Consider the following 72089-nt stretch of genomic DNA (forward strand, 5'->3'; position numbering starts at 1 on the left):
CACTTCTGTGACGCGCGATTTATCGTCATGGAAGTGCACACTTCCGTGATGATAATTTTGGTAATGTCATGGAACACTTCTACGACAGCACAGGTATGACTATCTTGATTCTGTCATAAAATCGTCATGGATGTACATGCATGACAAAAAACGCGACCTACTGTGACAAACACGTACAATCACGGAAGTGTATTTTTTTTGTAGTGCAATGATGGAAGGGTGAGAGTGCGTATAATCCATGGACTCAACATTAGTCATAAAGAACTCACATACTTATTGCAAAAATCTATTAGTCATCGAAAAAAAGTACTACGCACATGCTCCTAGGGGGATAGATTGGTAGGAAAAGACCATCGCTCGTCCCCGACCGCCACTCATAAGGAAGATAATCAATAAATACCTCATGCTCCAACTTCGTTACATAACGGTTCACCATACGTGCATGCTACGGGAATCACAAACTTCAACACAAGTATTTCTACAATCCACAACTACCCACTAGCATGACTCTAATATCACCATCTTTATATCGCAAGGAATCAAACATATCATATTCAGTGATCTACAAGTTTTATGTAGGATTTTATGACTAACCATGTGAATGACCAGTTCCTGTCAACTCTCTAAATAGATATAAGTGAAGCAAGAGAGTTTAATTCTTTCTACAAAAGATATGCCCACGCTCTAACAAATATAAGTGAAGCAAAAGAGCATTCTAAAAATGGCGGTTTTCTATGTGAAGAGAAACAGGCAATCCAGACTTCAAATGATATAAGTGAAGCACATGAAGCATTCTATAAAGCCATACTCAAAAGATATAAGTGAAGTGCAATGAGTATTCTATAAATCAACCATGGACTATCTCATACCAGCATGGTGCATCAAAGAAAAGTGAAAACTAAATGCAAAAGACGCTCCAAGATTTGCACATATCACATGAACGAAACGAAACCGAAAACATACCGATACTTGTTGAAGAAAGATGGGATGCCTTCCGGGGCATCCCCAAGCTTAGACGCTTGAGTCTTCTTGAATATTTACTTGGGGTGCCTTGGGCATCCCCAAGCTTGAGCTCTTGCATATTCTCCTTCTCCTCATATCGAGACCTCCTCGATCTTTGATCACTTCATCCACACAAAACTCAAAGAAAGCTCGGTAAGATCCGTTAGTATAATAAAGCAAATCACTACTCTAAGTACTGTTGCAAACCAATTCATATTTTGTTTTTTCATTGTAGCTACTGTAATATAACTTTTCCATGGCTTAATCCACTGATAAAAATCGATAGTTTCATCAAAACAAGCAAACTATGCATCAAAAACAGAATCTATCTTAAACAGAATAGTCTGTAGTAATCTGAACATTTACCATACTTCTGGTACTCCAAAAATTCTGAAACAATTAGGAAAAATAAACAATTTGTATAGAAAGAAAGTGCAAAAAGTTTCAGAACCGGTTGACGTTCCAGTAAAAAATGTAAAATTGCGCACTACAGCCAAAGTTTCTGTTTTGCACCGCACAAACCAACAAGCAATGTAAACATCCTAAAGGCAAATCTTGGCACATTATTTTTATGATACAATGAATTTTTACAAGGGGATAATTATTTTTGTTGAAAAGTTTCTGTAATCAAGGGTCACAAAGTTTCCATGGGCATGAACAAAGTTCAAGGCTAGCTCCCAGTTTAACAATGCTCGTCTTTCTCACTTTCGCTTTTCTTTTTGAAAAAGTTTTAGGTTCCCCTCTTTATTTTGTTTGTTTTTAAACTTTATAAAAGCATACAACAGAAATAAATGACTCTCTAAAACTTTCGTATTGTCTCCCTGGCAGCGCTTTCTTTAAAGCCATTAAGCTAGGCATATAGTGCTCAAGTAATGGATCCACCCGAATCCCAAGGTATATCAAAGCCAATTTTAATTAACAATGATTTGTGATTTAGCAGTGAGCACAAACTAACATATATCATGCAACAACGAAGTCTAACTCTCTTCCTATGCATCGGCATGTCATAAAAGAACAATTCATGCACATCAAGTAAAGGCCAATGCATAGTATAAACAGTTTCTTGCAATTTTATCATATTGGAAACATGGAGAGACGGAGATGTAGTTCCTCTCTCATAATAATTGCAAGTAGGAGCAGCAAGCACATGCCTATTATATCTATCAAAATCATCATGTAGTAGTGAAACGCAACCCATCAATATAATCCTTAATAAGGGCAAACTTCTCCGATATAGTGTAGTCGGGAGAATTCAAAAGGATAATAGGACTATCATGTGTGGGTGCAATAGCAACAATTTCATGTTTAACATAAGGAACTATAGCAAGTTCATCTCCATAAGCATAATTCATATTGGCATCGTGGCCACAAGCATAGCAAGCATCATCAAAAAGGGATATTTCAAACGAATCAACGGGATCATAAAAATCATCATAGCATTCATCCTTCGGTAAATTCGAAGGGAAATTAAACATTGTATGGGATAAAGAGTTACTCTCATTAGATGGTGGGAACGGGTGATCAATCCGCTCTTCCTCCTTTTGTTCTTCACTCTCCTCCTCATCTTTTTCATCTAATGAGCTCACAATGTCATTACTTTCTTCTTCCATAGACTCCTGCAAAATATTAGTCTCTTTTGGACAACGGAGGAGTCCTCAATATATGGTTTAATATAAGGATTAGAAGCATAATTATCATAGCAATATTTAAGTATGGCCAAATTTTCAGACTTGTAGAGAGTAGTATCACACTCTTCAATAAAAGAAGCAATTTCACAAGTACCCCTAAGAGCAATAAATTCTTCAATTTGTTGAACATCATAGTAATTATAAACACCCTTAGTATACGAAGATATGATTCCATTATCACTAAACTCACATTGGTAAGGAAGGTGTTTCTTAGGGTCTTTAGAACAACAAGTACAATCATATATTTCACATAAATTCCAAGCATAACACTGCAAACGATGAATTTGATCCAGTAAAAGTTTCCCTTTTTCAGATATGCGGTGTCGCACATAACAAGCATGCTCATCTAAAGATTTTCCCTCAACTAAGCTAGTTGGGATTTCAACCCGAGCACATAGGGATTGAAGATGATCCAAGTAAAAAGCTTCAGTAGTGTGATAGATTTTGAGTGGTTCTTCAACCATTGGTTCAGTAGGTACCACTATTTTTTTGGTATTTTGCGTTTCCTACCCATAACTAAAGATAGAAAACAAGAGCACAAAATAAAAACTACTTAGTGATAAAGCAAACAAGCACACACGAGAATATTCACCACACTCTATAACTCCCCGGCAACGGCGCCAGAGAAAAGGTCTTGATAACCCACAAGTATAGGGGAGCAATTGTAGCCTCTTTCGATAAGTAAGAGTGTCGAACCCAACGAGGAGCTAAAGGTAGAACAAATATTCCCTCAAGTTTTATCGACCACTGATACAACTCTACGCACGCTTGACGTTCGCTTTACCTAGAAAAGGTATGAAACTAGAAGTACTTTGTAGGTGTTGTGGGATAGGTTTGCAAGAATATATAAAGAGCACGTAAATAAAAACTAGGGGCTGTTTTAGGTAAAGAAGCAATAAATTTAGTATAGCGAGTGCGGAAAAGTGGTGGTAGGAGTTGCGAAATTGTCCCTAAGCAATTGACTCTTTACTAGACCGATAGCAAGTTTTATGTGGGAGAGGCCACTGCTAGCATGTCATCCCTGACTTGGAATTCTATGCACTTATGATTGGAACTATTAGCAAGCATCCGCAACTACTAAAGTTCATTAAGGTAAAACCCAACCATAGCATAAGATATATTGGTCCCCCTTCAATCCCGTGTGCATCAATTTCTATGCTAGGTTGAAGCTTCTGTCACTCTTGCCCTCCAATACATAGTCCTATCAACATACAACTAACCCTATGGTGTGATCCACGCGCGCGCTCATATGATGGGCACCAAAGGACAGCAACATAACCACAAGAAAATTAAACCAATCATAGCAATTCACCAATTACCGATAGGACAACGAAAATCTACTCAGACATCATAGGATGGCAACACATCATTGGATAATAATATGAAGCATAAAGCACCATGTTCAAGTAGAGGGTACAGCGGGTTGCGGGAGAGTGGACCGCTGTTGATAGATGGGCGAAGGTGATGAAGATGTTGGTGGAGATGACGGAGGTGTTGGTGTAGATCGTTGTCATGATGACAGCCCCGGCGGCGTTCCGGCGCCACTGGGAGAGAGGGGGAGAGAGCCCCCCTTCTTCTTCTTCTTCCTTGACCTTCCCCCTAGACGGGAGAAGGCTTTCCCCTCTGGTACATGGCCTCCATGGCGGCGGAGGGGCGAGAGCCCCTCCAAGATTGGATCTCTCTCTCTCTCTCTGTTTCCTTCTGTTTCCGCGCTCCCAGATTCTAGCCTTTCACTGTTTCTTCCCGGAGATCCGTAACTCCGATTGGGCTGAAATTTGGACATGATTTTTATCCGGATATTGGATTTCTTGCAGCGAAAGAAGGGCACCAACCGCCTTACAGGGTGACCACGAGGGTCAGGGGTGCGCCCCCCTGCATCGTGGCCCCCTCGGGCATCGTCTCATGTTGATTCTTCTTCCCAAAAATCACATATATTCCAAAAAAATCTCTGTCAGTTTTTATCCCGTTTGGACTCCGTTTGATATGGATTTTCTGCGAAACAAAAAACATGCAACAAACAGGAACTGGCACTGGGCACTGGATCAATATGTTAGTCCCAAAAATAGTATAAAGAGTTGCCAAAAGTATATGAAATTTGTATAATATTGGCATGGAACAATCAAAAATTATAGATACGGCGGAGACGTATCAGTGAGGTGGTCCGTCGCGCCGGAGTTGAGGTACCAGTTGGTGTCGACGGAGTAGCCGCAATGGCCGTCAGTGTTGGTAGCGTTGCTGTTGTGCTAGGTGTTGCCGTAGCGCTCGCAGTTGTCCTCGGCCTGATAGGCATGGTTAAAACGCTGCCTGCACCTCAACACATCATGCCCATATTTCTGGCGGACTTGGCAGGTGGGCTTGTTGCGGTTGCGGTCTCCACGGCCACGGCCCTGCCCCTGGCCACCACGACCTCCATCGTGGGCTGCTGCATTGGCAGAGGAGAAGATCTCACCGGTGGAAGTCTGCTGCTCAAGACGAAGCTCAATGCTAATCAAATACGCTAGAAGCTAGCAAGCTCACTGGCTCATCACGTGTTGTGATTGAAGCAACAAGGGGCTCATATTCTGAGCCCAGACTAGTGAGCATGTAGTCGAGCACCTCCTCGTCGGAGAGGGGCTTGCCAACAGACGGCATAGCGTCGGCGTACCCCTTCATCTTGTTGTAGTACGCAGTAGCAGATAGGTCCTTTTTCTTCTGGTTGGAGAGCATGTAGCGGATTTGCATCATGCGTGCGCGACTCTCCAAGGAAAACATCGTGTGCGGCACATCCTAGACGGCACAGGAGGTGTGCAGCTGCGTCAATTGCCCGATGATGTCCTCATTCATGGAGGAGAGCAAGGCGAGGAGGACCACCTGGTCCTGTTGATACCAACGAAGGAACTCCGGATTTGCCACGATAAGGGCAGCGTCGCCGGTGCCCTCGATGATGGTCTCCGCCGGCGGAGAGATGGTGCCATTGATGTAGCCGAAGGAGCCCTGCGCACGAAGGACAGGGGCGGCCTGAGTTCTCCAAAGAAGAAAATTCACCCTTGTGAGGCGGATGGTGATCAGGTTAGCGATGGTTACAATGGAGGCGGAGCCGGACGAGACGATCGTGCCGGAGGTGCCATCACTGGTAGCAGGAGTGGTGGACATGGTGAGGAAGAAGATCGAGCTCTGATTACCAAGATAGAAGAGATATTTGCCGTGATAATCCTCACTGTATTGGGATGTTTATATAGTACATGTCCATGTTCAGTTACAAGTCATTAGGACGTGGAATATCAAGAGAGAGGTCTCTAGACCTTCTACATTCTAGCACTAAGCTGTAATTGCTAGGCATTGCAACTCATTATGCTAGACAACACAAACTTGTAATATTTGACACTTCCTCGTTTGGATCTCGAAGGTACTCTGGGCCAAAAACCCGGATAATTGTCTTCACAAAGACACGGACGCACTTGATGGTGGTATCTTCTCCAGTGCGAAGATATTCATCCGCTTAGTCAGCGGGAACACCATATGCAATCACTCTTGTCGTCGCCGTTATTTTTTGACATGCACTAAAGCCAATCAAACTGGCGGCATTCCAATGCTGAGTGAAAAACGATAGTTCTGCTCGCAAGCTCCAACGTTGCGCACGAAAAGAGACCTATGCATTTGGTATCGCCTACGAAATAGGTGAGCCGGATAGGTTGATTTTCGTCGACTCCCCTAGGGTTTCTGGAATATTGGGGTACTTATAGAGCAAAGAGGCGGGGCGGGAGGCCACCGAGGTGGGTACAACCCACCAGGGCGCGCCGGGGGGCCTAGGCGCGCCCAGGTGGGTTGTGCTCCACTCGGGGCACCCCTCTGGTACTTCTTCGACACATCTTGTGTCTTCTGGTCTAGAAAAATTCTCCAAAAAGTTTTGCTGCGTTTGGACTCCGTTTGGTATTGATTTTCCGTGAAGGAAAAAACATGCAAAAAACAGCAACTGGCACTGGGCACTATGTTAATTGGTTAGTCCCAAAAAATGATATAAAGTTGCTATAAAATGATTGTAAAACGTCCAAGAATGATAATATAACAGCATGGAACAATAAAAAATTATAGATACGTTGGATATCTATCAGCATCCCCAAGCTTAATTAATGCTCGTTCTCGAGTAGGTAAATGATAAAAACAGAATTTTGATGTGGAATGCTGCCTAACGTGTTCATCACATATTCTTTTCTTTGTAGCATGGACATTTGGACTTTTATATGATTCAAAGCAATAGTCTAGTTTTGACATGAAGATTTCAATACTCAAGCATATCAACAAGCAACAAAGTCTTTCAAAATATCAATACTAAAGCAAGTTATCCCTAGCCCATTATGCTGAACCATTGATCCATTCATGAAACACACTTACATATTAGCTATACTCGATGCTCAAGTATGATCATAGTGCCCCTTAGTTGGTGCTTTACAAGAGAAGATGGAGACTCAAAATAAAAATTGCATAGAGTAAATAGAAAGGCCCTTCGTGGAGGGAAGTAGGGATTTGTAGAGGTGCCATAGCTCAAAGCAAAAAAGATATAGATAAAACATTTTGTGTGGCATGCTTTTCCTGTCAACGAAAACGACCGAGTAGTTCCCAATACTTTCCATGCTAGATATATCATAGGCGGTTCCCAAACAAAAAATAAATTTTATTCCTTTTTCGAACATACTTTCACTTCCCAAGGAATTTATTATTTGACAACATAAAGTAAATTCATTTTTCATTTCGAGACTGGGCAACCCTAATACCTTTGTCGTACTCTCGGGCAATGACAAGTGAATAAACACTCATCTTGAGAATAACACATCTAGCATGGAAAAATATCAGCCACCACCAACTGTTCCATGAGCGGTACGACACACAAAAGATAAATTATTTTGAAAATTAGAGATGGCACATACAAATTTGCTTAGAATGACAAAAGAATACCGCATATAGGTAGGTATAGTGGACTCATATGGTAAAACTGGTTTTAAGGATTTTGGATGCACAAGTAGTGATCATACTTAGTGCAAATGAAGGCTAGCAAAAGATTGAGAAGCATCCAACCAAGAAACGAAAAATCTCATAAGCGAGCATTAAGCATAACTAACACTGAATAATGCACCACAAGTAGGATGTAATTTCATTGCATAACTATTTACTTTCGTTCTTGCATAGGAAATCACAAACCTTAACACCAATATTCTTACTAAAGCATAATTACTCATCAACATGACTCACATATTATATCATCATATCACAAAACTATTACAAGGAATCATGTTTATTTTGTCCAATGATCTTCATGAAAGTTTTTATTATATCCCTCTTGAATATCTATCACTTTGGGACTAGTTTCATATGTTGCTTTTGATAGCTCAAACAAATCCAAGTGAAGAACATGAGCATAAAATTTTCTTGTCTCAAAATAATATAAGTGAAGCATGAGAGAATTTCCTAAAATACTTACTAACTCTCAAACAAATCTAAGTGAAGAAAGAGAGCATTTCTTCAAAAATTCTAAAGCACACCGTGCTCAAAAAGATATAAGTGAAGCACTAGAGCAATTCCATAGCTCAAAAAGATTTAGGTGAAGCATAGAGAGCCATTCTAACAAGTCATAGCATAATTTTGGCTCTCTCAAATAGGTGTGTCCAGAAAGGATTCATGACACAAAATAAAAAAGCAAAACAAGCAAAGACTCATATCATACAAGACACTCCAAGCAAAACTCATGATATGTGACGAATAAAAATATAGCTCCAAGTAAAATACAGATGGTCGTTAGAAGAAAGAGGGGATGCCACTCGGGTATCCCCAAGCTTAGTTGCTTGATTATCTTTAGATAATAGCTTTGGATTCCATGGGCATCCCCAAGCTTAGGCTCTTCTTACTCCTTATTCCTTCATCCATCGTGATCTCACCAAAAAAACTTGAAAACTTCAATCACATAAAACTCAACAAAACCTTCGTGAGATCCGTTAGTATAACAAAGCAAATCACTACTATAAGTATTGTTGCAAACCCATTCATATTTTATTTTTGCATTATATCTACTGTATTCCAACCTTGATATGGCTCAAACCCCCACAAAAGTCCATAGATCAATCAAAATAAGCACACAACGCAAAGAAAACAGAATCTGTAAAAAACAGAACAGTCTGTAGCAATCTAAAAACTTTCAATACTTCTATAACTCCAAACCTTCTAAAAAATCAGGACAACTTGGGCAATTTGTATATCAATCTTGTGTAAAATTCAGAATTTTTCGTCGCTTCTGTGATTTTTAAAAATTAATTTACTGCACGTAAAAGTTTCTGTTTTCCAACAAGATCAAAGCAACTATCACCCAACATGATCCCAAAGGCTTTGCTTGGCACAAACACTAATAAAAACATGAAAAACACAATCATAACAGTAGCATAATTTTGCAAACAATGAAGAATAGAAAGAAAGAGATAAAAATAAATTTTATTCATTGGGTTGCCTCCCAACAAGCGCTATCGTTTTACGCCCCTAGCTAGGCATAACGCAAAGATCTAAGTGTTGTCATCTTTATTTCTAGATCCATAAGATGCCCTCATGATTGATTCATATGGTGGCCTAATTATTGTACTAGGGAAGTGTTCCATACCCTTCCTTAGTGGAAATTGAAATTTAATATTGCCTTCTTTCAAATCAATCATGGCACCAATAGTATGTAAAAACGGTCTACCAAGAATAATTGGACAAGACGGATTGCAATCAATATCAAGAACAATGAAATCTATGAGCACATAATTCCTATTTGAAAGAATAAGAACATCATTAATTCTTCCCATAGGCCTTTTAATAGTAGAATCCGCCAAATGCAAATTTAAAGAACATTCTTCAATATTGGTAAGACCAAGCACATCACATAAAGATTTCGGAATTGTAGAAACACTAGCACCCAAGTCACATAAAGCAAAACACTCATAATTTTTAATCTTGACTTTGATAGTAGGTTCCCATTCATCATATAATTTTCTAGGAATTGAAATCTCTAATTCCAACTTTTCTTCTAAAGCTTTCATCATAGCATCGACAATATGTTTAGTAAAAGCTTTATTTTGTTCGTAAGCATGGGGTAAATTTATCACGGATTGCAATGAAGAAATACAATCAATAAAAGAGAAATTATCATAATTAAAGTCTTTGTAATCCAAAACAGTGGGCACATCACTAGTTAAAGTTTTGACCTCTCCAAACCCATTTTTATCAATTTTCTCAACAAAATTTTCACCCTCCAAATTATCGAGACGCCTTATAACTAAAGTTAACTCTTCTTTAGTCCCTTTTTCATCAATCTTAATTTTACTAAACAAAGAATCAATAGAAGAAACACCAATTGCTTTAAGATTTTCATTATTTTTATCTTATAACGAGATTGGTTTAGCAGCCATTTGATTTAATAAGGTAGCTTGTGCATCGGATATTTTACCTCGCAAACTTTCAGCAAAAGCATACTTAGATTGGAGATTACAAACTTCTCTACTAATATCATCAAGTTGTTTTGTTATAGCATCTAGCACAACAGAGTGCTCCTTCAGTTCTTCGGTAAAATATTTATTGTGCTGAAATTGTGCAGTCATATATTCCTTAGTACTTTTATCAATTTCAAGAGAAATATTGGGGTAAGGAACATCATAATATTTTCTTTGAGGCATCATGACTACGCAAACAAGATTGCACTCAAAAACAGATCTGATGAGAAAAATGACAAACGGAAAAGAGGGCGAATAAAACGGCAAATTTTTGTGAAGTGGGGGAGATGAAAACGAGAGGCAAATGGCAAATAATGTAAATTGCAAGGAGATGAGATTTGTGATTAGGAACCTGATAGATGTTGATGATGTCTCCCCGGCAATGGCGCCAGAAATTCGTTTTGATTCGGCTTGAACTACGTCGGTATTTCCCCAAAGAGGAAGGGATGATGCAGCACAGCTACGGTAGGTATTCCCTCAGTGATGAGACCATGGTTATCGAACCAGTAGGAGAACCACGCAACACTATGTGAATGGCACCTGCACACAAAGAACAAATACTTGCAACCCGACGTAAAAGAGGGGTTGTCAATCCCTCCCGGGTAAAAGATAGGTAAAATTGTACTAGATTGCATAAATAGATCTCGCGGGAACGCGAGATAAAATAAATAACAATAAATTGCAGCAAGGTATTTTTGTATTTTTGGATTAATAGATCTGAAAATAAAAGCAAATAAAAATGGATCTCGAAGGCAAATATGCTAATGAAGAGACCCGGGGGTCGTAGATTTCACTAGTGGCATCTCTCGAGAAAAATAGCATACGATGGGTAAACAAATTACTGTTGGGCAATTGATAGAACTTCAAATAATCATGACGATATCCAGGCAATGATCATTATATAGGCATCACGTCCAAGATTAGTAGACCGACTCCTGCCTGCATCTACTACTATTACTCCACACATCGACCGCTAACCAACATGCATCTAGTGTATTAAGTTCATGGAGAAACGGAGTAATGCAAAAAAGAACGATGATATGATGTAGACAAGATCTATTTATATAGAAATAGACCCCATCTTGTTATCCTTAATAGCAATGATACATACGTGTCGGCTCCCCTTCTGTCACTGGGATCAAGCACTGTAAGATCAAACCCATCACAAAGCACCTCTTCCCATGACAAGAAAAAGCGACCTAGTTGGCCTAACTAAACCAAAGATTCGAAGAAGAAATACAAGGCTATAAGTAATCATGCATATAAGAGATCAAAAGACTCAAATAAGTTTCATGGATAAAAACATAGATCGGATCATAAACTCATCGGATCCCAACAAACACACCACAAAAGGAGTTACATCAAATGTATCTCCAAGAGACCATTGTATTGAGAATCAAAAGAGAGGGAGAGAGAGAGGAATCCATCTAGCTACTAACTATGGACTGGTAGGTCTATAATGAACTACTCATGCATCATCGAAGAGGCACCAATGAGGATGATGAACCTCTCTATGATGGTGTCTAGATTGGATCTGGTGGTTCTGGAACTTGTGGCGGCTGGAATTGATTTTCGTCGACTCCCCTAGGGTTTCTGGAATATTGGGGTATTTATAGAGCAAAGAGGTAGTGCGGAAGGCCACCGAGGTGGGCACAAACCACCAGGGCGCGCCTGGGCCCCCAGGCATGCCCAAGTGGGTTGTTTCCCCCTCAGGGCACCCCCCTGGTACTTCTTTGGCCCATCTTGTGTCTTGTGGTCCAGAAAAATTCTCCAAAAAGTTTCGCTGCGTTTGGACTCCATTTGGTATTGATTTTCTGCAAAGCAAAAAACAACAACTGGCACTGGGCACTATGTCAATAGGTTAGTCCCAAAAAATAATATTAAGTTGCTAAAAAATGATTATAAAACATCCAAGAATGATAATATAACAGCATGGAACAATAAAAAATTATAGATACGTTGGAGACGTATCAATCACCCCCTAAGCCGTGACCTAGAGGAGTATCGGCCCGACGTCGTCAATGTCGGCGAGAAGAGCTTGCTCCGGCGCCTGCGCCTTTTGTCGCTTCGGGCACTCCCACCAAAAGTGTTCGCGCTCGCCGCAGTTGTAGTAGCGTCTGCGGCCTTGCCGTTTCCCTGCGCCGCCCGACACCATGCTGCCGCCGCCGTCGTTGTCGTGGTCGAACCCGCCGCCATGTTGACGCCACCTTGCTGCCCATTGAGCCACCGTGAGCATGAGCTGGTCGTTGCCGCATCCGCGCCGCTTCGTCCGCTCCTTGAACGCCTTTAGCCCCCTGAGCACCTCCTCGAATGGCACCTTGTCGACGTTGCAGAACTGCTCGATGCCGGTGACTGCCGCGTACAGCCGGTCCAACACCGAGTCCAGCAGCTTCTTCACCATCTCGGCGTCACCGAGCATCGTCCCGAGCCCCGCGTACCGAGCCGCCATGCCACCAATCTTGCCGGCGAATGCATCCAGCGACTCGCCTTCCGCTATGCGCAGATGCTCGAATTCGTCGGGGAGGGTGGCTAGCCGTGCCGCCTGGACTTGATCAGCTCCGACGAAGCGGGTCTTCAGGCTGGCCCAGACCTCCACGGCCGTCTTCTTTGCCGACACCTGCATGAGCAGTTTCTCAGAGAGCGCCCCGAGCAGGTAGGCTTGTGCCGGCTTGTCCTTCTTCGCGACGACTGCCAGCGCCGCGTCCTCCGTCGAAACGACCATCTCCCACAGCACGACCATGTCTAGGTTGGCCTCCACCTTGATCGCCCATGTGGTGTAGTTATCACTAGTGAGCACGGGGACGAATGTCGGCAGCGGGCTCCCTGATCCACCGGCGTACGGGACAAGCGACATCGTTGCGGGCAGGATCGCAACAAAGCTCTGATACCAGATGTTCGGGAGCTCTCTCTCGGAGGTAGACAAACAAACACAAGAGAATAGTTTTCTGGCGACGTATGCCACCGGCGCTCAAACGCCCTTTTCTCTTTGTGATTAAAATGGACTAACCAACGCCCCAGCAGACTAGGATTTTACAGCCGTTTTTGTAGCCAGCCGAGACGTAGCACCCACACACGCACTAACAGACTCAATACGTAGAGCTCATGGAGTCCATAGCGATCCGGTATTCCCTCGAACATGAGCAGCCCGCTCCTCCACAAGACTTGGTGCCATTGTGCTACCGTTGCATCCTGCCTGCCTCGCCACATGATCGCAGGCTCAGCCACAGTCTGGCTCAACCTAGACTCCTACATGCACACACACACGCACGCAGGCCATACAATGCCCAGACACAGACACACGCCATGACCCAGCCTCGCGGACATGACCTGGACACACCGACGCCGGTCGCACTGCCACGGACCCGACCTGGCGCACTGACGCCGGCCGCACCATGCTCTGCCACGGCTTATTCCCAACAATCACCCCCTAAGCCGTGACCTAGAGGAATGCCGGCCCGACATCGTCAACGTTGGCGAGAAGAGCTTGCTCCGGCGCCTGAGCCTTCCGTGGCTTCGGGCATTCCCAACAATCTTAAGATTGATGAAGTCGATGTTGAGTATATGAGCAAATTACTAGGAGATTTAATCCGAATAAACACAAATAAGTCATGACGGCAATAACAGAGATTAAAATAATCATGTGGACTAGCATAGTAGATGAATAGATCGAATCTAGGGCACAGACTAGAAACATGAATTCTACCATGATCTCGAGCAGGAAGGACCGAATCACATACGGTGCAACGAGAGCAGCAGCACCGTTGGCGTTGAGGTTCTTGCCCATGTCGTTGACAAAGAGATTGTCGAGGTCGGGGAAGAACTCATCATCGGCGAAGTCCTCGCTGCCAGCAGTCGCACGAGTGCGCTCCCCAAAAACATGATCGCCCCTCTCCTGTACAGGATCACGAGAGGCGGGGTTTCGGAGGCCTGCTGTCCCTTCTCTCGGTACACGCCGAAAGGAGGGATGGAGAAGACTTGCGTGGCAGCGCAATGATCTGGAACGGTGGTGCGAAACCATACGATGCGGCGGCTAGGGTAGACGTCTGCCTGACTATATAGTGCGGGCCGGGTAGGTCGTGGGAGTAAACCCGACATCCGAGTCGCGATCCAAAAGAATCGGAAGCGGTTCAGTAATTAATGCGTCCATTAATTATTATTTAATGACCCGAGCAACAAAGATATAGACAACGTGCATAGCTTTGTCCTCGGCTCGGCTCAATCTCGCAACCCGCGGCGCGTCGTGACGTGCCTTGGCGTGGCGAGCGAGGAGGAGGAGCGCGCGTGTAGGTCTCCTCTTCTCATGCTCATACAAGTGGTAGAAGAGCTCACCTTATAAAGAGCTGCAAGTCTCACTCAACTTCCGGGGTGGGACTAAACTTTAGTCTCACTCACACCACTCACATGTGTGCATGAATGAGCCAGGAGAATTTCAGAATTTTAGTTGGGCTTTGGGCCAAATCCCACCAGCAAATTCCAACAATCCCCCACAAAGTCTCATTGGCACATGTCATCATTTAGTTCCAAAACATTGTTTATATACCGGTGCTTAGTGGAGACTGTGAAGTTGAACTTCCACTTAGAGTTTTATGCTACACTAGATCACAACTTGAATAGTGGACTATGCCTTGAACTACAAGTTTTCTGTGAGACTAGTTTCACAAAAACTCTTGACCGATAATGGGATACCGCAAGGCTTCCCCGTGGGTGGAGCGTATACGTCATACACCAGGGCCTTTCATGAATTTGTTAGAGAACACCCAATTCTCACAGACTGCGACGTTAACAGTCAAATTCATATAGGTGTGTTCCTCAGGAGATGCTCTGCAGGTCAACATCTCTGCTTACTCAAATAAGCCACTTGGAACACATTAAGACAAATATCAACCTGCCATACAGATCAGGAGAGTATTGCATCTTCACGGAGTGGGATAATTAAAATAGGGATACTCTCCTCTCAGCTGACCAACATCTTGTCTCCCACTTGTACTTCACGGGATCTCCGACCACATAGATTGGGTTACCACTATGGACAACTCATGCGGTGGGTCTCAAACCCATCTCCATCGATGCATTATCTATCACATTACGTGATAAACCCTTTGTGAAGGGATCTGCCAAGTTTTTCGATGTTTGGATATAATCCAATGTAATAACTTCAGAGTTCCTCAATTTTCTGACAGATTTTAGTCTCCTCTTCACATGCCTTGAGGACTTCATATTGTCCTTAGAACTGTTTATCTTGACGATCACAGTTTGATTATTATGAAGGAAATATGCCCTAGAGGCAATAATAAAGTTATTATTTATTTCCTTATTTCACGATAAATGTTTATTATTCATGCTAGAATTGTATTAACCGGAAACTTAGTGCATGTGTGAATACATAGATAAATAGAGTGTCACTAGTATGCCTCTACTTGATTAGCTCGTTGAATCAAAGATGGTTAAGTTTCCTAGCCATAGACATAGAGAATGATGTGATTGACTTGACCCATTCCGTTAGCTTAGCATTCGATCGTTTAGTGTATTGCTATTGCTTTCTTCATAACTTATACATGTTCCTATGACTATGAGATTATGCAACTCCCGAATACCGGAGGAACACTTTGTGTGCTACCAAACGTCACAATGTAACTGGGTGATTATAAAGGTGCTCTACAGGTGTCTCCAATGATACTTGTTGAGTTGGCATAGATCAAGATTAGGATTTGTCACTCCGATTGTTGGAGAGGTATCTCTGGGCCCTCTCGATAATGCACATCACTATAAGCCTTGCAAGCAATACAACTAATGAGTTAGTTGCGGGATGATGTATTACGGAAACGAGTAAAGAGACTTGTCGGTAACGACATTGAACTAGGTATTGAGATACCGACGATCGAATCTTGGGCAAGTAACATACCGATGACAATGGGAACAACGTATGTTATTATGCAGTTTGACCGATAAAGATCTTCGTAGAATATGTGGGAGCCAATACGAGCATCCAGGTTCCTCTATTGGTTATTGACCGGAAACGTGTATCGGTCATGTCTACATAGTTCTCGAACCCGTAGGGTCTGCACGCTTAACGTTCAATGACGATCGGTATTATGAGTTTATGTGTTCTGATGTACCGAAGGTAGTTCGGAGTCCCGGATGAGATCAGGGATATGACGAGGAGTCTCGAAATGGTCGAGACGTAAAGATCGATATATTGGATGACTATATTCAGACATCGGAAAGGTTCCGAGTGATTCGGGTATTTTTCGGAGTACCGGGGAGTTACGGGAATACGGGGGAAGAAGTATTGGGCCTCATGGGCCAAGTGGTGGAAGAGAGGAGGCATGACAAGGCAGGGCGCACCGCCCCCCTAGCCCAAACCAAATTGGACTAGGGGGCAGGCCCCCCTTTCCTCCCTTCCTCCCTCTCCTTCCTTCTCCCTCCCTTCCTCTTGGTGGACTCCTACTAGGACTTGGAGTCCTAGTAGGACTCCACACTTGGGCGCGCCTCTAGGGCCGGCTGGCCTCCCCTCCTCTCCTCCTTTATATACTGAGGCAAGGGGCACCCCATAGACACAAGTTGATCATTGATCTTTTAGCCGTGTGCGGTGCCCCCCTCCACCATAATCCACCTCGGTCATATCGTAGCGGTGCTTAGGTGAAGCCTTGCGTCGGTAGCAACATCATCACCGTCATCACGCCGTCGTGCTGACGGAACTCTCTCGCAAAGCTCTGCTGGATCGGAGTTCGTGGGACGTCACCGAGCTGAACGTGTGCTGAACTCAGAGGTGTCGTGCGTTCGGTACTTGGATCGGTCGGATCGTGAAGACGTACGACTACATCAACCGCGTTCTCATAACGCTTCCGCTTACGGTCTACAAGGGTACGTGGATGACACTCTCCCCTCTCGTTGCTATGCATCACCATGATCTTGCGTGTGCGTAGGATTTTTTTGAAATTACTACGTTCCCCAACATATTACAGTTCATCAGGATAGGGGTATCGGTTTTTCAACCATACGTAAGTCCATCAAGAGCTCACGAAACCACTCTGCTTCAATAGTGGCAGTGTCTAATGTTGTGAGTTCCGCTTCCATAGTTGACCTCGTTAAGATGGTCTCCTTGCAAGACTTCCAGGAAATAGCGCCACCACCAATTGTAAAAACACAACCACTTGTGGCCTTAATCTCATCAGCATCAGATATCCAGTTAGAGTCACTTTAACCCTCCAGTACCCTCGGATACCCGGTGTAGTGAATCCCATAGCTCGCAGTGCCTTTCAAATAGCGCATAACTCTCTCAAGCGCATGCCAATGATCATCTCCCGGTTTTGACACAAGCTGACTCAGTTTGCTCACAGCAAAAGCGATGTCAAGCCTCGTGGAACTTGCCTAATACATAAGCGAGCCAATAATCTAAGAATACCTCAGTTGATCCTTAGCAATCCGTCGATTCTTTCGAAGAAACACCCTAGCATCATATGGAGTTGGAGAAGGCTGGCAGTCTCTATACCCAAAATGAATCAAGACCTTTTCCACATAGTGAGACGGAAGCAGTGTAATGCCACCAGTCTCATCTCTCAACAGCTTGATGTTTAAGATAACATCAGCTACTCCTAGATCCTTCATCTCAAAGCAACGAGATAAGAAATCCTAAACCTCCTTGATTAAATCAAGTTTGGTTCCAAAGATCAACATGTCATCGACATACAGACAAAGAATAACTCCTTCGCCCCCACCATGGCTATAGTACAACACTTGTCACCATCGTTTACTACAAAGCCTGCAGCAGTTAATGTTCTTTCGAATTTCTCATGCCACTCCTTAGGAGCTTGTTTAAGTCCACATAAAGACTTTAATAACTTGCACACCTTTCCTTCCTGACCAGGTACTACAAAACCATCTGGCTGATCCATATAAATTTTGTCATTTAGCTCTCCATTGAGGAAAGCCATCTTAACGTTCATTTGATGAACGAGAAGACTGTGTGAGGTAGCGAGTGATAGTAGCACCCGAATAGTGGTCGATCTAGCCACAGGAGAGTAAGTATCAAAGTAGTCTTCACCTTGTTTTTGGGTATAACCCTTGGCCACAAGCCGTGCCTTGTACTTTTCAATCCTACACATCAGGTCTAAGCTTTTTCTTGAACACCCACTTACATCCTACAGGTTTTCAACCATAAGGACGATCAGTGATTTCCCAAGTTCTGTTAGCTAACATGGAATCCATCTCGCTGCGGACAGCTTCCTTCTAGTAGTCAGCATCAGAAGATGCATAGGCTTCTGAAATAGTCCTGGGTGTGTCATCCACGAGGTACACAATGAAATCATCACCAAAGGACTTTGCGGTCCTTTGTATCTTACTCCTTACAGGAGTTTCATTGTCATCCTCAACAGGATTCTCAACATGTTCCGTCGCAATGGTGGGTTCAAGAATTACAACAAATTCCTGACTGGATGGAGTAGGTATCTCCTGATTTGATGAACTCGACATATCCTTCATAGGAAATATGTCCTCAAAGAAAGTTGCATCATTCGACTCCATGATTGTACCAACATGCATGTTGGATACCTCAGATTTTATTATCAAAAATCTATAGCCAATGCTATGAAAAGCATAGCCCAGAAGAACACAGTCCACGGTTTTTGGTCCAAGCTTGCGCTTCTTGGGAATTGGCATATTGACTTTCTCCAAACAACCCCAAGTACGTAGATAGGAGAGTTCCAATCATTTCCTTTCCCATTACTCAAAAGGAGTCATGGTCTTATGCTTTGTGGGAACTCGGTTTGGGACATGACATGCAGTCATTAGCGCCTCCCCCCACCATGCCTTGGAGAGACGTGATGTGTCTAACATGGTGTTAACCATATCAGTTAGAGTTCGGTTCTTTCTTTCGGCTACCCCATTTGACTGATGTGAGTAGTGAGGCGTCCTCTCATGGATTATACCATGTTCCGCACAAAACAAATCAAATTCATTGGAAAAATACTCTCCACCACGATCAGACCTAAGCCGTTTAATTTCTCGATCAAGTTGGTTCTCTGCTTCAGCTTTATAGTTTTTGAAGAAATTTAAAGCCTCATCTTTTGATTTCAGAAGATACACATAACAATATCTAGTGGATTCATCGATCAACGTCATGAAGTATTTCTTTCCACCTTTTGTCAACATGCCATTCATCTCACAAAGATCAGAATGTATAAGCTCTAGTGGCGCCAAATCTCTTGCCTCTGCAGTCTTATGGGACTTGCGAGGTTGCTTAGCTTGCACACACACTTGGCACTTGGAGCCCTTGACAGTAGTGAATTTTGGAATTAAATTCATGTTTGCTAGCCACGTCATGCAACCAAAGTTAATATGACAAAGTCATGAATGCCAAATGCTGGAATCATTATCGTGGCAAACATTATTAATAACTTTAGTGCAAATATTTGACAAAGACAGGCGGAACAAGCCTCCGCCCTCATAGCCTTTTCCAACAAATTGTCCGTACTTAGAAATTACAATTTATTAGACTCGAAAACCAACTTAAAACCATCTCAACATAAATGGGAACCGCTAACAAGATTTTTATTGATGGAGGGCACATGATGAACGTTCTTTAGGCACACAATCTTCCCCGAAGTAAACTTCAAATCGACCATATCAACACATCTAACAATGGCATGTGACCCGTTCCCCATCAGCACGGGAGAAGTCCCTGTGACCTGGTAAGAAGAAAACATGGAGGCGTCAGCACAAACATGTACATTTGCACCGGTGTCAATTAACCAATTAGGGGATTCAAATACTGAAAGGATGGTAGGAAAAATACCGTACCCTGATTCCTTCATATCGGTATCACCGATGACAACATTAGCGGACTTGCCGCTCTTCTCATGTTCGCGCTCCTCAAAGCGGTTAGGACATTTCAGATCCCAGTGATTAGGATCACCGCAGACATGGCAAAGTCCCTTCCCCTTCTTATGAGAGTTCTTCTTGAAGTTGGTAGAATGTTATGGCTTGTTCTTTGTATCAAACTTGCCTTTGCCCTGATTTTTGTTTTTGTTGTTAAGTTCTTCTTTTGTACCATGTGGGCACTAGAAGCTCCCTCGGCAACTCGAGCACATGTGTCCTTTGCTCTCGCCTTCTCTTCAACATCAAGAGTACCAATGAGATCCGAAATGGAAAACTCCTGTCTCTTGTGTTTCAGGGAAGTAGCAAAATTGTTCCACAAGGTGGAAGCTTGGCAATGATGCCTCCGGCAACAAATTTGTCTGGAAACACACACTTGAAGTACTCAAGTTCTTTTGCGAGCGACTATATCTCATGAGCCTGCTGGACAACAGAGCGCTCATCAGTCATCTTGTAGTCATAGAATTGCTCCATGACATACAACTCGCTGCTAGCGTCCGAGGCCCCAAACTTGGCCTTGAGTGCAGCCCACATGTCCTTTCCGTTGTCAAACGACATACAAATCCATAATGAAATCGTCGAGAACACTCAGAAGGGCGCCTTTAAAGAGGGTATCGATCTTCTCAAAAGCTTCCTATTCTGCAGGTTCAAGATTACCCTTAGGCTTGCCCTTGGTGGCGTCATAGCAGTACATGGTCTGGAACCAATAAAATGCTCTCGTGCGCCACCTCTTATATTGCATGCCCTTAAAGGTAGGCGGCTTTAGATGCGCAGCAAAACCACTTGGAGCAAATTGCCTATAATCAGGTTTTTGGATTGTTGAGTATATGAGCAAATTACTAGGAGATTTAATCCGAATAAACATAGAATAAGTCATGACGACAATAACAGAGATTAAACTAATCATGTGGACTAGCATAGTAGATGAACAGACTGAATCTAGGGCACAGATTAGAAACATGAATTCTACCACGATCTCGAGCAGGAAGGGCATAATCACATACGGTGCAACGGGAGCAGCAGCACCATTGGCATTGAGGCTGTCACCCATGTCGTTGAGGAAGAGGTTGCCGAGGTCGGGGAAGAAGTCGGCGGCGGCGAAGTCCTCGCTGCCAGCAGTCACACGAGTGCGCTCCCCGAAAACCTGATCACCCCTCTCCCGTATAGGATCACGAGAGGCAGGGTTCCGGAGGCCTGCTGTCCCTTCTCTCGGTGCACGCCAAAAGTAGGGATAGAGAAGACTTGCGTGGCGGCGCAATGATCTGGAACGGTGGTGTGAAACCATACGATGCGGCGGCGGCTAGGGTAGACGTCTACCTGAATATATAGTGCAGGCCAGGTAGGTCGTGGGAGCAAACCCCACGTCTGAGTCGTGATCCAAAAGAATCAAAAACGGTTCAGTAATTAGTGCGTCCGTTAATTATTAATTAATGACACATTAATTTTCCCAAGCACCAAAAATATAGACAACGTGAATAGCTCTATCCTCGGCTCGGCTCAATCCCGCAACCCGCGGCGCGGTGCCTCATGACGAGGCGAGCGAGGAGGAGGAGCGCGCGTGTAGGTCTCCTCTTCTCATGCTCATACAAGTGGTAGAAGAGCTAACCTTATAAAGAGGTGCAAGTCTCACTCAACTTCCAGGGTGGGACTAAACTTTAGTCTCACTCACACCACTCACATGTGTGCATGAATGGGCCAAGAGAATTTCAGAATTTTAGTTGGGCTTTGTGCCAAAGGCCCACTAATAAATTCCAACAATCCCCCAAATCTCATTGGCACATCTCATCATTTAGTTCCAAAACATTGTTTATATACCGGTGCTTAGTGGAGACTGTGAAGTTGAACTTCCACTTGGAGTTTTATGCTACACTAGATCACAACTTGAATAGTGGACTAAGCCTTGAACTACAAGTTTTCTATGAGACTAGTTTCACACAAACTCTTGACTGATACTGGGCTGCTGCAAGGCTTCCCCGCGGGTGGAGCGTATACGTCATACTCCATGGCCTTTCATGAATTTATTAGAGAACACCCAATTCTCACAGACTGCGACGTTGACAGTCAAATTCATATAGGTGTGTTCCTCAGGAGATGCTCTGCAGGACAGCATCTCTGCTTACTCAAATAAGCCACTTAGAACACATTAAGATAAATACCAACCTGCCATGCAGATCAGGAGAGTATTGCATCTTCACGGAGTGGCATAATTAAAATAGGGATACTCTCCTCTCAGCTGACCAACAACTTGTCTCCCACTTGTACTTCACGGGATCTCCGATCACATAGAGTGGGTTACCACTATGGAAAACTCAAGCGGTGGGTCTCAAACCCATCTCCAACGATGCATTATCTATCACATTACGTGATAAACCCTTTGTGAAGGGATCTGCCAAGTTTTTCGATGTTTGGATATAATCCAACGTAATAACTACGGAGTTCCTCAATTTTCTCATAGATTTTAGTCTCCTCTTCACATGCCTTGAGGACTTCATATTGTCCTTAGAACTGTTTATCTTAACGACAACAGTTTGATTATCACAGATCATCAGGATAGGGGGTATTGGTTTTTCAACCATAGGTAAGTCCATCAAGAGCTCACGAAGCCACTCTACTTCAATAGTGGCAGTGTCTACTGCTTTGAGTTCCGCTTCCATAGTTGACCTCGTTAAGATGGTCTCCTTGCAAGACTTCCAGGAAATAGCGCCACCACCAATTGTAGAAACACAACCACTTGTGGCCTTAATCTCATCAGCATCAGATATCCAGTTAGAGTCACTATAACCCTCCAGTACCCTCGGATACCTGGTGTAGTGAATCCCATAGCTCGCGGTGCCTTTCAAATAGCGCATAACTCTCTCAAGCGCATGCCAATGATCATCTCCCTGTGTTGACACAAACCGACTCAGTTTGCTCACAGCAAAAGAGATGTCAGGCCTCGTGGAACTCGCCAAATACATAAGCGAGCCAATAATCTGAGAATACCTCAGTTGATCCTTAGAAATCCGTAGATTCTTTCGAAGCAACACACTAGCATCATATGGAGTTGGAGAAGGATGGCAGTCGCTGTACCCAAAACGACTCAAGAACTTTTCCACATAGTGAGACTGAAGCAGTGTAATCCTACCATTCTCATCTCTCAACAGCTTAATGTTTAAGATAACATCAGCTACTCCTAGATCCTTCATCTCAAAGCAACGAGATAAGAAATCCTTAACCTCCTCGATTAAATCAAGTTTGGTTCCAAAGGTCAGTATGTCATTGACATACAGACAAAGAATAACTCCTTCACCCCCACCATGGCGATACCACACACACTTGTCACCACCGTTTACTACAAAGCCTGCAGTAGTTAATGTTCTTTCGAACTTCTCATGCCACTCCTTAGGAGCTTGTTTAAGGCCATATAAAGACTTTAATAACTTGCACACCTTTCCTTCCTGGCCAGGTACTACAAAACCATCTGGCTAATCCATGTAAAATTCCTCCTTCAACTATCCATTGACGAAAGCCGTGTTAACGTCCATTTGATGAACGAGAAGACAGTGTGAGGCAGCCAGTGATAGGAGCACTCGAATAGTGGTCAATCTAGCCACAGGCGAGTAAGTATCAAAGTAGTCTTCACCTTGTTACCGGGTATAACCCTTGGCCACAAGCTGTGCCTTGTACTTTTCAATTGTACCATCAGGTCTAAGCTTTTTCTTGAACACCCACTTACGTCCTACAGATTTGCAACCATAAGGATGATCAGTGATTTCCTAGGTTCCATTAGCTAAGATGGAATCCATCTCACTACGGACAGCTTCCTTCTAGTAGCCAGCATCAGAAGATGCATAAGCTTCTGAAATAGTCCTGGGTGTGTCATCCATGAGGTACAGAATGAAATCATCACCAAAGGACTGTGCGGTCCTTTGTCTCTTACTCCTTACAGGAGTTTCATTGTCATCCTCAAAAAGATTCTCAACATGTTCCATCGCAATGGTGGGTTCAGGTTACATCAAATTCCTGACTAGATGGAGTAGGTATCTCCTGATTTGATGAAGTCGGCATATCCTTCATTGGAAATATGTCCTCACAGAAAGTTGCATCATTCAACTCCATGAGTGTACCAACATGCATGTTGGATTTCTTAGATTTTATTATCAAAAATCTATAGCCAATGCTATGAAAAGCATAGCCCAGAAGAACACAATCCACGGTTTTTGGTCCAAGCTTGCGCTTCTTGTGAATTGGTATATTGACTTTCGCCAAACAACCCCAAGTACGTAGATAGGAGAGTTTCAGTCATTTCCTTTCCCATTCCTCAAAAGGAGTCATGGTCTTATGCTTTGTGGGAACTCGGTTTAGGACATGACATGCGGTCATTAGTGCCTCCCCCCACCATGCCTTGGAGAGACCTGATGTGTCTAATATGGTGTTAACCATATCAGTTAGAGTTCGGTTCTTTCTTTCGGCTAGCCCATTTGACTGAGGTGAGTAGGGAGGCGTTCTCTCATGGATTATACCATGTTCCGCACAAAACAAATCAAATTCATTGGAGAAATACTCTCCTCCATGATCAAACCTAAGCCGTTTAATTTTTCGATCAAGTTGGTTCTCTGCTTCAACTTTATAGTTTTTGAAGAAATTTAAAGCCTCATCTTTTGATTTTAGAAGATACACATAACAATATCTAGTGGAGTCATCGATCAACGTCATGAAGTATTTCTTTCCACCTTTTGTCAACACGCCATTCATCTCACAACGATCAGAATGAATAAGCTCTAGTGGCGCTGAATCTCTTGCCTCTGCAGTCTCATGGGACTTGCGAGGTTGCTTAGCTTGCACACACACTTTTCACTTGGAGCCCTTGACAGTAGTGAATTTTGGAATTAAACTCATGTTTGCTGGCCGCACCATGCAACCAAAGTTAATATGACAAAGTCATGAATGCCAAATGTTGAACTCATTATCGTGGCAAACATTATAAATAACTTTAGTGCAAATATCTGACAAAGTCAGGCGGAACAAGCCTCCGCCCTCATAGCCTTTTCCAACAAATTGTCCACACTTAGAAATTACAACTTTATTGGACTCAAAAACCAACTTAAAACCATCTCGAGATAAATGGGAACCGCTAACGAGATTTTTATTGATGGTGGGAACATGATGAACGTTCTTTAGGCGCACGATCTTCCAGAAGTAAACTTCAGATCGACCGTACCGACACCACGAACAATGGCATGTGACCCGTTCCCCATCAGCATGGGAGAAGTCCCTGTGACCTGGTAAGAAGAAAACATGGAGGCGTCAGCACAAACATGTACCTTTGCACCGGTGTGAATTAACCAATCTGGGGATTGAAATACTGAAAGGATGATAGGAAAAATACCGTACCTTGATTCCTTCATATCAGTATCACTGATCACAACATTAGCGGACTTGCCGCTCTTCTCATGTTCGTGCTCCTCAAAGCGATTAGGACATTTCGGAGCCTAGTGAGTAGGATCACCGCATACATGTCAAAGTCCCTTCCTCTTCTTATGAGGATTCTTCTTGAAGTTTGTAGAATGTGGCGACTTGTTCTTTGTATCAAACTTGCCTTTGCCCCGAGTTTTGTTCTTGTTGTTTTTTAACTTGTTGGGCTGGAAGTTCTTCTTATGTACCATGTGGACACTAGAAGCTCCCTCAGCAACTCGAGCACGTGTGTCCTTTGCTCTCGCCTTCTCTTCAACATCAAGAGTACCAATGAGACCCGAAACGGAAACTCATGTCTCTTGTGTTTCAGGGAAGTAGAAAAATTGTTCCACAAAGGTGGAAGCTTGGCAATGATGCCTCCGGCAACTGACACTTGAAGTACTCAAGTTCTTTTACAAGCGACTGTATCTCATGAGCCTGCTGGACAACAGAGCGCTCATCAGTCATCTTGTAGTCATAGAATTGCTCCATGATATACAACTCGCTGCCAGCGTCCGAGACCCCAAACTTGGCCTCGAGCGCAGCCCACATGTCCTTGCCGTTGTCAATTGACATATACGATTCCACAATGGAATCGTCCAGAACACTCAGAAGGGCGCCTTTAAAGAGGGTATCGATCTTCTCAAAAGCTTCCTGTTGTCACTATAAGAAATATGTTAACTTGTGACCACCACTATTGGTCACTGAATGGTCATTGTTTTCCATTTGTGACCTTTTTGTGACCAAAAACAGAAGGTCAAAAGCTGGCCGTCGTAAACTGATATTAACGACCTTTCTTCTGGAATGGTCGTAGAGGTTTATGACCAAAAAAGGTCATAGATTTAACGGCCAATTATTTTGGTCACTAGCAATCAGACCACACCACGTCAGATCCACCGTGGCAAGCTGACGTGGTAGATTTACGACCAAATGAAAAGGTCCTAAAATAGAATCAGCCCGGTCCATTTCAGCCGTCTACATGGGCCAAGCCCAATAATTCAGCCCATTTAATGTTTTCTCTCTCTTGATTTTACTTATCTGCATGGGCCTGGCCCAATAATTTGGCCTTTTATTTTCTTGGAATGGAGCCTTTTTCTGATGAATTTTTTTATAGTCCACTATTGTTTGGGCCACAGCCTTTTTAGTCTAGTTCTAATTTGGGCCTTGGCCTTTTTATTTTCTGGGATGCAGCCTTTCACAAACATTTTTCTTACAGTCAACTCTTTCTTAGGCCCAAGCCTTTTTAGTCTAATTCTTGTTCGGGCCTCGGCCTTTTTGCAGTCCAACTAAGTTTAGAGCCCAATTAATCCAACTAATATTCCGTGATCCAAACAAAACTCAAATAATTCAAAAAATGCATAACAACATAGCTTCACGGCTTCAGAAAAGGCATAACTTCATAGGTTCATAACTTCACAGGTTCATAACCACATAGCTTACAAAATGCATAACTACACAGCTTCACAGGTTCAACAACAAGTGCTCCTAGGTTCAAACAGCAAAGTGCAAAATGCAAAATGCAACCAGGTTCACAAGTGCTCCCATGTTCACAAGAATCCTAGGTTCACAAGTGCTCCCAGGTACACTTGCCAAATGAAAAATGCAACAAACTGCATAAGTTCACGACCTACTACGACATAACTTCACACATTCAAAGACAAACTACACAGCCATCAAACTACCTTCGCTCCAAAGAGAGCCATCAAGTGGGCTAACTTCTCATCCTGCTCTTGAGACTTCTTGCGCAGCAGCTCAAGTTCCTTGTCGCGTGCAGCTTCAGCTTCTTCCGCCTTCATCTTGATTGCCGCCAATTCTTCTTGCATCACTTCAGCTTGAAGCTCCGACCTTTCCAGCTTCTGCTCAAGATCACGAACATGAGCAGCCACAGCAGCAGTTGCTTTGTCGGAGTTGTTGCTAGATGACTGGAGCCCAACATTCCTGAGGAATGTGCTTTGCTTGACTTCGGTCTTGAGCACTTCTTCAACAATTTGAGCAGCAGACTTTGGCTCTTTACCTTCTGGTACCGGTGCATCCTTCATTCTTTCCATCTCAAGCTAACATATGGAGGAAAATGATAGGCATTAGTGGGAGATCTATTTCACATTTTGCAAACCAAACAAGCAAGAGAAACCAAACCAGCACACAAATGGATTATTTGAAGTAACCAAACCAGCACACAAAATCTATACATAGATATTTTACTCAAACAGAAGAAGATGATGACTAGTAACTTGACAACATTATTTGACTAGTAACTTATGTGACCTGGAGACATGCAATTGGAACAATATGATCGCTTCATTATGCAATTGGAACTATATAAGATGGCTACAGCAAGTTCTGATATCTTTGTTGAACTATCAAACAACATCAAAGCATGGTACATAGTGTGTGTTCTTGACATGAAACAGCATCAAACAACATCAAAGCTGGATGTGAATCAAACAGGGCTGAGGTTTCTAGACAAAAGTTTGAACTGGCTGGATAAAGCATGGAGTGACTTACTATAGCAGTCTTGACTGGCTCCTAAAACCCGTGCTTCTTGCTGTTGTGGGTGGCCTTAAACAAGTCAATCGCAGACAGCTGCTCACCGTTACGCTCTTCTTTCTGAAATGTTTTTCAACAAAAATCAAAATGTTATTCAGCAAGAATCAGAAATGTTATTCAACGAGGATCAAACGGTAAGGTCTCTAGAGAAAAGTTCTCAAAATGGCAAAAATGTGTGCTATGTAGTGCCTGGAACCAGTTCTCTGATTGTACACGACTTTTTCTCGATTCATCTTGTTCGACACACAGGTTTCCTACAAAAAAGCATACTGTCAGCATGATCTAGCACTAGCATATCATGTGCAGAACATAAAGCAGCAAACAAAGCAGAGACAAACCTTGTGTCTTGTGGTAGACCACATCTCCACCAGAGCTTGCCATTCACCGTCCGTCAGATCTGGCACCGGAGACTTGATGCTGACTTTGTTTGCGGCTACGGTATCAAAATACTTCTTCTTGATCTGATGGCGTCTGTTCTTTGAATTTTTCTGCAGAATATCTTTGCACGCGGTCTTGATGGTCTCCGAGTCTGTGTTCATCTCAAAATTTGCCTACAAAGACAGCAAACAAGGTAGGAACAATATTAGTGATCATGCATAGGTGCAACAGAAAATAGATAGCACATTAACTACGAAACAAGTAGCTTACAGCAACTTTCCCAATGTAGTTCTCCAATAGACTAGCATTTTTTGTATAGCTTGAAGTGAGAAAGAACCGGCAGATGGCTTCTTGCAATGAGTCGACACTCAGAAGCAAACTTTGCTGCCTGCAGAGGCTTCTCTGGACGCTTCATCCTTTCGGCAATATGGATAGGCACCTTGCTACCAAGCAACTTGGTGATTCTCTCTAGCCCTTTGCCCTTTCTAAGTCTAGTCTTGGTAGTCATTGCATCTGAAAATGAAATTGAAGTCATAAATTAGAATAGAAATCGACAAATGCAGGAATCGACAAAAGCATACATGATCATTCCATTTGGAAAATGCAATAGTAAAAGAGAGCATTGCAAAGGTCAACTTGGCAGGTTGAAGCACAAGTTGTTGCTCTTCTTCATTGATGACAGCATTCCTATCAATAGAAGATGCAACCGGGCTGAGGTCTGTGTGGATAGTGCCCGCTTCATCTATGCAGATAGTTCCTCCTTCATCTAGGCAGATAGTGCCACTTCCATCCATGCGGAGAGTGGTTCCTTCATCCATGGGAGGCAACTCATCACCCATTTGCACCGAGGTCTTAGAGTCCATGCGTAGCAGACTTTCCTGATGGTCCGTCGCAGTCGCCATCTTTTCTTTATGCCTTGTGACTCTATCAGGGGCAGGTTCATCAGGTTCCATGATCCTCTTTTTTGTCCTGGAGCTGGGGCCATCACCCTTCCTGGAGGCATTGCAGCAGATGTTTCTGAGCTCTTCTTCTTCTTGCTGACTGTCTTCTTAACACCAGGCCTCTTCGCCCTAGATTCCTTCAGTGCCTCGTATAAACAGCACGGAAAAAAGCATTAGATCAGAAGAGAAATATGTGAGCACAAGGAAACACATAGCATACAAGAACCCCAACCCTCCAAGCAAGACAGAGTTTGCACCTTAAGAGTCTTCTTTACTACGACATCATCCACTTCCTCTCCATCAATAACTTCATCCTCCTTAGGATTGTACTCTGGGTCATCATTGATAACTCCACTACCTTCTTGAACCTCATTACTTCTACCTTCTTGTACATCATTTGTTTTCCTAATTATCGACGCTATTGCACCGATGCCAAGGGACTGGAACATCCGATTGTTCCTCATCATATTTCTAGCCCTAACCTTCTCGTACTCGGTGAGAGGCTCTTCTTTGCATGATAAAAGAAACGTAACTATTAGGTGAATGTTTGGAATGCATGGACAGACAGCCAAACATATCTTATGATATTTTATTATCATTTAATCCTAGTTATTCAGGTAAGGAAGACTAACAGCACACAGGCACAATTAAGCCAGCTTATTCAGATTGCAGCAATACATTTCACTTAGCATATTAAGACACAGATTGCAGCAATACATTGCAAGGAGCAAGTTGCATACCAACGGTTGACCTCATGTTTGACCTTGTCCTCCTTGCCATGGATGATCTTGAGGTGGTGCTTGCAAAATACAATAAACAACAATCAGATACAACAGGGATAAAGTAAAATGATGCACTTGTATCAATAAAGGAAAGCATTTAGACCATCATGCACATACGTGTAATACACACTACAGGAATCAGCTACTTTGCCGTCTGCCGCGGACGGCAAAAGGCTCCGGCAAAGTAGGCATCGGCAAAGAGCTTCTTTGCCGTCTACGTTTTGAGGCGGACGGCAAAGGGGCCTTTGCCATCAGCGGCGGACGGCAAAGAAAGCCGACGGCAATAAATTCGCTGTTAGTCCGTTAGGCGGCTAACGGCAGCCTTTGTCGTCCGCCGCTGACGGCAAAGAGCATCAAGCCTTTGCCGTCTGCCACTGTAGGCAAACTGACCAAATGGGTCAGCTGCCAGGAAGCACAGGTGGTTGCCACGTGGCTTCTTTGCCGTCCGCGGCGGACGGCAAAGAGCCCGTTGCCGTCGGTGGCAGACGGCAAAGAGCCTGCATTGCCTCTTTTTTCTGTTTTTTCTTATACCCAACCATTTTCACAACAAATAGATGATACATATATATTTTTCACATGGCAAGTTCACAGCAAACATATGAGATATCCAACACATATAATTTGATCATACATGCATAGTTCCATCAACCATACATAGCAAGTTCCACATACATGCATCCAACCATACATATTACAATAGTGTCATCCTACCATACATGCATAGTTCATCGATACAAAAGAAACATAGTTCATCCAAACAAGCACTCCATCTATAAAAGCACAAATGGAAAAGAAGCACTCCATCCATGCAAGCTTCCGTGAATTAAATCAAATCTGCAAAATGATAAACAAGATGTTAGAAAAAGAAGAAGAAAATGAAGAAGAAGAAGAAGAAGACTATAAGAAGTAAGCATACTTAAGTAAAATGGAGCTAACCTAGAAGAAAATGAAGAAGAAGAAGAAGACTAGAAGAATACTAGAAGAAGAAGAAGACTATAATTAAGCTTATTATGGAAACCTGGTCATTTTGTGTTAACATAAGTAATTTTGGAGTTAACCTATAGGAAACTAAGCACATTAGAGATAACTTAGCATATTAGAGCCAACTTAGGTAAAATGGAGCCAACCTAGGTAATTATGCCATCTTTGAGTGAACTAAGCATATTAGAGCTAACTTATGTCATTTTGGAGAAGAAGAAGAAGAAGAAGACTATAAGCTTATTATGTAAACTTGGTCATTTTGTGCTGACATAAGTAATTTTGGAGCTAACCTATAGGAAACTAAGCATAGTAGAGATAACTTAGCATATTAGAGCCAACTTAGGTAAAATGGAGCCAACCTAGCTAATTATGCCATCTTTGAGTGAACTAAGCATATTAGAGTTAACTTATAGCTAACTTATGTCATTTTGGAGAAGAAGAAGAAGAAGAAGACTATAAGCTTATTATGTAAACTTGGTCATTTTGTGCTAACATAAGTAATTTTGGAGCTAACCTATAGGAAACTAAGCATGGTAGAGATAACTTAGCATATTAGAGCTAACATATGTAACTAAGCATATTAGAGCTAACATAGGTAACTAAGCATATTAGAGCTAACTATATATAGATCATTTTGGAGATCTGACATACCTGACATAGTTCAGTTCTCATTGTTCTTCTCCTTCTCCTTCCTCAGCCTGATGCACCAAGAGCGGCGAGGCGGTGGAGGCAGTGGGATGTAGTCTTCTACCACAATTGGCGTGGTCATGTCGCCCAGCTGTGGGATCGTCGGCGCCACCACCGGCGCGAGGTCATTGTCAGGTACCACCACCATCGCGAGGCCATCTTCAGGTAGGACAGGCACGACCATCGCTAGGTCATCCTCAGCCACCACCATCTCTTGCCCATGGTGCGCCACCACCATCTCTTGCCCTTGGTCAGCCACCACCATCGCTAGGTCATCCTCAGCCTAATGCCCACTCTGCTCCTCTTCATCCCCACTCCAGTCTGGATCATCCTCCTTGCTGTCTTTGCTGCAGCCCGAATCGTTGCTGCTTTTGCTACAGCCAGAATCGCTGTTGCTTTTGCTACAGCTAGAATCGCCGCTGCTGTGGCTGTAGCCAGTGTCGCTGCTGCTGCTCCCATTGCCTGTCCAAATGCAACAATTAATGACGGTTAACAATGGATGCGAGACAAAGCCAAATGTAGAGGAATAAGAAGAGGCAGAACATACTGGCATCATCGTCCTCAGCGTAGCGCATGCGACACATAGTCGCGTTGAACACCTTCACGATGAGCATGGTGGCGTCATCGTCGTACCTGAAGAGAAGGAGGTACCCCAGCCGCAGGTCGTAGGCACGGTAGAACTTCTCCCAGCCACGACACAGGTACATGTGGGCCTCCTTGATCACCAACCCCACGTCCCACAGCCTGCGAAACCCACTGCCGGCCTGTCGCAGCTTCACATTATTTGGTGGATATTCACCCAGCATGTTCATAAAAGTGTTAGGCAGCCTCTGCAGTTTGGGACAAGGAGTGATGTAGCAAACAGCAGAGTTATCATAATGAGATGGGTGAAGGGGAGATCACTCCTTTTATATACCTGCCTCTTGGAGGAAGTCCCAAGTATGATATTGAAGAACTCAAAAGCATCCAACTCATACTCCGGTGTGGCAGAGCGGAGCCTGCGGTGACGGCCTCCCCCCATCTCTAATAAGCAGCAGAAGAGACCAATTAGTATCTAGCTAGAAGCATATCTATAACATAGAGCCAAGTTTCTAGACATGAAAGAAAACTGAGAGCAAAAAAGCAATGCACTTGTGCTCAACAACACTTAGTTAATTTGGTAGGTTAGTTGGCAATGGCAATTGGCACCCTTCAAAACTAGGGATTTCTTTAGACGTGAAAGAAAAATGAAAATGTTGAAAAAAAGAGCATAGTAATATAAAAATAGGGGGAAAATACACTTCTTCTTTCTCCTCTTTATCTTCTTCTTTTTTTCATCTTTCATCTTTCTTCTTAACCAAAACTAAACCTAAAGTTCCTTCTAGTGTGATCACATTGGAATACTTGTGGCAACAAATCATAGTTGCACCATATTTTAGGTGGCTCTAGGGTGTAGTGTCGTAAAATCATTTTACTTTGTATGCAAATCAGAATGTATAGTTTGCCTTTCCGCAAAAAAGAAAAGGAAAAGACGAGTATAGTTTGCCTCTTATGACAGATTCCATAAGCAATATGCATGCCTTGTTGTTTTCTCAAATTAAACTAGTTCGAGTGTTGTTGATTGATGAATTTGAATATATGCAAAGGAATTTGAGGAAATCTTTTGCTCTTCTCACTATTAGTTTCATAATCTTTTATACAACCCCTTCAAGGAGTCTGTGGATAACTTTCGTTTACAGTTCACTACATATGTGTATTACATTTTCTATTGGAAATGCATTTGAATTCATTTATCACAAATACTAATTCTAAAGTTTAACTCTGATGATACGGTTGCCACGTACCTACCAAGACATGCCAATATTTTTTTCTTGTATACAAAAGAACTTGTGCACTAATATTTACTTCACTGAAAGATTTTTCACTTTGAAGGGAAATAGTTTTTGTTCCATCATCTATTAATAATATAACAATAATAATTCATTATATGCCAATGAGTTGAGAAATCTGGCTATCTATGCTCTAAACCTAAACTAAAGTAAACCTAAACTAAACCAAACCTAAAATAAACCTAAACTAAACTTAAAATATAGAAACAAAAACAGAAAAAAATACAAGAGGTCTCATCGGGTGGAGGAGGGGGAGCCGGAGGGGTGGGGCGGCCGCGGTGGTGGAGGAGAGGGGCGCCGGGGCGGCCGGGTGGAGGAGGGGGCGCCGGAGCGGCGGGGAGGCCGCGGTGGTGGAGCAGAGGGGCACCGGGGCCGCCTGGTGGAGGAGGGAGCGCCGGAGCGGGAGGGCGGCCGCGGTGGTGGAGCAGAGGGGCGTCGGGGCCGCCGGGGTGGAGGAGGGGGTGCCGCGGCGACGTGGGTGGCGTGGGGCGGCGGCGGCTCAGGCACGGGGCGGCGCGGCGCGACGACGGGGATGGCGCGGGGCGGGGAAGGGGGTCACCGGGGCTGCTGGGGCGGCGCGGCCACGGGGGTGGCGCGGGGCGGCGGCGGCACGGGGGCGGGATGGTGCGGGGCGGCGCGGCGCGACGACGTGGATGGCACGGGGCGGGGAAGGGGTCACCAGGGCTGTTGGGGCGGCGCGGCGACGGGGGCGGCGCGGGGCGGCGGCGGCACGGGGCGGCGGCGGCTCGGGCGCGGGCGGAGAGAGAGAGGGGACAGATGTGGGGCGCGGGCGGGCGTCGATATGGATTTTAGTTAGGGCACGGTTCTTTGCCGTCCGCCGGCAGACGTCCAAGATCCTAGCTAACGGGCGTTAGCTTGGCCACTTTCTTTGCCGTCTGCTAGCGGACGGCAAAGACAGTGTCCGTTAGGTGGTTGTTGGTAGTGGGCCACCCTCATTCTTTGCCATCCGCTGGAGGACGACAAAGACTTGGCTGACGGCAAATACGGTCTTTGCCGTCAGCTTCTATTGAGCTGACAGCAAAGAAGGTCTTTGTCGTCAGCTAGCGGACGGCAAAGACATGGCTGACGGCAAAGATCCTGATTCCAGTAGTGACATGTGAAACAAACTTGATGGATCAACAATACAGTGATCTAGTGTTATTAATTAAGCAAACATGTAAGTGCACTAAACAAGCATGCATGTACACTAGTAGCAAGCAAGCAAAGTGCATAAGTGCTACTACTACAAGCAAGCAAAGTGCTACTGATAGAAACAAGCAAGCAAAGTGCTACTAATAGAAACAAGCAAGCAATGAAGGAAAATGAAGAGAAGCAAGCAAGTACTATTGATACAAACCCTAATTAATAAGCAAGCAAGTAGCTTCTTCTCCAAGTGCTACTGATACAAGAAAGTACTGCTGATGGAAACCCTAATTAAGCATGTATGCTAGCAAGCAACATGTATGCTAGCAAGCAAGCAACATGAACTAGTGAATTGGTGTCATGTACACATGCTTAGACAGTCTGACAGCAAGCTAGACGAGTATATCATGAGGACCTTCGAAACAACTAGATGTTGCCACTGGTAAAGCATGAAACAACTATACTTGCAACAGTACAAAAGCAGATGAAAAAACTATACTCAACTATTGATTATGCTGCCTCTACACACAAAAAATGGCTACAGACTAGATGACACAAGTTAAGACATTTCGACAATTAGAATCAACCTTGTATATTACAGCACCCAAAATTATCTAGCTCCAATCTAGTATATATTAAAACTAGTCATACTACCTTAACACACCAGGAATTCCAATACCACAATAAGTACTAAGCATTCTCGTGTTCACTGGAAAGAAGAACACAAGCTTCATGCACATATCATGAAAGAAGAACACTGCTACAAACCCCAGTAGTGCTACTGATAGCAAAGTGCTACAAGAAATCAAGTACATGTTCATACTAACCCTAGTTGCAAGCAAGCAAAGTGCATAAGTGCTACTAATACAAGCAAGCAAGCAAGCATGGAAAGTGCTACTGATAGAAACAAGCATAGTGCTACTGACAGTAACAAGCAAGCAAGGAAGGAAATTGAAGGGCAACAAACAAGCAAGTACTGTTGATACAAACAAGCAAGCAAGTAGCTTCTTTTCCAAGTGCTACTGATACAAGCAAGTAGTGCTGTCGGAAACCTAATTCATCATCTATGCTAGCTGAGTAATTGAACCATACACAAGCAAGTACTAATACAAGCACCATGAACCAGACATCATCCACTTCCTCATACCCTAAAATCATCCACTTCCTCATCCATCCCCATCCCCTAAAATCATGCACTTCCTCTCCAACATGAACCCTAAACCATGAAGTGGATCGAACGAACCACCGGGAGGTCCTATCCCTAACCCCATGAAACCCATGAACCCTAACCCTGACCCCATGAACCCTAACCCCATGAACCAGAGGGAGATCATCCCCACGCAACAATAAACATGAACCCTAACCCCAAGAACAAGGACCTACCGAACCACCAGGAGATCCTAACCCTAGAATATCCTAACCCATGAGGGGGATCTACCAGAGGGGAGATGGATCGACCAGAGGGGAGGTGGATCCACCAGAGGAGGGGAGATGGATCAAGGGGAGAAGTACCTAGGGGGAGATGATGTTGATGATGCAGCAGTGGTCGTCGTCGATGTAGTCGCCGTCGTCGTTGATGTAGTCGATGTAGCCGCCGTCGATGGAGGGCGGCGCAGCGCGGCACGACGGGGCGGCGCAGTGATGTGGCGGGGCGGCACGGAGGAGGGGAGGGAGTGGGAGCGGGGCGGCGTGGAGTAGGGAGGGGCGGCGCGGAGCAGAGTTCGTCGGGGCGGGGAGGTGCGGGGCGAAGCAAAGGAGGGGCGGGGCTAGGGGTGGGGAGAGGGGAGGGGGGATTCGTCGGGGCTGGGAGGTGGGGAATGGAGGGGCGGAGCAGAGGACGGGCGGCGGGGCGGCGCGGGTTGGGAGAAGCTAGTGTTCGTCGGGGAGAGGGGAGGGGAATGGGGAAATTTTGGGAGGGGAGGAGAGGGGATCCAGCGTGTTAGTGGGAGAGGGAGTGTTGGGTCCCACCTGGTAGTGGGAAAGGCAGTGGAGGGAAATTTTGGGAGAGGGAAATTTTGGTGGAGGGAAAATTTTGTTGTGGGAGGGAAATTCTTTTGGGTTTGGGGGCAGAAAAAATGAGGGGTTTTTTGTAAACTTTGTAGAAATCATGGTTAAAATCATACCGAATAGCTCAAGAAAACATCGGTATTGCAAGTTTAGTATTTTTGCTAGTTGGTAGGCCACATTTGATGATGTGGTGCGTGGGTTTCCCATTTTTTATTTTTTTTATTTTTTACGGTGTTTTCAAAACGCGGCCGATTTCGTCGCGGCGGCCGTCCGTGGCTAGGGTTTGAGTCGTGCCAATCTGTTGTTGATTCTGTGATGAAATGCCTACCTGTGAAGCTAAAAAGGATTTTTGGCGAAAATAACGGGCAAGCTATGGAGGACCCGCAGTTCAAATTCCAGCCGGTTCCAGCTGAATCGGCCGAAGGTTGTCTGAATGGCCGGGAGTAGCTACGAGGGTCGGAAAAGCATGATTTTTGGCGACCGTCCGTAAAATAGGGTCTACTTTGAGATAGACATGGAATGGCGCCGTTTGGGGTGACCCTCCTTGTAGCCGCTTCACGAAAAACGCATGTTTTTAGCATTCAAAAAATGAAAAATGGTTTTTTTTTAAACAAGTTGGAACCTAGCTTTGGCAACATTGTTTGCCATCACAAGACGGAGGCATGCGCTAAATTTGGGCATATTATCACAAACTATTCAACGAATGCGGCCATATCATTGCTAGTTAGGCTTGAAAGCCATGAATCTTCGTTCATGGTAGGTTGTTTTTTAGAACACTTTTTCAAAAAAACATCGGTATTGCAAGTTTAGTATTTTTGCTAGTTGGTAGGCCACATTTGATGATGTGACGCGGAGGTCTCCCATTTTTTTGATTTTTTTTGAATTTTTTGCGGTGTTTTCAAAACGCGGCCGATTTCGTCGCGACGGCCGTCCGTGGCTAGGGTTTGAGTCATGCCAATCTGTTGTCGATTATGTGATGAAATGCCTACCTGTGAAGCTAAAAAGGATTTTTAGCGAAAATAACGGGCAAGCTATGGAGGACCCGCGGTTCAAATTCCAGCCGGTTCCAGCTGAATCGGCCGAAGGTTGTCTGAATGGCCGGGAGTAGCTACAAGGGTCAGAAAAGCATGATTTTTGGCGACCGTCCGTAAAATAGGGTCTACTTTGAGATAGACATGGAATGGCGCCGTTTGGGGTGACCCTCCTTGTAGCCGTTTCACGAAAACACATGTTTTTAGCATTCAAAAAATGAAAAACGGTTTTTTTGTGAAACAAGTTGGAACCTATTTTGGCAACATTGTTTGCCATCACAAGACGGAGGCATGCGCCAAATTTGGGCATATTGTCACAAACTATTCAACGAATGCGGCCATATCATTGCTAGTTACACTTGAAAGCCATGAATCTTCGTTCATGGTAGGTTGTTTTTGAGAACACTTTTTCAAAAAAAAACATCGGTATTGCAAGTTTAGTATTTTTGCTAGTTGGTAGGCCACATTTGATGATGTGACACGGAGGTCTCCCATTTTTTTGATTTTTTTTGAAGTTTTTATGGTGTTTTCAAAAACCGGCCGATTTCGTCGCGACGGCCGTCAGTGGCTAGGGTTTGAGTCATGTTTTTAGCATTCAGAAAATGAAACTTATATTGTTTCATACATGAGCATGCACAAAAACCCATAATTTTATCTTTCATCCTTGAGCATGCATAAAAAAATTTAATTCCCATCAATTACCAAACTGAATATTCATAATTAAGAAACTGACATGTTTAGATGACACTGTCATACAGCATCCATGAGCATGCACAAAATTAAACCTGACATACTTAACATTGACATGTTCAGATTACACTAACAAGCTTAAACCTAACATGCTTAACATTGCCACTTCATTTCTTAACATCTTCACTCCTCCTTCTTCTCCTTCATCAACCTGATGCGCTCAGAGTGGCGAATCCCGACGCGGATGTACTCCTCAACCACAATTGGCATGGTCATGTCGCCAAGCTGTGGGATTGCAGGCGCCACCACCATCATGAGGTCATTGTCAGGCACCACCATTGCGAGGTCATCATTAGGCACCACAATCGCGAGGTCATCGTCAGCCACCATAGCAAGGTCGTCGTCCGCCACCACCATAGCAGGGTCGTCGTCGGCCACCATCATAGCAAGGTCGTCATCCGCCACCACCATAGCAGGGTCTTCGTCAGCCAGTATAGGCTGCTCCTCGTCATCCCCGCTCTGCTCCTCGTCATCCCCGCTGCTGCTCCCATTGCCTAGCCAAATGCAACAAAGTGTGAACATGGTGTTGTCGCCGTGCTGGTAGAGGAAGCCAAAAGGACAGGAAGAAGAGAGGCAGAGAGCTTACTAGCATCGTCGTTGTGCTGGTAGTACATGCGGCACATGGTGTTGCCGAACATCTTCACGGTGAACATGGCGTCGCCATCGTAGCGGAAGACAAGGAAGTGCCCGAGCTGTAGCTCATGGGCGCGGGCGAAATGATCCCAGCCGGGCCCTAGGTGCATGTGGCCTTCGCCATCGAACACCACCAACACGTCCCACAGCCTGCGAAGCCCGCTGCCGGCCTCCCGCAGCTTCACTTTGTGGGGCTCACGGCCGGCGAGCATCTTCGCAAACTTGTCAGGCAGCCTCTGCAGCGAGGGTCAAGTAGTGGTTAATTGTGCCAATCAAGCACTAGACAGCAGAGTGATGATAAAGAGATGAGAGATGATAAATATACCTGCCTACTGCAAGATTTCTCAATTACGATCTCGAAGAACTCGAAACCTTCCAAGCCAGCCATCTCACTTCTCTGAAAAGCAGCATTGTAATTAAACAATAAGTTACCATAAAGGACTGGACATAAATAGGAAACAAGCACTTCAAAAAAGTAGAATATTTACTACATGTGTTTGCCAGGGCCTCAATTTGGAATACTACTATAAATGGCAATGGCCTCAATTTGCTCCTACTATATCTTGGCAAAGGGGCAATCATCATCAGCAACAAGAATAACAACATCAACAGCACCCATCAACATCAACATCACCCATCAGGTAACCACAACAAGAATAACAACAGCAACATCATCAGGTGACCACCAACAGCAACAGCACTAAAATCTACTATAAATGGACCAGAACACGGCTAGAACCATATCTACTATAAATGGACATTGTTCCATATCTATAAATGAACATATCTGAACATTGGCATAAATGACAGAAAATATCCCTATCTAAACCCACCCATATCTAAACATTGGCATAAACATATCTGAACATATCTATAAATCTACTATAAATGGCAGAAAAGGTATTAATGCACAATCCAAAGAGGAAGGCCAGCATTAGGCATTGCCTTGCAAGCTACATTGAGGCAAACAAGGTTGATTTCATCATCAAATCTGTCACTGAGCTTTCCTGATACTTTAATTAAACACAACCTAGTGCATCTAACCCCAACCAAAAATAACAAAAATTCCTCATGGCAAGTCAAACCTACACTCCACTAGGACAGTACTACATGGAAACCAAGCTAGGCGCCCAAAATTAAGATCAGAAACACCAATTAGCTACTCCATCTCGTACTAAAAAATGTATCAAATATCCCATATCAGAAAAGTTTAGTACAAAGTTGTACTAAACCAGTGACAATTAAGATGGATTAGAGGGAGTATCAAATTTGAACAGAGGAAGGAGTCAGCGGATTCATATCCATAATTTGAACCATAATCCTTAACTAAATCAATTCCCACTAATCAAACCCTAATCTAATCCAACCCTAATCTAATCTAATGCAGTCCTAATCAAACCCTAACCAAATCAAACCCTAATCTAATCCAATCCCTATCTAATCTAATCCAATCTAGGCGGCGGCAAGAACCCTAATCTAACCAGTAGCAGAAAACTAAGTTAAGAGGAAGGAGAGAGAGAAAGGAAGGATTCATACCTTAGGAGAGAGAGGAAGGAGTCGGCGGTGGTGGGAGGCCGTCGCCGTCGATGGAGGAGAAGGGGATGCGGCGAATAGGAGGAGTGGGTCGTGTGGAGAATGGAGAGGAGGAGCGGGTCGAGTGGAAAAGAGTGGGTCCACTTGTCAGCGAGTTCTGTGTTTGCTACGTGACTGGTTTGGTATATTGAAAAGGGTGGGCATAGATTACAAAACCAACAGCCTCTTCCTAGCCCAGTGGTAGAAACACGGCGAAATAAGCGCCAGGTCGTGGGTTCGAGCCCCCGCTCGCGCATATTTTTTGGCCGCACGCATATTTTTTGGTAGCTTGGGTAGAGTAGCAAAATGGCCCACTTGTCAGCGAGTGGGTCGAGTGGCCCACTTGTCAGCGAGGTGTGCGTTTGATACCTGACTAGTTTGATGATTTTAAAAGAGATGGCATAGAGAAGAAGACCAGTAGCCTCTTCCTAGCCCACTGGTAGAAACCCAGTGGAATGAGCGCACGGTCGTGGGTTCGAGTCCCCGCTCACGCATATTTTTTTGCTCACAGTGAAATGGAGCGTGCCCATTTTCAGTTGAAGCAAAATTCAGTTAAAGCAACATCTTCAGTTCTGACCAAAACAACTCTGAAAACTATATGATCAGTCCAAAATATCCAGACATCATCATTTTGCACCAAAATTTAGTTAAAGCAACATCTTCATCATCACAACCAAAAACAACATCACTATTTTGCACCAACATCTCAATTCAGTTCAAAAAAACTTCAGGATCATTACAACATCATTTTGCATTACAACTTCAGGATCATCACAACCAACAGTTCTGACCAAAACTAAGAAAATGGCACCAAAACTACATCACTAGAGCAACTATGCATTTTGCTTCTCCATCACTAGAGCCATCATGATCACCAAAACTACATGATTTTCCCTGAAACATCATGATCAACCATCATCTGCCTCTCCATCACTACAACCAGGAACATGCATTTTGCTACTTGGAGAAAATTGTAGTACAAAAACTACATCAGGAACATGTAGTAATAGCATTAGCTCACCAAGGAGACCAAATTTACCTTCGCTACTCATCGTCATCGATACAAAAACAAGGAAATCTATGCCCACTCATGTTTTCCTCATCATCACTACAATATTGCAGCATAGTATGATCAGTCCGGTTTTCCTCATCCTCGCTCTCATGTCCATCGCTACCACCTTTCTTCTTTTCTTGATGCCTTCAACTGTTGCAGCATCAATGATCACACGTTCCCGGTCCCTTCGCACTCTGCTTTGCACTGGAACTTCCATAGAGTCATCATCAGCTTGCAACGGAACTTCCGTAGAGTCATCATCTTGGTATGTTAGTCCACCATCACCGGGGCCCTTTTCCACTTCAGTTTCAGTCACACTCCACAAGTGTCTGCTCAAAGTTTTGCACAACTCACCGTTTTCCGTGCAAAAGAGTGTCTGGCAGATAAAACACCATTGTTGCTTGTGTTGTTAGAATAAAGGGATCACTCTTATACCAGCACCTTGCAGTGTTGATGCTTTTGAAGTGGCCATCATATTTGACAAAAGAGTCTCTCTTCTTCTTGCTACCAAGCTCAAACCAGTTAGAGCAAAATAAGACAACCGAGCGATGGATGCCTCCACTAGAGTTGTATTGCAACTCTACGATGCTTCTCAACTGACCATAGAAGTCAATGATCTCACGGTCATGTGACCCCTCAGTGACGGTTCCACTATTCTGTGTCTTCCTTTTTTCCTCGCGGTCAATGGTGTGGTACCGGACACCGTCAGCAATGCATGCTAAATACACTCTCACTCGCTTATCCGGTAAGCAGGCCAAAGCAAATAGATCATCACTGACCTTCTTCTCCTCATGCAACTTTCCAATCTGCACAAATAAACCATTTAGCAAACAATGGTATTTAACAATTGGTGAATAACACATCAAACATCAAACATGTGGCTAAAGATCTCACATGATTCTTAAACCAATTAGCAAACCCCTTGGCAACCCTTTTATCAACATTGATCTTGCTTTCTTCCTAATTTAACTCTTCCTTGCATTTCCTGCAATGCAAACAAAACATGTGAATTAAAGCATTAGGCTGGTGCCAACCCAAGCAAAAAATATAATGAGTGCACAAGATATAACGTACTCGATATATGGTAGAACCTCGGTGCAATTGCTGAGCACATACCAAACCATCTTATCATACTCATCACCAGCCTCCAAGTATTGTGAGGCTCCAAGAAAGTTCACACCATGGTTGAAAATAGAGACATCACCACTTTGCGAATCAGACCGCTCTCTATTTCTGCCCGGCCGGTTCCATCTTGTTTCCACATCGCCAAAGTATCTAGAGCAAAAAGTCAAGCACTCGTCAACGACATATGCTTCAGCAATAGAACCTTCAGGTCTTGCCGTGTTTCGTACATAACGCTTACAAGTAAGCAGCCTTCTTTTGATTGGGTACATCCAACCGTATTGCACAGGGCCTCTAAGCATTGCCTCTTTTGGTAAGTGCACCGCCAAATGGACCATCACGGTGAAGAAAGCTGGAGGGGAAATCTTCTCGAGCTTGCAAAGAATAATTGGGATTTCTTTTTCAAGTCTTTCCAGGACAGTTAACTTGAGTGTTTTGCAGCACAGTTCTCTAAAGAAATTTCCCAGCTGAGCAACCGCTTCATATATATCCTTGTCCATGATTCCTCGGAGGCCCACCGGTAAAATCCTTTGGAGGAGGATGTGACAATCATGTGTTTTCAGTACTGAAAGCTTGAATCCATCAGAAGTAACACACTTTGCTAGGTTAGCAGCATAACCATCTGGAAATTTCACCGCTCTTAGGAATTCACAGAATGCAAGCTTTTGTTCTTTACTCATTGTATACCATGCTCGTGGCATTTCAAATGAATCTTCATCTTCATTGTGCTGTAGATGCAAATCTTCTCTTATGCCCATGTCCTCCAAATCAAGCCTAGAACTAACTGTGTCCTTTGTCTTCCCTTCAATGTTCAGAAATGTCCCTAGCAGATTCTCGCATATGTTTTTCTCAATGTGCATTACATCGAGATTATGCCTTAATTTCATATCAGCCCAGTATGGCAGGTCCCACAAACAAGACCTCCGGTCCCAACATTGACCTTCCTCATGCTTTCTTTTCTTCACAAGCTTTCCTGGTCTCACATCTTTCACCTTTTCAAGTTGCTGCTCTAGCTCTTCTTTAGTGAATTCAGGTGGCTTGTCACGGGTTTCATTCTCACCATTAAAATATTTGCTTCTTCGCCAGCGATGGTTTCGGGGAAGAAAGCGGCGGTGCCCAATATAGCAGATCTTGCTCCTTATTCTCTTTGAGCAAGGGTCTTTGTCACAATGCACACAGGCCTTATAACCTGCTGTGATCCTCCCAGACAGAGTGTGCAACACCGGGAAATCATGGATGGACCATATGATTGCAGCACGTAGATTGAACTTTTCTTCCGGACTCAAGGCATCGTATGTAGGTACACCAGTCCAGAGCTGGAGCAGTTCTTCTACGAGGGGCTCCATAAAGACATCAAAATCCTTTCCTGGAGACTCTGGACCCGGGATAAGCAACGACATCATGAAGTTGGACTGATCCATGCATGCCCATGGTGGCAGGTTGTACGGCACCACAAAAACTGGCCACATGCTATAAGACGTGCTCATGTTCCCATACGGATTAAAGCCATCTGTGGCAATGCCAAGTTTTATGTTCCTTGGATCTGCAGCAAAATCTAAATGTATACTGTCAAACTCTTTTCATGCCTCTCCGTCCGCTGGATGGCTCAGCTCATTGTCCACAGGTTGCCGCTTCAGCTTGTGTCATTGTACCTCCAGCGATGATTTCTTCAAGATAAACATCCGTTGCAGCCTTGGTATCAACGGAAAGTGCCTCAGTACCTTCTCTGGTATTGACTTCTTCCCATGAGCATCTTTCCACCTAGAGGCATTGCATTTTGGACAGTTGTCATGCTTTGCTAAATCCTTCCGAAACAAGACACAGTTATTTGGGCACACATGTATTGAAACATAACCTAGCCCCAGCCTGCGGATTATGCTCAATGCTTCATCATAAGATCTGGGAACACAGCTATCAGGGAATTGCAAGCTCAAAAGGCGGAGTATTGCGTTGAATGCAGCATTACTAATCCGGTAGAAAGACTTGATGTGGAGTAACTTCACGGTGAAGGTAAATCTTGAAAATTTACCCCCTTCATGAGCTGCGCGCTTGGCCTCCTCTAACACCTCAGCAAACAACGACTTCTCTCCATCAGCACGATCTTCAGCATCGTACAGATCCTTCAATAGGTCAGGAATCCTATCATCTTCATGCCCATCCTCTTCCTCCAAACCAGCATTATCTCGCAAAACCTTTTCCATGAAATCAAAGCCAGCATCACCACCACCCATCATATGAGGGGCCTGTGTATCAGCTTCAAAATGTTGAGGTTGTCCGTCTAAAGGTTCTCCATGATATATCCATCTATCATATGTGTTGGAAATCCCATTAAGAAGCAGATGATCTTCCACTCTTCCTTGAGCCATTCTTGAACGGTTGAGGCATTCGCAGCATGGGCAAAGAATGTGAGCATCTTTGGCAAAATTTGCCCGAACAAATGCCATGAAATCATCAACTCCTTTCATATGTTCTTTCGAAAACTTTCTAACTCCTTTTCTAACCCAGCTTCTATCCATCTGCCAAAGTCAACAAAGTGTTGCAACTTAGGAAAGCAATCTAAGTGCACCAACATTAATTAATGAAAATGGATGGCAGTAATGGCACCCAACTTTATATGCTAACTGCCTAACCACAACATTCAACTATTTCCAATTTCTCACTACTTTAGTCCAGTTCACATGGTTTACTGATTTCACATGGGAGCAATAAAAAGCAGTTCACAGGAATTACAGATTTCACATGGGAGAAAAGAAAAGCTAACAAAAACTTGCTGGTTCACAAAAAAACAGAGGTGGTTTACAAAGAACTATTGTGGTTAAACCACCAACAATAACAACATATGCTGCAACAAAGAACTATTGTGGTTAAACCACCAATAATAACAGCACTGTAAATTTACATGAATGACATTTCCAAGATTGCATCAAATCTACATCAATGAGATTTTTCCTAGTTTCCATCAAGTCTACATCAATATTGATGTTCTTTAACAGATTTGGGCTAAAATTTCAGAGGTGTAACATCAAATCTACATCAACTCCCTTCATATTTTCCAAGTTTACATCAAACCTACATAAACCTGAGGCTAGAACTTCAGAGGTGCAGATTCATTATTCATACAACAACACACACACACACACACACACACACATTATGACATCCACAAAAATAGTTACATTGCCCAATGCTCACAAATTCAGATCAGACAAATTCAGTTTAGGAGCAAAGTTCAAAGTTCTGGACAGTCCAAAGTTCTCTACATTCCTATGATCAGCTCAGACAAATTAAGAGTTATGGGTTATGTCTAAGTGTGTGTCAGATTCTCCTAACAGATCTACATCAAATCAATGACATCAACGGAGAGGAGAGGGGGGAGGAGAGGAGTGCATACGTGGGCGAGGTCTGCTTGCGGCGGCGGCGAGTCCCCCATGCTCGGCGAGCCTCTCCTTGCGTGGGCGTCGTTCCTACGCCCACCCCCACCACCGCAGGTAGCCCACGCCCCTGCTGGTCGCTCCGGCAGCCAGCCCCGCCTCCACCCCCGCCGGTTGCTTCCGCTGCCGGCCCCGCCCCCGCCGATTTCCTGTCGTGGACAAGGCGAGCGGCGAGGCTGTGGGCGAGGTCACCTGCGGCGAGGCCGTGGGTGAGGTCAACTACGGCGAGGCCGTTCCTGCCCACGCCCCTGCCCGCAGCCCGCCGCCACCTGGTCGGAAGACCTAGAAATTATTGGCTAAGTGTTGGCTCTGTCCGATCCTGGGAATAGGTCCCACTTGTCAATGACCTAGATTTGGCAAGAGACAGCCGCTGTTTTATATAATATACAGAGCCATTCCGCTAGATGGGCAGCAATCCCTCTCTAGCCCAGTGGTAGCGAACAAGTTAAACAGCGCGAGGTCATGGGTTCGAGTCCCCCCTCGCGCATCTTTTTTACTAACAAATTTAGGGCTCGGTCCCGCGTGTCAAGTGGGTCCCTCCTGTAAACGAGCTCTCGTTGAATATACTCATGTAAGCGAAAATGACAACTAAGCACTCCACATAGGCGAGACTATTGAGGTGGCCGCCTAATCATACAACTGCATTAAAACTCAAGTGTAACAACCATTCATATTGGTCGTAATTTGCTAGAAATGAGGCACGAACCAGGGCTGTCTTCTTTACGACCATTTCCTCTAATGAAATTATGACCTTTCTGACCAGAATGGTCGTTATGGGTTAGGGTTTAGAGCCCCCGAACAGCTTTTGACCAATTGGTCTAAAATGGTCATAAATTTATGACTAATTCTTCCAGGGTCACTGACAGAAGGTCACAAGTTGACATATTTCTTGTAGTGTGTGCAGGTTCAAGATTGCCCTCAGGCTTGCCCTTGGTGGCATCATAGCAGTACATGGTCTGGAACCAGTAAACTGCTCTCGTGCGCCACCTCTTATATTGCACGCTCTTAAGTAGTAGGCGGCTTCATATGCGCAACAAAACCACTTGGAGCAAATTGTCTATAATCAGGTTTTTGGATTGTTGAGTATATGAGCAAATTACTAGAAGATTTAATCCGAATAAACACAGAGTAAGTCATGACGGCAATAACAGAGATTAAACTAATCATGTGGACTAGCATAGTAGATGAACAGATCGAATCTAGGGCACATACTAGAAACATGAATTCTACCACAATCTCGAGCAGGAAGGACAGAATCACATACGGTGCAACGGGAGCAGCAGCACCGTTGACGTTGAGGTTGTCGCCCATGTCGTTGAGGAAGAGGTTGCCGAGGTCGGGGAAGAAGTCGTCGTCGGAGAAGTCCTAGCTGCCAGCAGTCGCGCGAGTGCGCTCCCCAAAAACCTGATCGCCCCCTCCCGTACAGGATCACGAGAGGCGGGGTTCCGGAGGCCTGCTCTCCCTTCTCTCGGTGCACGCCGAAAGGAGGGATGGAGAAGACTTGCGTGGCGGCGCAATGATCTGGAACGGTGGTGCGAAACCATACGATGCGGCGGCGGCTAGGGTAGACGTCTGACTGACTATATCGTGCGGGCCGGGTAGGTCGTGGGAGTAAACCCGACGTCCGAGTCGCGATCCAAAAGAATCGAAAACGATTCAGTAATTAACGCGTCCGTTAATTATTAATTAATGATTCGTTTATTTTCCCGAGTAGCAAAAATATGGACAATGTGTATAGCTCTGTCCTCGGCTCAATCCCGCAACCCGCGGCGCGGCGCGGCTCGTAGTACCGAGGCGTGGCGAGGCGAGCGAGGAGGAAGAACGCGTGTGTAGGTCTCCTCTTCTCAATGTCATACAAGTGATAGAAGAGCTTACTTTATAAAGAAATGCAAGTCTCACTTAACTTTTGGAATGAGACTAAACTTTAGTCTCACTCACACCATTCATATGTGTGCATTTCAGAATTTTAGTTCGGCTTTGAGCCAAAGGCACACTAGCAAATTCCAACAGTGGCCATATGCAAATATATGGTTCTCCGCATATATTATTTGCGCTTTTGCATTGACAAACGACTTGGCCACTCTTGGCGTCTGTACATTTCCATTTTCCAAATGGACTAATGCCGAAATAGCCCACAGCTTTGCTAGAAACGACAACACGGTAAAAGCCAGTTGGCTTTAACATGAGAAAAAGCGCGAGACAAGGAAACGGCAACAGCAATCAAATTAAGCTTGGCCGAGTCTTGGAGTTATCGACCTGCGCCTTGTTAAGTGGACAATTTCTTGTTGCGCTCCCAGGGCTTCGCCACCATATATAGAACAGGTCAAGGCGCGTCAACAGATGATCAGAAGATCCGGATCCTAGACGTGAAGGGTTTCATTTCTGACCGAGACACCAACGTCGTTCAGCATACGGCTGTCCCTTTCCTCGAGCTATTTTCTCACGTCTCTGTCCCCTTGGTGTCGCGCGGAGGTCATCCTTCTCCTTGAGCACCCTCGGTCGCCTATATAAACCTGGCGAGCAAGGCGAGTCCGATATCTCTCACTACTGTCGCACACTCGCACTAGCAAGCTAGCACGACGCACGTAGGCCAGGCTGCAAGCTACACAGACCGGCTAGCGGGCGGTATAAACAGAGCCAGGCTAGCTGTGGGTCGCGTGGTACGTACGGACGCGCTTTGCCATGGGGTTCATAGCCATCGGCGGCGAGGAGCTCTTGGTGACGCTTGCGCCGGTGGCCGTGTACTGGCTCTACTCCGGGATGTACGAGGTGCTGGGGAGCAGCAAGGCCCTGGCCAAGTACAGGCTTCACTCGAGGAGGGACGAGGAGACCAAGAACATGGCGTCCAAGAAGGACGTGGTCAAGGGCGTGCTCCTGCAGCAGGCCATCCAGGCTGCCATCTCACTTGCTGTGCTCAAGGTTAGTCTCGAGTGCGTCTGAGCTGCATTGCACACACACGCTTAGACTGTATGTATATATATTTGCATATCACCTTGAATTCATGTCTTCGTCTTCTTGTTTTACATGATTTGGTCACTCAAGAAAAGAAAACCACCAAACCCTTAATTTTTTAAAAGAGAAGTATCATCGACATGTTCCGTGTGTGTATGTGGTCTCCCGTCTTCGGAAAAATCTTACACTAATAAGTATAGTTAACATCATTTCAAATGAAGGTACCTCTTTAATTTTTCCAACGAAAAGGAAGGTAAAATGAAGGCATGTACTTCTTGTAGGTGCATGGTTTCTTATTCCGAAGTGCAAGTAATGCTAAGAGACAAGAGCCCGCCTCCCCACAAAATAGATTCTCAAAGTTTTGTCTTGAAGTTTCACCAAATTTATACAAAAAATAAAATGGACTATGAATACATTTTCCATGATGAATCTGTCAATAGTTATCTGGTATTAACACTTCAGAAAAAATTGAGGTGGTCTATTTTACGTGAAGGAGGGAGTACTAGTGAGTTGAGCATTTTCCAGAGATGTATACAACTTTCTCAATTATTTCTTCCTTCGGGGAGATCTACTACATGAAGGAGGGAGTACTATCTCGTGCTCTACCGGTGTATATCCCGAAGTTCAGTGCGTTAAAAACCGCACAAAATTCCACACCAAAAATAAAAGCGGTTCGCACTACTCCACTGTGGTAAGTAGCTCGCTCCCCTGACACGCGCTCATACAAAATGCTGGAGATGAAGAATCAACTGCAGCGAATGCCATATTGGCAGCCACCCGTGTCAAGTCCCGTCCACTTTGTGATGCATGCATGCACACGCGGCCTGTTCAGCATTCCTCGCCGACCGACAGGTCCGACACAAACATGCATGGGCTGAACCAGCCGCTCATTTACGAGCTTGTGCATTCCGCCTGCGTACGGAACTCTCGTAGAGTAGTCTAGTCACGATTACTACTCGCCGAATACGTATTAATCTGTTCTTGTAGAACTATACGTATTACTAATAGATGTTCTTGTATATTCAGCTGACAGGGGGTGAGCAAGACGGCGGCATCGACGTCAAGTCCGGTGGGCGGGTCCAGCCGTCGACGGCGGCGGCGTCGTTCCTGGACACGGCCGCGAGGTTCGCCGTGGCCATGGTGGTGCTGGACGCGTGGCAGTACTTCATGCACCGGGTGATGCACTCGAGCCGGTACATGTACCGGCGGTTCCACTCGTGGCACCACCGCGTCGTCGCGCCATACGCGTTCGCGGCGCAGTACAACCACCCGGTGGACGGCGTGCTCACGGAGACGCTGTCGGGCGCGGCCGCCTTCCTGGCCTCCGGGATGGGCCCGCGCGCCGCCGCGGCCTTCTTCATGTTCGCCACCGTGAAGGGGATAGACGACCACTGCGGGGTGCTGGTGCCGTGGAACCCGCTCCACGCCGTCTTCCGTGACAACAACACGGCGTACCACGACGTGCACCACCAGCTCGGCGGCGGCCGGCGCAACTTCTCGCAGCCCTTCTTCGTGATCTGGGACCGGCTGTTGGGCACGTACGCGGGCTACACCGTGGAGGAGCGCCATGGTGGCGGGCTTCAGGTCAAGATCACTAAAGATCACGCGTAGCATACTACGTACGCAGTTGCGCTTATTGTACGCCTCGTGCAGTCTAGGGCTGGTCTATGGTTTTACATGTAGCTTAGGTATCCATCCAAATACCTCATATTTTATCTCCTAGTTTCATACAAATCATGCAAAAGTTTTTACATGTAGTCTAAACTAAGTTTTGTCGTTGGAGATGTCTACGACGTTCATGCCGGGCGCCGGGTAGATGGGCGCGTAGGAGGGCTCCGGCTCCTCATCCATAGCCGCACGCATCTCGTCGACGTCCGCTCCATCTCCGCCTCCTGCAGACGACGCCGTTTGGCCTCCGCCGCCGATTCCCATAGGAGGAAATCAAGGATCGTCTGCTGCTTCGCCTGTAGATCCACGGCCCAGTGTCCCCCACGTCCTCCCCTCCTCCACCACCACCTCCTCCTCCTCCCTGTCCTTGTGCTCCTCCTCCTCCTCCGGATCTACCACATTAAGAGGTAGGACCGTGGCTATCTGGGCTTCGTGCCTTGCCAGGTCCTGCTCAAGGTGTTGCAGCCAGCGCTCAAGCATTAGATTAGTTGACTGGCGGCGTGGGAGCATAGCTACTACCAAAAAGTGGCGGACGGCGAGGGGAAAGTGGCGGCGGCGGCGAACGGGAGGGGGGAATGTGGATTGGTAGGGTTTCGGTGCCATCGGTTGGCTTAAATATTCTGGCTAGGGCACTACGCGGCCCGCTGGAGCGGCGCCACGCGGCGACGGAGGAGACGTCCGTCCTACCGCCGGGTTTTCGCGCGATTTCCTGTGGGACCCATCGTCGGTCTGACGTGGCGGACGCGCCCGAGGCCCCCTATCCGCTTAAATTTAGGCTGAATATGAGGGGTGCCGGTTAGCCTGGTCATTCGAGGCCCGTTTAAGAAGACCGTCTAGGTCTTTTTTTTTGACCGTCAAATGACCGCCCGCCTGGGCGTTTGAGACAAGTTTAAGATGTCCGGCTGTAGATGCATTTATAACACATCCTATGTTAAATTGTGTGCGCTCTATAAATTTTGAGGCGTGTGTAAATAGAAGGACTATGTGAGATCGCGCACGATTGGCTTATCTGAATAGTATGTGACTAGCGCGGAGAAGCGCAGCGCACGCCACGCCCGTGATCATTTATGTCTGTATTTTACCGAAATAAGCAACAAAACGACATGTATTAAGTGATAAAATAAAATGAAGAGGAGAACATGAATTCTATCTTCACCCCATGATCAGTGTAGGCACGTAACCAACATTAAATTATTTAACAAATTAAGAAAACCGGCTGGCCTATTAGAGCAACTCTAGTGGGGCGACCCATTTTGTCCGCTGGCGTCCGCTTGGGTCGACGCGGACACAAAAGGCGGCCCAACACACCGACCCAAATGAACGCGCGTCCGCTTGGCGTCCGCATGGCGATCCATTCCCGGCCCAATTTTGAGCCGGATTTGCGTCGACGCGGACACGAGATGGACGTGCACGCGCGCCTACTCCTCTCCCCGGGCCCGCCGGCCGGTGGCAGCCACCACCATTTCCCTCCATTTCGCCCAAAAACCCTCCTGCCCGCGCGCTCCCGCCCCACACCCGCCATGGACGACGACCTCGACCTCGACGCCGCCGCCGGCCTCGCCTCCCTCGCCTCGTCTGGCATGACGACCGGCCCCTCCGGTAAAGGCAAGCCTCGTGCCCCACGGAAGACCGCCTCCGCACCCAAGCCAAAGAAGGCGCTGACGCCCGAACAACGGGCAATGGAGTCGGCCAAGAGGAAGGGCTGGAGGCACTCCGCGGACACGAGGGATGAAGCCATCGCGGCTGCCGCCGCCGCCGCGCAGCAGGATGTCACTAACGCCCGCGTCGCGGCGGGAACGAGGGAGGCGCTCTATATGCTAGGGTTAAACCCTAGCCAGCACGACCTCGTCAACGCCGCCGTCGCCGCGGCTAGCGCCGGCTCATCGGCGTTCCCTCGGATGGTGCTGCCCGTCTCTCCCCGCGCGTCGGCTTGCACCCCGATGCCCGGCTTCCACGTGTACCCGCAGACCTCCCGCCTCCCCGGGGAGTGCTCGCCCGACGTGAGCGTGGTGGCGCCTTCCACGCCCGCGCCCATCGACCTCAACACCACACTGGTGGCCGGTGGCTCGTCATCCGGAGGCGCGAGGAAAAGCATGCGGCAGATGCCGGATGGCGTGCTCCCGGATGACCGCAACCTATTCAACGGAATGCCGGCCGCCGACGACGAGGACTACATGCAGAACCTCATCTTCGAGGGCGGTGCGTCGGCCGCTGGCTACGATCCCGACGAGACACAAAGCCAGGACGGTCGCGGGGCGTTCACGCCGGCCGCTGGCTATGATCCCGATTAGGCGGCCTTCATGCGTGATCAGGTCGGCATGGACCTGGACGGCTTCTGTCGGATTTCGGGTTCCGGCAAAACCCTTGAGGTTCGAACACTGGGGTGCGCATGAAGATTTCCCCCTACCTAATCACGCCCTCAACCTCACCGCGATCTCAAGGCCTAGCTCGACGAACTCGCAACACAAGAGACACGAGATTTATACTGGTTTGGGCCACCGTTGTGGTGTAATACCGTACTCCAGTGTGGTGTGGTGGATTGCCTCTTGGGCTAAGGATGAACAATACAAGGGGAAGAACAGCCTCCTGAGAAGAGGTGTTCTTGTGCTAGGTGAACTTGTGTGGGTGAGGATGATCAGAATCTCCCTTTCCACTGTGGTGGCTAGTCCTATTTATAGAGGCCCTGGTCCCCTCCCCAAATATTGAGCGGGAAGGGAGCCAACAACGGCCAAATTCGAAGGGGGACATCTAGTACAAGCTATCCTGACTAAAGGTGGTCTTCGCCTACCAAAGGCTCTGGTGGTGACGCTGTCTTGGGCTCCATGGTGACCTCCGTCCTGCCGTCCTGCTGGCCTTGGTATTGTTGCACCGATATGGAAACCTTTGCATGATGCCTCGGTACTCCTCGCCTGCGCTTGCCTCCTTAGCACCAAAGAGGAAACGAGGACACTGTGCACGGTGTCGCCCGCCTGGCCTTGGTCGTCATGGCTTGCGTCATTGGAACCTCGCGAGGTTCGCCTTGCATTGATCTCTCCGCCCCTCCCGAGCTAGCCTGGTGAGGCCGCTCCCGAGGAGGTCTTGCGTCGTCCGCCTCGCGAGGCTTGGCCCCTCGCAAGGGTCTTGAGTGTTTGTTGGTGAAGACGGACCGTACTGGGCCGCGAGTGGAGCCACGCCGTGGGCCGCAGGCAGGCAAGTCTGGGGACCCCCGTTCCCAGAACGCCGACAGTAGCCCCCGGCCCCAAGGCGCGCTCGGACTTGGCTTCGAGGCGAAGCCAAAGGGCAAGTGCAGAGCGCCGCGGGCCCCAACAGCCTACGGCCTTGGTCGACGCGTGGCGATTGATTGGACGTGGACGTCTCCACTTCCCCATGCTGCCTCAGCAACTGCCCGACTTGATGAGTCCCTGCTGCATGCAAAAAGGCTTATCATTACCTGCGATCGTGGAGGTCGACGGTTGGCCTCCTCCTGCTATAAATGGGGGGGGGGGGCAGAGCCCCCGTCGCCCATCTCTTCCTGCTCCGCTCGCTTCTTCTCCCTTGCTCCATTGCTAGCAGCGACCCCCATGGTGCCTACGAAGAGGTTCTCGGCCGCGGAGAAGGGGAAGGCTCGTCAAGAGGGGCCCGACTCCCCGCCACCCAAGCGTGGGCGCGGCCGTCCCCGTAGGCACGCCGCGACCCCCGCCGCGGTTCCTTACCGCCGCGGTGGTGCCTCTTCTCGTGGTGGGGCTTGCCCAGATCGTGGCAGCCCCGTTGATGAGGGGAGGCACGCCATGGTCGCACGGCCTCCTCGGCCGTGCATTCACTCGGCGGAGGTGCTGCCAGAGTTCGTGGTGTGGTCGGACAACCCTGCCGGCAACTGGCTTCAGCTCCCGTGCTTCTTCGCCGACGAGCTGCCGGCCGCAGGTCCAGGCGGGCTCTGGCTGCAGGCGGACGACTGCTGTAGCAAAGCTTCCTTGGTCGCGGTCGAGGCTTCCGTCGCGGGCAATGCTGCCCTGGCCCGCGGCTGGCAAACGTTTGCCCGCGCGCGTGGCCTGGGCAGGCGGTGCACCCTCCACTTTAAGTACGACGACAACGTGACCCTCTACGTGAGGGTGTTCGGAGAAGATGGCCGCCGCGTCGGGTGCTGCCCCGAGGACAACGACGGCGACGAGGTGCTTGGCCTTGGCGATGGTCGGGATGAGGGTGAGGACGATCTCGCGCCCAGCTACGACGGTTCTCCCTCCAGCGACAGCTCCAGCAGCGGCGGCTACGACCAGCCGCCGCGCTCACTTCGAAGGTGGCAGCGGGTCGTCTCGCCGCCGCGCCCCAGTGAAGCGCGAGGAAGGGTCCGACTGAGCTCGGGGGAGTGCTATGGGTCCGTCCTCGCGAGCTGCTGGAGGGGCACGCGCCGCCTTTGTTTTATTCTTTGTTTCCTTCCTGCATGGAGAGAGACAAGTATGGGGCCCTGTGGGGGCGTGCAACAAACTATGATTTCCAAATTGTTATGTTGTGTTTATCGTTTCCGTGCCGTGTCGCAATATCGATGTTTTATATAGGCACATAGGAATAACTTAGCTTGACACGCTTGAAGTAGTTTCCGCCTCACGAGGCACGCGTTTCTCAGTACCTGGCGAGGAGGAACTGCAAAAATTTTTAGGAGACCCGAGCCCTGGTCGCAGGCGTCTCTGGCCACGGCCCAGCGCCTCATATCGCGGTATCCGAGGGGCACGGATTGGGAGAGGTGCGCCAGCTTGTGGCTCGAACAAGGGTGCCTCGTGAAAAACAGACAAGACGCTCATGAGGGCACGAGGGCACCTGCCAGCCCCCTCGCGAGGGACGCGAGAGAGGGTACAGGTCAAACAAAGGACGGAAGGCAGAAACAGAGGCAGAAGTTGATGGAACAAGATCAGCAAGTAACACCAGAAAGAAAATTTTGATTAAAGAGGGGCAAGCCAACTACGGAAAGCAAATGAAAAGCCGCGTCCGGCACCTAGTCTAGTCTTCTTGTCTTCTCACCAGCGCGGAGCTAAGTGCTGCCACTAGGACGTGGGAGGAAGCCCCAGAGGCCCGAGGGCGGCACTCCTGAGACTCCGGGGCGTGTACAGCCCCATTCATTATTACGTGAGAGTGTCACGAGCGGAGACCTTCACGGGCACGGGGCCTTCTTCACAGGCGTTGGGCCTTTCTTCATGGAAGAACTTCCGGAGGTGCTGGATGTTCCAGGCGTTCTGGACGGGTACCCCGTCCTGCGTCTCCAGGCGCGCAGCGCCAGGCCTGGAGACGTGGGCAACCCTAAACGGGCCCTCCCACATGGGTGAGAGCTTATGCAGCCCTTCCCTGGAGAGCACCCGCCATAGGACGAGGTCACCCACCTCGAGCGTCCTTGGAGCGGACGCTGCGACAGTGGTACCGTCGTAGCACCTGCTAATATCTTGCCGCCCGTAGCATGGCTTCACGGCGGCGTTCCTCCCCCAGCACGAGGTCCATCCCCCGCATGGCGTCCCACTGCGCCTCATCAAACGCCAGGACCCGCGCGGAGCGATGCTTAACCTCGTGAGGGAGAACCGCCTCTGCTCCATAGACGAGGAAGAATGGGGTCTCGCCCGTTGGCTTGGTGGCGGGGGTGCGGATGGACCACAACACAGACTGGAGCTCGTCGTGCCAGCCCCTGCCGCAAGCCTCGAGCTTCTTCTTGAAGTTCCTGGTCTTGAGGCCTCTCAGGACCTCTGCGTTGGCGCGTTCGGCCTGGCCATTGCTCCGGGGGTGCGCCATCAAAGCGTAGCAGATCTGTGTTCCAAGGTTAGCACAATACGTCTTGAAGAGATTACTAGTGAACTGCGAGCCGTTGTCGGTGATGATGTGGTTGGGGACCCCAAACCGGCTCACGAGACCTTTGATGAACTTGACCGCGGAGCCGGCCGGGATGGTGCGGACGGCTTCTACCTCCGCCCACTTGGTGAACTTGTCGATGGCAACGTAGAGGTAGCGGTAGCCCCCAGGCGCTCGAGGGAAGGGCCCAAGATATCCATCCCCCAGACCGCCAATGGCCACGAGAGTGGGATGGTCTGGAGGCCCTGAGCCGGCTGATGGATCTGCTTGGCATGGAACTAGCAGGCCTCGCAAGACTTCACCAGCTCAGTCACGTCGTTGAGTGCCGTAGGCCAGTAGAATCCGCTGCGAAACACCTTGCCGACGAGGGTCTGTGACGACGAGTGGTGCCCGCAGTCCCCGCCGTGTATGTCGGCCAGCAGCTCTTTCCCCTACTCCCTGGAGATGCAACGCAGGGAAACGTCATTTGGTCGTTTCCTGTATAACTCACCGTCCTAGACGCCGTATGTCGTGGCCTGTCGGGCCACACGCTCCGCGTCCTCCTCCTTCTCCGTCAGCATCCCTTGCATCAGATATTCCTTTAATTCCCTGGTCCAGCACCCCTCCTGAGGCTCGAGCGCCAAGAGTAAGCGTGCTCCCGAGGTCGGGCCTGAAAGTGCTAGTTATCGACTAGAGGGGGGTGAATAGGCGATTTTTATGAAAGTCTTCAAAACACGAGAGTTTCGAAGACAAACAATAGAAATGAACCTATTGATATGCAGCGGAAGGTAGACTACACTAAGCAAGCCATAGTCAAGTATGCAATGAAGTGAAAGCACGAAGACTAATAGCAGCTAGGTAGTAAAGATCAGGATGGAAGATAGTATGAAGCCAAACAACGATAGTAGTCACACAGTGAAGACAAATAGGTAATGCAAACAGGCAATGACTTCACGAAGACAAACTGTAAATAAAGAGAGGGAGACGATAGAACCAGTTGCTTGGCGAAGACAAGGATTTGTTGGACCAGTTCTAGTTGCTGTGACAACTGTACGTCTGGTTAGGGAGGCTGAGATTTAACTCAGAAGACCGTGTCTTCCCTTATTCCCCTTGAGCTAAGGACACCCAGTCCTCACCCAATCACTCTGGTAAGTCTTCAAGGTAGACTTCCAAACCTTCACAGACTTCGTTCACCGGCGATCCACAATGACTCTTGGATGCTCAGAACGCGACGCCTAACCGGCTAGAGGATTCATAGTCCTCAAGTGTAACAAGTCTTCAGGTCACGCGGACAGAAAGACTTCAGTGATGCCTAACACTCATTGGCTCTGGGTGTTTGGGCTTTGTCCTCGCAAGGATTTCTCTCTCTCAAAAGCTTCGGAGGTGGGTTGCTCTCAAACAACAAAAGCCGTGCACTAACTCTGAGCAGCCACCAATTTATGGTGTAGGGGGTGGGCTATTTATAGCCACTAGGCAACCCGACCTGATTTGTCCGAAATGACCCTATGTCACTAAGGAACTGACACGTGTTCCAATGGTCAGATTTCAAACACATGCGGCAGCTTGACTTGGGCTACAAGTAAAGCTGACTCATCCAGCTTTGGATAAGAGTTGCTCTCATTGTCTTTGCTCGAAGACATAGGATTTGGTTGAGCATCACTTCACTCACTCTGACTTTGTTCACTGGGACCCCACTTAACAGTACGGTGGTTCCTATGACTCAACAAAGAAGAAAATGAAACAGCGAAACAACTAAGTCTTCGCGCTCCATAGTCTTCACACGATGTCTTCTCTTGTCATAATCTTCAGTGTGAATATCTTCACATACCACCATTGTCTTCAATGTCTTCATACATTTTTAGGGGTCATCTCCGGTAGGTAAACCGAATCAATGAGGGACTACTACCTGTGTTATCCTGCAATTCTCACAAACACATTAGTCCCTCAACCAGGTTTGTCGTCAATACTCCAAAACCAACTAGGGGTGGCACTAGATGCACTTACAGGGCCGCAGGCCGGGGCTCCCGAGGCAGGTGGTTGAGGGAGCTCCTCTCGAGGCAGCGCTGTTCTTGAAAGTGGCGGTGTTGCCGATGGCTTGAAGAGCCGCTCCTCGAAGACGCCAGGCTCTTGCGGTAGCTGCTTGGATGCTCTCTTGGCGATGCCGTCGGCTTCCTTGTTGGTGCCACGGGGCACATGCTGCAACTCCAGGCCCAAGAACTGCTTCTCCATCTTGCGCACCTCCGCGAGGTATGCCTCCATGTGCTCGTCCTTCGGCTCGTACACCTTGTTGGAGAAGTTGACGAGGAGCTGCGAGTCGCCCTTGATGGTGAGGCGCTTCACCCCCAGGGCCACCGCAGCCTTGAGGCCAGCTATGAGGCCTTCTTACTCTGCTATGTTGTTGGAGACCTTCTCACCCTGCTGGAAGCAGAGCTGCACGGCGTAGTAAAGCTTGTCCTAAGTGGGTGAGATGAGCACTGCTCCAGCCCCCGCGCCCTGGCGCGCAAAGGCGCCATCGAAATACATAACCCAGCCGTCTGGCACTTCACTCCCCAGCGAGAGGGACCGATCTTCGCCTTCTTCAAGCCCCGGGGCGTCCGTCCATTCTGCCACGAAATCAGCGAGCGCGGATCCCTTGATGACCCTGGTTGTGCTAAACTCCAACTGAAATGCATGCAGCTCGATGTTCCACTCAGCGACTCTCCCGGCGGAGTTGGGGCTCCTGAGCACCCTCTCCAACGGGTAGGCCGAGACGACCTTGATGGGATGACCTTGAAAGTAGTGCCGCAGCTTGCGTGAGGCCACCAAGAGCGCGAGCAGGAGCTTCTGAGGCATGGGGTACCGCGCCCTCGCGTCCCGCAACACCGTGCTGACAAAATACACGGGGTGCTCGACGAGGGCGGGTGCATTGACGAGGCGCGCGGCTTCCGGAGGTTGGGGCATCTCCTGAGACGACGAAGCCCCCAAAGCCTGGTCGCTCACTAGGGCTTCCGCAGGCCCAAGTGCGCCGTCTTGTTGAGCCTGGTCCTTTGTTGGTGTCGCCGCAGCCCTTGCGGAGCCCTCTGGGTCTTGCGTCGCCCCGGCTGAGGGAGCAGCTTGGCGCGACGCATCCCTGACCTGGCGCTCCTCCAGGACCGCCAATAGAGCTGTGCTGGCGGAGGAAGGGGTGGCGGCAAGGTACAGCACCAGGGGCTCGAGAGGTCGGGGCGCCACCATCACCGGAGGGCTGGTCAGGTATTTCTTGAGGTCTTGAAACGCTTGGTCGGCCTCTGGAGTCCACTCGAATGGGCCCTTTTTCTTCATCAGCTTGAAGAACGGCCCCAATGCAGTCACGCGACCGGCGAGCTTCTGCATCTCCTTGAGGGTTTGTGGTTGACTCATGTCTTCGATTGCCTTGACCTTCTCCAGGTTCGCCTCTATCCCTCTGTGGGACACGAGGAAACCCAGCAGCTTGCTGGAAGGGACGCCAAACACACATTTCTCCGGGTTAAGCCGCAAGTCTACCTGGCGCAGGCTTTTGAAGGTCTCCTCCAGGTCTTGAATTAAAGTTCTCGCCTCCCGAGACTTCACCACAATGTCGTCGAGGTAGGCTTCAGCGTTCCTCCCGAGCTGCCGACCCGGGGCGATGTGCATCAGCCGTTGAAAGGTCGCGCCCGCGTTGCGCAGCCCGAACGGCATGCAAGTGTAGCAGTATACCCCGCACGGGATCAGAAAGGTCGTCTTCTCGACGTATCCTACCGCCATCTTGATCTGGTGGTAGCCTGAGAACGGATCTAGGAAGCACAGCAGGTCACACTCGGCGGTGGAGTCGACGATTTGGTCGATGCGTGGGAGCGGGAACGGATCTTGGGGGCAGGCCTTTTGAGGTTGGAGAAGTCGACACACATGCGCTGCTTTCCGCCTTTCTTGGGCACAACGACGGGGTTTGCCAACCATTCAGGGTACCGGACCTCGCGAATGACGCCTACTGCCTCCAGCTTGCGGGTTTCTTGGACAATGAAGGACTACTTCTCCATGGACTGCCGGCGCGCCCTCTACTTCACAGGGCGTACATTGGGGCACACCTTCAAGTGATGCTCAATCACTTCTCTTGGGACCCCTACCAGCTGATCGGGTTCCCAAGCGAATACTTCCTTGTTTGCGCACAAGAACTTCACCAGTGCCTCCTCTTGGTCGGGGTCGAGGGTGGCGCCTATGGTGAAGGTGGCCCCTGAGGACCCGTCTTCCTCGACCGGCACCTGCTTGGTTTCTGCCCGGCCTTGGGTGAACAACTGCTTCTTCTTTGTTGGCGCGGCCGCCTTAGTTCCGGAGGTGCCCGCTGATACGTCTCCAACGTATCTATAATTTTTTATTGTTCCATGCTATTATATTTTGTTTTGGATGTTTAATGGGCTTTATTATACACTTTTATATTATTTTTGGGACTAACCTACTAACCCAAGTCCCAGTGCAAATTGTTGTTTTTTGCCTATTGCAGTGTTTCGCAGAAAAGGAATACCAAAAAGAGTCCAAACGGAATGAAACCTTCGGGAGCGTGATTTTTGGAACAAACGTGATCCAGAGGACTTGGAGTGGACGTCAAGAAATCAACGAGGAGGCCACGAGGCAGGGGCGCGCCTACCCCCTGGGCGTGCCCTCCACCCTCGTGGGCCCCTCGTGGCTCCATCGACCTACTTCTTCCTCCTATATATACCTACGTACCCAGAAACCATCGAGGAGCACCACGAAACCCTATTTCCACCGCCGCAACCTTCTGTACCCGTGAGATCCCATCTTGGGGCCTTTTCCGGCGCTCCGCCGGAGGGGGAATCGATCACAGAGGGCTTCTACATCAACACCATAGCCTCTCTGATGATGTGTGAGTAGTTTACCACAGACCTTCGGGTCCATAGTTATTAGCTAGATGGCTTCTTCTCTCTCTTTGGATCTCAATACAAAGTTCTCCTCGATCTTCTTGGAGATCTATTCGATGTAACTCTTTTTGCGGTGTGTTTTGTCGAGATCCGATGAATTGTGGGTTTATGATCAAGATTATCTATGAACAATATTTGAATCTTCTCTGAATTCTTTTATGTATGATTGGTTATCTTTGCAAGTCTCTTCGAATTATCAGTTTGGTTTGGCCTACTAGATTGATCTTTCTTGCAATGGGAGAAGTGCTTAGCTTTGGGTTCAATCTTGCGTTGCTCGATCCCAGTGACAGTAGGGGAAACGACACGTATTGTATTGTTGCCATCGAGGATAAAAAGATGGGGTTTATATCATATTGCTTGAGTTTATCCCTCTACATCATGTTATCTCACTTAATGAGTTACTCTGTTCTTATGAACTTAATACTCTAGATGCATGCTGGATAGCGGTCGATGTGTGGAGTAATAGTAGAAGATGCAGGCAGGAGTCGGTCTACTTGTTACGGACGTGATACCTATATACATGATCATGCCTAGATACTCTCATAATTATGCACTTTTCTATCAATTGCTCGATAGTAATTTGTAGAATATCCATTTTTTTAGTAGATTATTGCATAGTATTCTTTTTCACTTAAATGAATTTTTGTATTTGTAATTCATTGATATTGCAATTTGAATATTGCAATAATTTATATTGAAAAGACGATAGCCAATTTATTGGCTAATTCGAATTCGTCTGTACAATTCGTAAAATTCTTTCTTATTTCTTATTGTTGAAATCCAAAATTAAAGTCTCTTGGCTCTCTTCACGCTTTCTCACAAACAGATTAAAAAATCGCGACAGGAAAAAGTGACTACGAATTCCCCTTTTTGTTTGCGAATCCCTGTTTGTATCCTTTGAGCGCACGCCCATTAAGTAGCGATCAAATCAAGGAAATCGATCAAACGATCCCCGTGCCAGCCCAAATCATTATCATAAAAATACCAAAAATATTATCTTATCATCTCTATCAGATCTCACTTTTGCAAGTGGCCGTGAAGGGATTGACAACCCCTTTATCGCGTTGGTTGCAAGGTTCTTATTTGTTTGTGTAGGTACGAGGGACTTGTGTGTGGCCTCCTACTGGATTGATACCTTGGTTCTCAAAAACCGAGGCAAATACTTACGCTACTTTGCTGCATCACCCTTTCCTCTTCAAGGGAAAACCAACGCATGCTCAAGAGGTAGCAAGAAGGATTTATGGCACCATTGCCGGGGAGTCTACACACAAGTCAAGACATACCAAGTACCCATCACAAACTTTTATCCCTCGCATTACATTATTTGCCATTTGCCTCTCGTTTTCCTCTCCCCCACTTCACCCTTGCCGTTTTATTCGCCCTTCCTCCGTTCAATCTTGTGTTACCATGTGCCTTCTTTTTGCTTGCATCTTCGCTTGCTAAGAGTTTATGGATCCTCATCCACTAGCTAATCTTTTTAAGAGATCCAATTATGATGAACCAACTGCTAGTGAGTTTTGTGCACTAGATTATCTTTATGAAGTTTTGCTTGAAATTCGTGAATCTGAAAATTGTGATGAAGTACTTTATGGAGTGATTCACGATGGATCTTTGAATAAAAAGCATGATTGCAATGATGCTAGTATAAATTCTATAAATGTCAATTGTTCTTATAATATGCAAAACCCTAAGCTTGGGGATGCTAGTTTTGCTATGTCTACTACTTGTTGCAATGATCATGATTGGGGTGATTCTTCTTATGATCTAGAAAATTTATTTAAGCCCCATGATGAATATGAGATTGATAATAATGTTTGCAATAGTATTGAAAGTGGGTTTTGAAGAGTGTCAACTTTAGATCCCACATATTTGGATAATGTTCAATCTTATGAAGTTTTTGATAAAAGTGGATTTGGAGAGGTCATGACTTTAGTTTATGTTATTCCCACTATTTTGGAAGAGTGTCAACTTTGCATGCATGTGGATCATCTAGAGAATATGTTATGTGATAGCTATATTGTTGAATTTTAATATGATCTTACATGTAATTATTATGAGAGAGGAAAATATGGTTGTAGAAGTTTTCATGTTACTAAATTACCTCTCTTCATGTTGAGATTGCTATCGTCACTTTCTTCTTCCTTGCATATGCTACTTTTTGCTTGCCTTGCAAATTTGTTTGCTTATAATATGCCTATGCATAGGAATTATGTTAGACTTATATGTGTTTGTCACGTGTTTTATGATGCTCTCTTTGCGCTTCAATTCTTGTCTTTCATGTGAACATCATTAAGATTACCAATGCCTAGCTAAAAGGCTTTAAAGAAAAGCGCTTGTTGGGAGACAACCCAATATTTTTTTCCTTGCTTTTATTGAATAAATAATCAATATAGCTTATGTTTAGATGTGGTTTTATGTTTTAATTAGTGTTTGTGCCAATTAAAACCTTTGGGAAGACTTGGGGAAAATCTTTGCGATCTTGCTGTAAAAAACAGAAACTTTAGCGCTCACGAGATTAGCTACAATGTTTTACTGGAGAGTGATATTTAGTTGATTCTTTTTGCATATGATTAATAGATAAATTCCTCACGTCCATAAATTTATTTCAGAATTTTTGGAGTTCCATAAGTATGCGTTTGATACAGATTACTACAGACTGTTCTGTTTTTGGCACATTCTGTTTTTCGTGTGTTGTTTGCTTATTTTGATTAATCTATGGCTAGTAATGGAGTTTATAAACCATAGAGAAGTTGGAATACAGTAGGTTTAACACCAATATAAATAAATAATGAGTTCATTACAGTACTTTGAAGTGGTGTTTTGTTTTCTTTCGCTAACGGAGCTCACGAGATTTTCTGTTAAGTTTTGTGTTGTGAAGTTTTCAAGTTTTGGGTAAAGATTTGATGGATTATGGAACAAGGAGTGGCAAGAGCCTAAGCTTGGGGATTCCCAAGGCACCCCAAGGTAAAATCCAAGGACAAACAAAAAGCCTAAGCTTGGGGATGCCCCGGAAGGCATCCCCTCTTTTGTCTTCGTCCATCGGTAACTTTACTTGGAGCTATATTTTTATTCAGCACATGATATGTGTTTTGCTTGGAGCGTCTTGTATGATTTGAGTCTTTGCTTTTTATTTTACCACAATCATCCTTGCTGTACACACCTTTTGAGAGAGAGACACATGAATCGGAATTCATTAGAATAATCTATGTTCTTCACTTATATCTTTTGAGTTAGATAATTTTGCTCTAGTGCTTCTCTTATATCTTTTTAGAGCACGGCGGTGGTTTTATTTTATAGAAATTATTGATCTCTCATGCCTCACTTATATTATTTTGAGAGTCCTTTAGAACAGCATGGTAATTTTCTTTGGTTATAAAATTAGTCCTAATATGATAGGCATCCAAGATAAAAACTTTAAAGTGCATTGAATACTAAGAGAAGTTTGATACTTGATAGTTGTTTTGAGATATAAAGGTGGTAATATTAGAGGTGTGCTAGTTGAGTAATTATGAAATTGAGAAATACTTGTGTTGAAGTTTGCAAGTCGCGTAGCATGCACGTATGGTAAACGTTGTGTGAAAAATTTGAAGCATGAGGTGTTCTTTGATTGCTTTCCTTATGAGTGGTGGTCGGGGACGAGCGATGGTCTTTTCCTACCAATCTATCCCCCTAGGAGCATGCGCGTAGTGCTTGGTTTTGATGACTTGTAGATTTTTGCAATAAGTATGTGAGTTCTTTATGACTAATGCTGAGTCCATGGATTATACGCACTCTCAACCTTCCATCATTGCTAGCCTCTTCGGTACCGTGCATTGCCCTTTCTCACCTGGAGAGTTGGTGCAAACTTCGGTGGTGCATCCAAACCCCGTGATACGATACGCTCTATCACACGTAAACCTCCTTATATCTTCCTCAAAACAGCCACCATACCTACCTATTATGACATTTCCATAGCCATTCCGAGATATATCACCATGCAACTTTCCTCCGTTCCGTTTATTATGACACGCTTCATCATTGTCATATTGCCTTGCATGATCATGTAGTTGACATCGTATTTGTGGCAAAGTCACCATGCATATTATTTCATACATGTCACTCTTGATTCATTGCTCATCCCAGTACACCGCCGGAGGCATTCATATAGAGTCATACTTTGTTCTAAGTATCGAGTTGTAATTCTTGAGTTGTAAGTAAATAAAAGTGTGATGATCATCATTAGAGCATTGTACCATGTGAGGAAAGGATGATGGAGACTATGATTCCCCCACAAGTCGGGATGAGACTCCGGACAAAAAAAAGAGAAGGCCCAAATAAAAAAATGAGAGAAAAAGAGAGAAGGGACAATGTTACTATCCTTTTTCCACACTTGTGCTTCAAAGTAGCACCATGATCTTCATGATGGATAGTCTCTTATTTTGTCACTTTCATATACTAGTGGGAATTTTTCATTATATAACTTGGCTTGTATACTCCAATGATGGGCTTCCTCAAATGCCCTAGGTCTTCGTGAGCAAGCAAGTTGGATCCACACCCACTTAGTTTCTTTTGTTGAGCTTTCATACATTTATAGCTCTAAGTGCATCCGTTGCATGGCAATCCCTACTCCTTGCATTGGCATCAATCAGTGGGCATCTCCATAGCCCGTTGATTTTCCGCATCAATGTGAGACTTTCTCCCTTTTTATCTTCTCACACAACCTCAATCATTATATTCTTTTCCACCCATAGTGCTATGTCCATGGCTTGCGCTCATATATTGCGTAAAAGTTGAAGGAGTTTGAAAAGGCGAAGTATGAAACAATTGCTTGGCTTGTCATCGGGGTTGTGCATGATGAGAGCATCTTGTGTGACGAAAATGAAGGATGGCCGAACTATATGATTTTGTAGGGATGAGCTTTCTTTGGCTATGTTATTTTGATAAGACATAATTGCTTGGTTAGCATACTTGAAGTATTATTATTTTTATGTCAACATTAAACTTTTATCTTGAATCTTTTGGATCTGAACATTCATGCCACAATAAAGAAAATTACATTGAGAAATATGTTACGAAGCATTCCACATCAAAAATTCTATTTTTATCATTTACCTACTCCAGGACGAGCAGGAATTAAGCTTGGGGATGCTTGATACGTCTCCAACGTATCTATAAGTTTTTATTGTTCCATGCTATTATATATTCTGTTTTGGATGTTTAATGGGCTTTATTATACACTTTTATATTATTTTTGGGACTAACCTACTAACCCAAGGCCCAGTGCAAATTGTTGTTTTTTGCCTATTTCAGTGTTTCGCAGAAAAGGAATACCAAACAGAGTCCAAACAGAATGAAACCTTGGGGAGCGTGATTTTTGGAACAAACGTGATCCAGAGGACTTAGAGTGGACGTCAAGAAATCAACGAGGAGGCCACGAGGCAGGGGCGCGCCTACCCCCCTGGGCGCGCCCTCCACCCTCATGGGCCCCTCGTGGCTCCACCGACCTACTTCTTCCTCCTATATATACCTACGTACCCCGAAACCATCGAGGAGCACCACGAAACCCTATTTCCACCACCGCAACCTTCTGTACCCGTGAGATCCCATCTTGGGGCCTTTTTCGGCGCTCCACCGGAGGGGGAATCGATCACGGAGGGCTTCTACATCAACACCATAGCCTCTCCGATGATGTGTGAGTAGTTTACCACAGACCTTCGGGTCCATAGTTATTAGCTAGATGGCTTCTTCTCTCTCTTTGGATCTCAATACAAAGTTCTCATCAATCTTCTTGGAGATCTATTCGATGTAACTCTTTTTGTGGTGTGTTTGTCGAGATCCGATGAATTGTGGGTTTATGATCAAGATTATCTATGAACAATATTTGAATCTTCTCTGAATTCTTTTATGTATGATTGGTTATCTTTGCAAGTCTCTTCAAATTATCAGTTTGGTTTGGCCTACTAGATTGATCTTTCTTGGAATGGGAGAAGTGCTTAGCTTTGGGTTCAATCTTGCGTTGCTCGATCCCAGTGACAGTAGGGGAAATGACACGTATTGTATTGTTTCCATCAAGGATAAAAAGATGGGGTTTATATCATATTGCTTGAGTTTATCCCTCTACATCATGTCATCTCACTTAATGCGTTACTCTGTTCTTATGAACTTAATACTTTAGATGCATGCTGGATAGCGGTCGATGTGTGGAGTAATAGTAGTAGATGTAGGCAGGAGTCGGTCTACTTGTTACGGACATGATGCCTATATACATGATCATGCCTAGATACTCTCATAATTATGCACTTTTCTATCAATTGCTCGACAGTAATTTATTCACCCACCGTAATACTTATGCTATCTTGAGAGAAGCCACTAGTGAAACCTATGGCCCCCGGGTCTATTTTCTATCATATTAATCTCCCGTCAACTAGCTATTTCTGTCGCCGCTTATTTTGCTTTCTTTACTTTAGTCTTTATCATAAGAATACCAAAAATATTATCTTATCATCTCTATTAGATCTTACTTTTGCAAGTGGCCGTGAAGGGATTGACAACCCCTTTATCGCGTTGGTTGCAAGGTTCTTATTTGTTTGTGTAGGTACGAGGGACTTGCGTGTGGCCTCCTACTGGATTGATACCTTGGTTCTCAAAAACTGAGGGAAATACTTACGCTACTTTGCTGCATCACCCTTTCCTCTTCAAGGGAAAACCAACACATGCTCAAGAGGTAGCACCCGCGCCGTCGGTTGCGCCGCCGCAGCGGTCTTGAGGGCAAGCTTGAGTGCCGCCAGAGCCTCCTTGGTATCTCCCACTATAGTGAGGACGTCCTTGCTCCCAGGCATCTTCATGAGGTTGTAGGCCGGATGGGTCGCCGCCATGAACTGAGCTAGATCTGGGTACCGGAGAGTAGCGTTGTATGGGAGGCCGTTGTGGGCAATGTCGAAGTCGATCAGCTCGGTGCGGTAGTTGTCGCGGGTGCTGAAGGTCACGAGAAGGCGGATCTGCCCCAAGGGGCTAGAGGAGCCGCCTCCGACGCCGGAGAAGGGCTTGCTGGGGCGGAGCCGCTCGAGTGGTACGTGAAAGAGGCTGAAGGCCTCCACCGAGAGCACGTTGAGGCCGGCTCCACCATCGATGAGGGTCTTGGTGACGGCCACGTGGCAGATGGTGGGCATGCAAAGCATAAGGAGCACGCTCGAGCCGACGGTGGTGACAGGGTGATCTTCCAAGTCGAAGGTCAGGTCGGCCTTGGGCGCCACCCAACCCGGGGGAGCCCCCTGCCGCACGGAAGCGACGCTGATCTGGCGAAAGAATGGCTTGGCGTGATGGTCCAAGGGTGGCACTTGCGAGCCGCCGAGGAGGGCCGCGACCGCGTGGCGCGCCGGTGCCGCGAAGCGCGCGGCGAAGAGGCCGCGCAGCTCCTCCCAAGACGCCACCGTGGATCTGGGGAGGTTGAGCAGCCAGAAATGCGGCACGCCAGTGAGGGCCATGGGAAGCCAGTTGGCCATGACCTTGTCGTCGCCCCAGCCTTAAGAACGGCCTCCTCGTACGCCAGCAGGAAGGCCACTGGGCCCACCGTGCAGTCGTAGCGCGGTGGCATCTCCGGCTTGAACTTGGGCGACTGAGGGAGTCCTGGACTAAGGGGTCCTCGGGCGTCCGGCCTGTTATCCATTAGGCCGGACTTATGGGCTGTGAAGACATGAAGGCCGAAGATTGTAACCGTGTCCAGATTGGACTCTACTTGGCGTGGAAGGCAAGCTAGGCGACCAATTATGAAGATTCCTTCTTATGTAACCGACTCTATGTAAACCCTAGATCTCTCCGGTGTCTATATAAACCAGAGAGCGTAGTCCGGATAGGCGGATACACATCACCATAGTCATACAGGCTAGACTTCTAGGGTTTAGCCATTACGATCTCGTGGTAGATCAACTCTTGTAATACTCATATTCATCAAGATCAATCAGGTAGGAAGTAGGGCATTACCTCCATAGAGAGGGCCCGAACCTGGGTAAACATCGTGTCCCCCGTCTCCTGTTACCATCGATCCTAGACGCACAGTTTGGGACCCCCTACGCGAGATCCGCCGGTTTTGACACCGACATTGGTGCTTTCATTGAGAGTTCCACTGTGCCGTCGACAAAAGGTTCGATGGCCCCTTCAATTGTCGACAATGACGCTGTCCAAGGAGGAACCTTTCTCCCCGGACAGATCTTCGTGTTTGGCGGCTTCGTATTGCGGGCCAAATCGCTTGGCCATCTGGAGCAGATCGACAGTTACGCCCCTGGCCATCAGGTCAGATTTGGAAGCTTGAACTATGTCACAGACATCCGTGGAGACTTGATCTTCGACGGATATGAGACCGCGGCGACCACTCCCCCTTCGCCCCGATAAGCATGGCTTAAACCTGCCATCGGGCCGTAGCCAGGAGATAGCTCCTATGACAACTCTGGCCTTAGATCCAGAGCAGATCGAGTCATTCGATGATGGGAAGCTCAACCCCATCACGGAGGCTACCGATTCCGCGGCGTTGGAGCCGCACACAGATTCTACTTCATACGATATCCGCGTCAACGGAACCCCGGATTCGTCTCCGGTGACAAGCTCCGAACCCTTCGAGTCCATGGATACCGAACTCGATCGGTTATTGATCTTCAAGTTCAGCGCCGCAGATGTCTTCCAACACTCGCCCATGGGCGACGTACTAAACTCGCTAAAAAACCTATCCCTGGCGGATGGCTCGCCGTCGAACTACGTTCGGTTCGAACTTGCGACGGATGATGGAGAATTTTGCTTCCCACCCGCCGCCCACTTCATAGCCACTTCAGAAGACCCAACCAACATGCTTGACCCCGGCACCGAAGTCATCGACGGTATGGACGACGATGAGGGGCAAGGCCAGAGCTCACTACCCGCTAGACGCGGGACGGCCACTTCCTGGTATGATGTGTGCATGGTAGACACACCCAACAACGCTCGCGACAAAGACAAGGAGGATCAATTTGAGGATAACCCCCCCGGTATACAGTCCGAACACCCCCCCCCCCGGCGCCACTCTAAGTCACGTCGCCCAAGAGAAAACAATACTATCACCGGAGAAAATGACACTCTGGACAATGAAGACCCTGTTGAGGTAGGATCCGAACAGGAGGAACAGGAAAACGGGCAAGACAGCCCTGATGAACAGGCCACATATGGAGACTCGGAGGATAGTAATTATCTGCCACTCTCCAAGGAGGAGGAGAGCCTCGGCAACGAGGATTTTATCGTGCCTGAGGAACCTCTCGAGCAGGAGCGCTTTAAACGCCGGCTAATAGCCACTGCAAGGAACCTAAGGAAGAAGCAGCTGCAGCTTCAAGCAAGCCAAGATTTACTCAATGATAGATGGACCGAGGTCCTGGCCGCCGAAGAATACGGCCTTAGCGGCCCAGACAAAAGTAGGTGGCTCCCTCAGTATGATGGCAAGGCATTGGAGCCCGCACCACCGTCGAATAATGCGGCAGGCCGATCAGAGTTCTGTTCGGATAAAGCAGCAGCCCAAGCAGGGCACCATACCACCCCGTCCGGCCGTCAAAGCAAGAACAAAACATCTCAGAGGAACACTTGCGACATCCAACAAGACCTGGAGGGCAGAGCAGGACACACAAGATCGATGTACAGATCGCGGAGACATGCCCCGACCAGCGGTAATGGTTACCTATTCGGACACAACAACCACGCCCGGTCCGAAAGCCGCAAACGGAATCCACCGGAGGTGCTTCAGAGTGTGGCCCAACATAGAGGAGCCGCACACCCTCTCTGCTTCACGGACGAGGTAATGGAGCATGAATTTCCAGACGGGTTTAAGCCCATCAACATCGAATCATATGATGGAACAACAGATCCCGCGGTATGGATTGAGGATTTCCTCCTCCATATCCACCTAGCTCGCGGAGACGACCTTCATGCCATCAAATACCTGCCTCTCAAGCTCAAAGGGCCAGCACAGTACTGGCTAAACAGTTTGCCAGAAGATTTTGTTGGCAGCTGGGAAGATTTGGAAGATGCCTTTCGAGACAATTTTCAAGGAACATATGTCCGGACGCCAGATGTCGACGATGTGAGTCATATTGTCCAGCAGCCCGGCGAGTCAGCCAGGGAGCTCTGGACCAGGTTCTTAGTCAAAAAGAACCAAATCGTTGACTGTCCGGACGCAGAAGCCCTCGCGGCCTTCAAACATAGCGTCCGGGATGAATGGCTAGCACGTCACCTCGGCCAGGAAGGACCCAAATCCATGACAGCCCTTACCGCTCTAATGACTCGCTTTTGCGCGGGAGAAGACAACTAGCTCGCTCATAAAAGCAACAACGCCAGCGACCCGGGCACGTCTGAAATCCAAGACGGCAACAC

General features: G+C 46.5%; 3 protein-coding genes and 1 pseudogene across 3 annotated transcripts; 1 reads left to right on the forward strand and 3 right to left on the reverse strand.

Moving 5' to 3' along the window:
* Positions 1-12173: 12173 nt before the first annotated feature.
* On the reverse strand, positions 12174-13034 carry LOC109770400 (uncharacterized). Its single transcript, XM_020329100.1, has one exon. It carries the CDS (start codon positions 13032-13034, stop codon positions 12174-12176), a length of 861 nt encoding a protein of 286 aa, XP_020184689.1.
* Positions 13035-38549: 25515 nt separating this feature from the next.
* LOC120975818 (uncharacterized) lies at positions 38550-40901 on the reverse strand. The gene is made up of 4 exons (XM_040402530.3): positions 40771-40901; positions 39560-39631; positions 39188-39470; positions 38550-39095 (listed from the first exon to the last, which is right to left on the reverse strand). Exons 2-4 carry the CDS (start codon positions 39620-39622, stop codon positions 38725-38727), a joined length of 717 nt encoding a protein of 238 aa, XP_040258464.1. The 5' UTR covers positions 39623-39631; positions 40771-40901; the 3' UTR covers positions 38550-38724.
* A 1919-nt stretch (positions 40902-42820) lies between these two features.
* Positions 42821-45498, reverse strand: LOC141042936 (uncharacterized; annotated as a pseudogene).
* Positions 45499-48730: 3232 nt separating this feature from the next.
* LOC109770401 (sphinganine C4-monooxygenase 1-like) lies at positions 48731-51144 on the forward strand. The gene is made up of 2 exons (XM_040402531.3): positions 48731-49332; positions 50392-51144. Exons 1-2 carry the CDS (start codon positions 49096-49098, stop codon positions 50974-50976), a joined length of 822 nt encoding a protein of 273 aa, XP_040258465.1. The 5' UTR covers positions 48731-49095; the 3' UTR covers positions 50977-51144.
* Positions 51145-72089: the final 20945 nt, after the last annotated feature.

Source organism: Aegilops tauschii, chromosome 3 (assembly GCF_002575655.3).
Source record: "Aegilops tauschii subsp. strangulata cultivar AL8/78 chromosome 3, Aet v6.0, whole genome shotgun sequence".
Classification (NCBI taxonomy): Eukaryota; Viridiplantae; Streptophyta; class Magnoliopsida; order Poales; family Poaceae; genus Aegilops; species Aegilops tauschii.

Excerpts from the sequence above, each read along its gene's own strand:
- LOC109770400 (XM_020329100.1), bottom strand. The coding sequence starts at position 13,034 with ATGTCGCTTGTCCCGTACGCCGGTGGATCAGGGAGCCCGCTGCCGACA.
- LOC120975818 (XM_040402530.3), bottom strand. The coding sequence starts at position 39,622 with ATGGCTGGCTTGGAAGGTTTCGAGTTCTTCGAGATCGTAATTGAGAAA. Across the intron at positions 39,471-39,559 it reads AGAAATCTTGCAGTAGGCAG|AGGCTGCCTGACAAGTTTGC; the intron begins GTATATTTATCA and ends CCCTCGCTGCAG. Across the intron at positions 39,096-39,187 it reads CCAGCACAACGACGATGCTA|GCAATGGGAGCAGCAGCGGG; the intron begins GTAAGCTCTCTG and ends GCATTTGGCTAG.
- LOC109770401 (XM_040402531.3), top strand. The coding sequence starts at position 49,096 with ATGGGGTTCATAGCCATCGGCGGCGAGGAGCTCTTGGTGACGCTTGCG. Across the intron at positions 49,333-50,391 it reads TCTCACTTGCTGTGCTCAAG|CTGACAGGGGGTGAGCAAGA; the intron begins GTTAGTCTCGAG and ends TTGTATATTCAG.